The following is a 60,948-nucleotide window of genomic DNA, read 5'->3' on the forward strand; positions in this document are numbered from 1 at the left end:
AGACTTCCAGTCATGGTGGGTGACAGGCAGATGACATCAGCATGCCCCCAGGGGATCTGGGGAAGCGGAATCGCTTCCTCATCAAGACAAATAAAGGAGGACTTTGATGGTATCATCAAGAGTCCCAGCCTGCATCCCACACTGTCACTGTCACTCTGACAGGAGAGTTACATTTCCCAGTAATCGAGTTTCTGTCTGCCCTCTGTGTTTAGATGAAACCCCCTTACACAGTCTCTCTCTCTCTCTCTCTCTCTCTCTCTCTCTCTGTCTCGCTGCCTCTCTCTCTCTCTTCTCTTTCTCTCTTACTCTCTGTCTCTGCTCATGTCTACGTTCAGTCTGAATAATAAGTAAATTCGCTGCAATAACACCAGTGAGAGAGAGCCCTGAGCTGTAAGATTGCTGATAGTATCTTTTTTTTAAATGATGTATTTAAACCTAGAGTTGAAGTTATACATTCAATATCTGAAGTTTAAGTACTGGCAAAATATATGTCTGGTTCCTTAGCTGGTGCCATAATGGTGGGAGGATCCAGGACGGTGCATGTTTGTGGTCGATACGAGCTGAGCTATTGTCCATTGTGTGTTAAATGGTGGATGGGTTGCCATCCTTCACAGGTGGTCTGTTTTGATGAGCAGACAGGCTGTACACTGGCTCCACAAACACTCGTACGGCTCTTTGTGTCTCAGTCAGACAGACCCTAATTCTAACGTGAGGCCATCTACAGTGGGGTCCGAAATTATTGACACGCTTGATACAAATGAACAATAACGACTGTATAAAATGAATTATTCAAATGTTGCGCCACAGTACCGGTCAAAAGTTTGGACACACCTATTCATTCAAGGGTTTTTCTTTTTTTTTTATAAAAAAAAAACTATTTTCTACATTGTTGAAAAATAGTGAAGACGTCAACACTATGAAATAACACATATGGCATCATGTAGTAACCATTAAAGTGTTAAGCAAATCAAACTATATGTTATATTTGTAATTCTTCAAAGTAGCCACCCTTTCTTTACCTTGATGACAGCTTTGCACACTCTTGGCATTCTCTCAACCATGCTTCATGAGGTAGTCACCTAGAATGCACTTCAATTTAACAGGTGTGCCTTTAAAAAGTTAATTTGTGGAATTGCTCTCCTTCTTTCTTAGGGATAGGGGGCAGCATTTCCACTTTTGGATAAATAGCGTGCACAATTTCAACTTCCTGCTACTCATGCCAGGAATATATTATATGCATATGATTAGTAGGTGTGGCTAGAAAACACCCTGAAGTTTCTAAAACTGGTTCAATCATGTCTGTGACTATAACAGAACTTATGTAGCAGGCAAAACCCAGAGGAAAAACTGTTCAGAATGTTTAATTTTTTTTTGCCTCTGACCGTTCCCTCAATTGTCTTTGCCAAGGGATATTTGATAGCGACCATTTTACAGTTCCTACGACTTCCACAGGATGTCACCAGTCTTTGGAATTGGGTTGAAGTTAATCATTGGTGCAACGAAGAAGAAGCACATCCTGGAACAACGTTACACTGTTCAGAGTTACGCAAGAGGAAAAAAGGTGCATGTTTTGTTTACTTGCTCTATTGAATACAGATTGCCCAGTCTACAATTTGATCGATTATTAACGTTTAAAAATACCTAAAGTTGTATTACAAAAGTAGTTTGAAATATTTTGGCAAGTTTATAGGCAACTTTTGAAATGTTTTGTAGTGACATTGTGTTTTGGCAAGCTGTTTTTTTTCCGGAACAAACCTGCTTTATAAATGGACATTTTGGGAAAGGATGATATCCGCATGTGTGGTTCCCACCGTGAAGCATGGAGGAGGAGGTATGATGGTGTAGGGGTGCTTTGCTGGTGACAATGTCAGTGATGTATTTAGAATTCAAGGCACACTTAACGAACATGGCTATCACAGCATTCTGCAGCGATACGCCATCCCATCTGGTTGCGCTTAGTGGGACTATCATTTGTTTTTCAACAGGACAATGACCCAACACACCTAGGCTGTGTAAGGGCTATCTGACCAGGAAGGAGAGTTATGGAGTGATATTGATATGGTTAGGGATGAGTTTGACCACAGAGCGAAAAAAAAGCAGCCAACAAGTGCAGTGTATGCGGGAACTCCTTCAAGAATATTGGAAAATTATTCCAGGTGAAGTTGGTTGAGAGAATACCAAGAGTGTGCAAAGGTGTCATTTAGGAAAACGGTGGCTACTTTGAAAAATCTCAAATCTCATATATTTTGTTTTGTTTATTAACACTAGGTTAGATGTTTTCAATATTATTCTACAATGTAGAAAATAGTAAAAAATAAACCAAATCTAATACCTGAGCAATAGTAGTTGTATGAAATAATATATATTTTTTAAATGTAGCATACAATATACAGTACACTAGCAGTCAAATGTTTGGACACCTACTCGTTCAAGAGTTTTTCTTCAACAAGTAATACTTTTTTCAAAATGATTGACACCTAGGGGCGGGCTGTCCATCGGGTATTTTGGGTAAATGTGGGCTTAAAGAAATATGGGCTTCAAGAAAAAAATGGCTGGTGTAGGGGCCTTGAAGAAAGAAATGGGCCGGTGTGTTAGAAATGCTAGGGACGATTTTTGTTCACAGTCCGCCCCTGTTGACACCCCTAAAAGTTCTTACAAAGAGAGTAGTCAAAAGTTTAGTATTTTGTCCTATATTCCTAGCACTCAAGGACTACATCAAGCCTGTGACTTTACAAACTTGTTGGATACGTTTGCAGTTAATTTTGGTTGTGTTTCAGATTATTTTGTGTCCAATAGAATTGAAAGGTAAATAATGTATTGTGTCACTTTTATTGTAAGTAAGAATAGAGTATGTTTCTAAACACTTCTTCATTAATGTGGATGTTACCATGATCATAAATAATCCTGAATAAATCGTGAATAATAATAATAATAAGTGAGAAAGCTACGGAGGGTCAAAGTTCATACTCCCAAGACATGCTAACCTCTCACCATGTCTTGGGGGTATGATCTTTGACACAATGTATTATTGTCAATCATTTCTGACCCCAGTGTAGGTGTGTCTGAGTAATTTCAGTGGAATCCAATTTGAGTAATTTCAATATCTGCATCTGCACCCCATGTAAGGTCATGGAGTTATGGAATTTGATGAGGAAGTATTGGCTGATTTTTTTAAAAAGAGTGAAAAATATTGAAAATGTGTAATAAGGCAGTTGATGGAAAGGGATCAAATAGGGATTGGAAAGTCCTACAGCCCCATGTAACCTCCCTGTGCCTACAATTTGTGTAGTCTTCTCCTAAACTTGGCTTGTACTACCCTCTCCTGGTAGAGATAGAAATTACAACTGACAAGAGCAGCACTCACGCTGCAGAGTAGCACAGTTTTCCTTAGTGATTTGGTCATAAATCATGACATTCAATAATAATCATCTCTATCAGTAACACTTTCTCCTCAAATACTTTTTAAAACTATTTAAAACATGTTTTTTATATATATATTCCACTATTCCACTATATTCCAATAATGTATCGCTCGTGATCTCTATGTTGAATGGAATCCATCCCTCTCCCTGATTAAGTTTTATGTTGTCTTCAGTGCCCCCATCTGGACAAAATGTTGCTTGCACAATATAATGAGAAAAATCTTATATAGCAACCTATCATGTTATATTAATTACTTAATGTTTAGTACATACTGCTAATTGGAAATGGCATGTGTAATTTAAAATATACATAAATAATAATTACACAATCTACCACTCATTCGACCAAACATCCCCATTGAAGGATGCCTTTTGTTCTGCCCTGCAACGTAGCACTCTAACCAAGGCAGTCTATATGGCTAGCTCTACTTGACCTTGAGCTCCCCTTGACCTTGCAGTCTCACCATTATTATACCTACCAATTTCACTTGAATGTATAATCAAAGCATTGTTTCACTGTGTCAGCATGGGGTACCACAGATGGCCAATGGCCTGGTGATTTTACTCCAGTGAGATAGATTCCCAGGAGGTTCGGGTTTTTCTGCCCTCTAGCAAGGTTCTTGTCCTTAATTGCCCCTGTAAAGATACAGTTGTTCAAATGGATTACAGTCTGTCTTAAATGTACCATGCATCGTAAAGAGTTGTCGGACTGGGACTGTAATTAATGAGGTTCCCTAGTCTCATCCTGGTTTTATAGTAGCAATATCATTAGGACAGCCATTTTCTACTACAGTCCTATGCAAAGTAGGCTTGCTCAGTGATTCCTCTGTAATTCATATTTTGTATAATAAATATCCAGCACGCAACATAGTCCAGGGGGAGAAATGGAGCATATAAACCATACAGTATGCCGACTGTTTGGATTCTCGTTAGAGACAAAATGCTGCATTTAACATTCTTCCCTGAGGCTGGGGAACAGTGCAACTGGCCCTGTCTGGTAGCATACAGTGAACTGGCTCTGCAGACACATATAGGAGAGTACAGCCAGTATTAACACTAACGCTAATCCGCATACGGAGGAGTAACTGTATCCCACGCTCACCCACAGCGACTCACACCAGTGCAATCTCATGCCATGCACCAATGACAGTGTAATCTCCCCCCACACCATCTGCCATCGGCCAACAGCCCTCCTATTTGGCAACCTGCGCTCTGTGGGGAGGGACCCAGCATGCACTGCACTCCTTCATCCATATTGAGAACTTTTAGTGAAGTCACTGGTGCATGCAGGTTATCATCATCAGAAAGACCTGCAACTTTGCTGTTTTTCACTTTTTTGAACAATACATACAATTTACGGCCTAAATCAATAGCCTTGATAGCATTCACTACACGGTAGCATTGCTCACATTATGACTCTCTGAAAACAGCTAGCACATAAAAAGACTGCTCTGCATGTGTGCAATTGGAATTAATTTAGAGACATATAAAATCCTAAGCAAGCAAATATATTTATTTCAAGGTCAAGAAAAGCATAATATTTTTTTTTATTTTATTTATTTAACTTTTATTTTGACAGGGAACACATATAGAGACCTAGGTTTATTTTCCAAATGTGCCCTGTATAATACAATATAAAATAAACATAAAACACAATATATATATATATATATATATATATATATATATATATATATATATATATATATATATATACAGTACCAGTCAACGGTTTTGACACACCGACTCATTCAAGGGTCCTTCTTTATTTTTACTATTTTGTATTATAATAGTGAAGACATCAAAACTATGAAATAACACATATGAAATCATGTAGTAACCAAAAAAAGTGTTAAACAAATCAAAATATATTTTAGATTTGAGATTTTTCAAGGTAGCCCCCCTTTGCCTTGATGACAGCTTTGCACACTCATGGCATTCTTTCAACCAGCTTCATGAGGTAGTCACCTGGAATTTATTTAATTTAACAGGTGTGCCTTGTTAAAAGTTAATTTGTGGAATTTCTTTCCTTCTTAATGCGTTTGAGCCAAGCAGTTGTGTTGTGACAAGGTATGGCTGGTATACAGAAGATAGCCCCATATTATGGCAAGAACAGCTAGAACAGCGAAACGACAGTCCATCATTACTTTATGACATGTAGGTCAATGACATCAAGGTTATTACATCAAGGTCAATGATGAAACCGGCTCTCATGAGGACCGCCACAGGAAAGGAAGACCCAGAGTTACCTCTGCTGCAGAGGATAATTTCATTAGTTACCAGCCTCAGAAATTGCAGCTCAAGTAAATGCTTCACAGAGTTCAAGTATCAGACACATCTCAACATCAACTGTTCAGAGGATACTGCGTGAATCAGGCCTTCATGGTCAAATTACTGCAAAGAAAACACTACTAAAGGACACCAATAAGACAAAGAGACTAGCTTGGGCCAAGAAACACGAGAAATGGACATTAGACAGGTGGAAATCTGTCCTTTGGTCTGATGAGTCCAAATTTGAGATTTTTTTTGGTTCGATCACAGTGTCTTTGTGAGATGCAGAGTAGGTGAATGGATGATCTCTGCATCTGTGGCTCCCACCGTGAAGCATGGAGGAGACGGTTTGATGGTGTGGGGTTGCTTTGCTGGTGACACTGTCAGTGATTTATTTAGAATTCAAGGCATACTTAACCAGCATAGCTACCACAGCATTCTGCAGAGATACACCATTCCATCTGGTTTGCGCTCAGTGGGACTATCATTTGTTTTTCATCAGGACAATGACCCAAAACACACCTCCAGGCTGTGTAAGGGTTATTTGACCAAGAAGGAGAGTGATGGTGCTGCATCAGATGACCTGGCCTCCACAATCACCCGACCTCAACCCAATTGAGATGATTTGGGATGAAGCATTCCAGGTGAAGCTGGTTGAGGGAATGCCAAGAATGTGCAAAGCTGTTATCATTCCTGAGGGTGGCTTCTTCGAAGAATCTATAATCAAAAATATATTTTGATTTGTTTTAACACTTTTTTGGTTACTAAATGATTCCATATGTGTTATTTCATAGTTTTGATGTCTTCACTATTATTCTACAATGTAGAAAATAGTAAAAATAAAGAATGACCCTTGAATGAGTCGGTGTGTCCAAACGTTTGACTGGTTCTGTATATGCGGGAACACGTTTGATTGGAGAACCATCTAATGAGTGAACATGTAGTTCATCTGATACATTCTTACAAGAGTTTAAAACCAACATGTATTTTTTTACACAGCCAGATCAACAGTCGGGGCAATAGCACACACAATAGTATCATCCGTATATAGATGAAGTTGACAATTTTTAACAGATTGACCAATGGTGATTATATAAATAGTGAAGAGAACAGGTCCTAAAATCGACCCTTGTGGTACACATTTATGTATTGGCTTAAGTTTATGCGTCGGGGGCTAGGCTCAGTCTGTTATATCTGGAGTATTTCTCCTGTCTTATCCGGTCCTGTGTGAATTTAAGTATGCTCTCTCTAATTCTCTCTCACTTTTCTCTGTTACTTTCTCTCTTTCTTTCTCTCTCTCAGAGGACTTGAGCCCTAGGACCATGCCTCAGGACTACCTTGCTGTCCCCAGTCCACCTGGTCGTGCTGCTGCTCCAGTTTCAACTCTTCTGCCTGCGACTATGGAACCCTGACCTGTTCACCAGACTTGCTACCTGTCCCAGACCTGTTGTTTTCAACTCTCTAGAGACAGCAGGAGCGGTAGAGATCTTCTGAATGACTGACATTTACTCCTGAGGTGCTGACCTGTTGCATCCTCTACAATCACTGTGATTATTATTATTTGACCATGCTGGTCATCTATGAACATTTGAACATCTTGTCCATGTTCTGTTATAATCTCCACCCGGCACAGCCAGAAGAGGACTGGCCACCCCTCATAGCCCGGTTCCTCTCTAGGTTTCTTCCTAGGTTCTGGCCTTTCTAGGGAGTTTTTCCTTGCCACCATGCCGTGCTCGCTTTGTGACATCAGCTGATGTAAGAAAGGCTTTATAAGTACATTTGATTGATTGATTGAGTTCTGTCATTAAGATAGTCATGAAACCAAGAACAGGTGTCAAAGCTCAGGCCTATCGAGGACAACATATTCAATAAAATATTATGATCAACAGTATCAAAAGCTTTTGACAGGTCCACAAACAACGCAGGACATGTCATTTTAGTGTCTAAAGCAATGACAAGATCATTAACAACTGAAGTGGTTGCTGTAATACTGCTATGCCCAGGCCGAAACTCTGATTGGTGGACATTCAAAAAACACTTTCTCAGATAAAAAAAGAGAAAACTTGTACATTTTAGCTAGGATACCAGAATCTTAGCCAGACCAAAAAAAAAATGAAATTGGGACATCATTATTAAGAACGTTGACGCTTGAAAAGTTGTATTGTTTTGACACGAGGATTTGATTTTTGTGTTCTCACATCTCTAAAACAAACAACTGGGCAATGTTCACTAATGCAATGGGCGAAGACAAACATATTTCTCTGGTGTATTCGTTAAAATAAGATCAATCAGAGATGACTTTGAAGGATCTCTAGGGTTGGGCCGTGCAGCCTTAGTCACCGGCTGGGTTAGGCTTAGATCATTACACATGTTTTTTTTATATTGTCAGAAGCTTACATTTCCCAATCATAATTTAGGTCACCCAGGATCACAACTTCTGATTTAGTAAAAGAAGACAACAAACTAGTTAACTCCTTGAGTACACAAAGGTTAGCAAAGGGAGGACGGTCGACCACAATAACAGTTATGAATACCTTTTTTCCCTAGACAAAGGCTTAAAGACAGTCACTAAAAAAAAATTGACAAGGGAAATGGATTTCAGTAGGGACAGAGAATTTTTTTTCAAGAAAATGGCCACTCCACCACCTCTTGTCTGTCAGCTCTGAACATTAGATAACCCTCAATATTAATATCAGAGATTCAGGTTTCAGGACCAGAATGTTTGGATTTGTCTGCACAGCCTAGATCTTTATGTAATCCAGATAAGGAAGTAAGCTCCTAATGTTCCGATACATCAACCCAAGTCCTTTTTTTTTTAAAGTCACATGGAAGCTCCAACTCAGACAAGCTATGCTCAGTAGGTGGTTACAGGCCCTGTCTGATGGTTGATATTTATGTAATTTGTATGGCTATCAGATTGCGTAGAACTGCAACATTTTGTCTATCCCTATTAGAAATAGAGGAAGGAGAAGAAATTTGAATTTTTCATCCAAGGTTAAAACTATAGGGCCTGAGGCCGCAGCCGAAGTCAATATGAGGAACTCTCAGAGTAACCAATAATGGAATATTAAACTGACTTACATGGGCTTTGGTTGCTATCGTGCAACAGCCTAAGTCCTCTACGTGATTTGAAAAGCGAGGGGGTATTCAAGTTTATGGAATTTAAATTTGAACTTAAATCACTGGGTGAGCAGTCCACAGCGGGCTCCTCACTTGAGCTAACAATAGCAGAACTAAGAGCGGAGTTAAAACGAATGGGTAGAAGATTACAACTGACAACACCCCTGGAGGTATAGACAACACCACGCTGATAACGCTTAGAGAGGATGTGAGGTATTACCTGAGCGGGGCTTGGTCTGTCTGAGTCAATATCTTAATGTGGTCCCAAAAGGAGAGGGTCCAGGCTCCTTGATGGTTTGGGTGGAGTCCATCATCCGTGTAGAGCATATTTAGTTGTTTTTTCAAAAACAACATACATTACATACAGTACATAGAGCGTGATGGGAATGAGGGCAGTAATTATACCATGTTGCACGTCAGTGCCACTGTTGCAGCCTTTTCAAAGACATAAATGCACAACATACAACAGTCACCAGGACCTTGATGTGCTGACAAAACATGACCAGTGTCTCAGACGCCCACAAACACATCTTTCAAGGCAACATCTGAGCGCTTGCCGTGGCGTCCCACTTTAGCCCAGTTAACAGGGCCAAACAGGATTATAGAGACCGTCAGGACGACTTGCCAGGGTTCCGGTCTTTAAAAAGGCACAAGCGATCCGCAAAAGAGCTTGTTTTTATTCATCTGCCCAGTCAGTCAGTGAGAGGCGGGAGGGAGGCTGACAGGCCCAGAGGGAGCAGGGGCTGTGAGTAGGGAGCGAGGGGGAGCTAGGGAGAGCCTGGCTGGGGACTGCAGGCTGCGGACAGTCCTCCACCTCATTAGAGGGGCAGTCAAAGGCTTTGCAGTGCATTCTGGTGGAATGTGTCTCCACTGAAGCACTTGAAGGCCTGTAAAGCCTGCTGGTGCATTGCGGCCATATCAGCCTAGGAGGAGACCCAGAGCCTTTTTGTACCAGTGCACTGTTTTGACATTAATTATCTCTCCACAGCCTCAGTCCAACATCCTATAGTAAATGTCTACACTAACTTCTTTATTTAGTGTTTTTTTGTACTTTTCTGTCCTCCACTTTAGTTTTTGGTGTGTTATCTGAGATGGAGCACTTGTTTGTTGAAACCTTTGACTATTATATACAGATTTCAATCCTCCTCCTGTGCTTTACAGTATGTGTCCTTTTCACCTGTCAAAAAGTGACACATCGTTATTCAAGGGAGATGAGCTGAGAGCTTACAGTATGTGTCATGTATTGAGCTTAATGGTGTTAGTGTTGGTTGGGAAAGGCAGTGTAGACAATGTATGGAGCCGGGTCCCAATGATTATGAATACAGTCTGAACATAACAGATAACAACAGCTAACACTGTCAGGCTTCTCTGCCACTCCAGAGCTGGGCAGGAGAGGGGGTGCACTGGTGACACCCCTGAGCAAAGCAAAAATGAGAGCAAATTGTAACAGAGCAATAACATTTCTGGCTCATGAGTCATGGCCAGGAGGACATTGGGAAAGTGGGAGCTTGCTGTGTACTTGTTGTTTATTGGAGGCTTCAATAAAATAGGCCAACCGTGAGCCAACCTCTCTACAAATATGCACTGTCCAACAATTCCCCCATGACCTTAGTGTTTGGTGCTTCAAAACAAATGAATACACCTCCACATGAAAAAACACACATCACCACTGAATAACCTGTCGCCAGATTAAACGTACTGTTAAACGAAGAGAGTACTGGACAGGCGTACATTTTTTCTAGTAAGCAATGGTGTTGTGATGCCCCCAGATTGCGAGTGTAAATACAACAACGCTTCACTGGTTCCCTGTGGAGAAACATTCTACTATTTACAGCTCTCCTCTGTCCCGAGAAGCACCCTGATAAAAGTGCCACGTCTCTCGCCAACGGGATCCAGGTGCAATGTGAGTGTAACGCAAAAGGCAATTATCAGCCGCTAGCATGGAGAGGGGTTGTAGTAGCTACTGTACACAGCTCTTCTCTGCCCTTCTCTATCCTCCGCCTGCACATCACAACAAATTCACATCTGTCAAGTCCCCATCTTATCATCTCTGGAGGACTCTTGATCTCACAATACAGATGCCCTATTCTGAATCACAGCTATACATTTAAATTGAATTTATCCCCAGAAATGTGTTTGTTGTTTTATTCTATAAGGTGTGCATTCACTCTAGTGTGCATTCACTACTACTGTGTTACGCCAATACCTGGCATCCGCTGTCCAACAGAAATAAATACCTGATACACCAGAAATATAGAATATGTTCTTTGAAAACAATCAAATTCAAGACTCGAAGGGTGCTCTCATACATGTGGCTATTGTTTGCAGTAGTAGGACATGCTGATCTTGATGATGATGGCTCTTTTTTTCACGGTGACTTTAAAATGGGATATATTGTTTTAGGTATGACATGCTAGTGCATGTTTTTCTTGGAAGAGGCACAAGAGGCTGTATCACACGTGTTTGTGGCCCACGGGCAGGGTTTGTCTCCTCATCCTAGATGGATGATTGTTCTAGATTTCACAGCCCTTCCTAGTCCAGGAGTTCCCAGCTCCCTGCTCCCGATTCGTCAGCTCTAGAAACACAAACAGAATATACAAGTGGGGGATCCTGGAGATACAGCGCTGCCCATTGATGTTTGAAGTATTTGAAGCCTTTTCAGGTCCAGTTGTCAAAGTCAAGGTGTTGAGGGTAAAACTGCACCTACAGGACTCCACTGTACTGTAGTGCAGTAGAAAGAAAAAAATGAAGGTCTATTATCTGAAAAAGCAATGAAAAATTGAATTCCACTCATTCAGATGCCTCATATACAGTGGGGCAAAAAAGTATTTAGTCAGCCACCAATTGTGCAAGTTCTCCTACTTAAAAAGATGAGAGAGGCCTGTAATTTTCATCATGGGTACACTTCAACTATGACAGACAAAATGAGAAAAAAAATCCAGAAAATCACATTGTAGGATTTTTAATGAATTTATTTGCAAATTATGGTGGAAAATAAGTATTTGGTCACCTACAAACAAGCAAGATTTCTGGCTCTCACAGACCTGTAACTTCTTCTTTACGAGGCTCCTCTGTCCTCCACTCGTTACCTGTATTAATGGCACCTGTTTGAACTTGTTATCAGTATAAAATACACCTGTCCACAACCTCAAACAGTCACACTCCAAACTCCACTATGGCCAAGACCAAAGAGCTGTCAAAGGACACCAGAAACAAAATTGTAGACCTGCACCAGGCTGAGAAGACTGAATCTGCAATAGGTAAGCAGCTTGGTTTGAAGAAATCAACTGTGGGAGCAATTATTAGGAAATGGAAGACATACAAGACCACTGATAATCTCCCTTGATCTGGGGCTCCACGCAAGATCTCACCCCGTGGGGTCAAAATGATCACAATAACGGTGGGCAAAAATCCCAGAACCACACGGGGGGACCTAGTGAATGACCTGCAGAGAGCTGGGACCAAAGAAACAAAGCCTAGCATCAGTAACACACTACGCCGCCAAGGACTCAAATCCTGCAGTGCCAGACGTGTCCCCCTGCTTACGCCAGTACATGTCCAGGCCCGTCTGAAGTTTGCTAGAGAGCATTTGGATGATCCAGAAGAAGATTGGGAGAATGTCATATGGTCAGATGAAACCAAAATATAACTTTTTGGTAAAAACTCAACTCGTCGTGTTTGGAGGACAAAGAATGCTGAGTTGCATCCAAAGAACACCATACCTACTGTGAAGCATGGGGGTGTAAACATCATGCTTTGGGGCTGTTTTTCTGCAAAGGGACCAGGACGACTGATCCGTGTAAAGGTAAGAATGAATGGGGCTATGTATCGCGAGATTTTGAGTGAAAATCTCCATCCATCAGCAAAGGCATTGAAGATGAAACGTGGCTGGGTCTTTCAGCATGACAATGATCCCAAACACACCGCCCGGGCAATGAAGGAGTGGCTTCGTAAGAAGCATTTCAAGGTCCTGGAGTGGCCTAGCCAGTCTCCAGATCTCAACCCCATAGAAACTCTTTGGAGGGAGTTGAAAGTCCGTGTTGCCCAGCAACAGCCCCAAAACATCACTGCTCTAGAGGAGATCTGCTTGGAGGATTGGGCCAAAATACCAGCAAACAGTGTGTGAAAACCTTGTGAAGACTTACAGAAAACGTTTGACCTCTGTCATTGCCAACAAAGGGTATCTAACAAAGTATTGAGATAAACTTTTGTTATTGACCAAATACTTATTTTCCACCATAATTTGAAAATAAATTTATAAAAAATCCTACATTGTGATTTTCTGGATTTTTTTTTTTTCTTCATTTTGTCTGTCATAGTTGAAGTGTACCTATGATGAAAATTACAGGCCTCTCTCATCTTTTTAAGTGGGAGAATTTGCACAATTGGTGGCTGAGCCCTGTTCACCCACGACTGCGTGGCCACGCACGCCTCCAACTCAATCATCAAGTTTGCGGACGACACAACGGTGGTAGGCTTGATTACCAACAACGGCGAGACGGCCTACAGGGAGGAGGTGAGGGCCCTCGGAGTGTGGTGTCAGGAAAATAACCTCACACTCAACGTCAACAAAACTAAGGAGATGATTGTGGACTTCAGGAAACAGCAGAGGGAACACCCCCCTATCCACATAGATGGAACAGTAGTGGAGAGGGTAGTAAGTTTTAAGTTCCTCGGCGTACACATCACAGACAAACTGAATTGGTCCACCCACACAGACAGCATCGTGAAGAAGGCGCAGCAGCGCCTCTTCAACCTCATGAGGCTGAAGAAATCCGGCTTGTCACCAAAAGCACTCACAAACTTCTACAGATGCACAATCGAGAGCATCCTGTCGGGCTGTATCACCGCCTGGTACGGCAAGCGCTCCACCCACAACCGTAAGGCTCTCCAGAGGGTAGTGAGGTCTGCACAACGCATCACCAGGGGCAAACTACCTGCCCTCCAGGACACCTACACCACCCGATGTCACAGGAAGGCCATAAAGATCATCAAGGACAACAACCACCCGAGCCACTGCCTGTTCACCCCGCTATCATCCAGAAGGCGAGGTCAGTACAGGTGCATCAAAGCTGGGACCGAGAGACTGAAAAACAGCTTCTATCTCAAGGCCATCAGACTGTTAAACAGCCACCACTAACATTGAGTGGCTGCTGCCAACACACTGACTCAACTCCAGCCACTTTAATAATGGGAATTGATGGGAAATGATGTAAAATATATCACTAGCCACTTTAAACAATGCTACCTAATATAATGTTTACATACCCTACATTATTCATCTCATATGTATATGTATATACTGTACTCTATATCATCTACTGCATCTTTATGTAATACATGTATCACTAGCCACTTTAACTATGCCACTTTGTTTACATACTCATCTCATATGTATATGCGGCACTCAATACCATCTACTGTATCTTGCCTATGCCGCTCTGTACCATCACTCATTCATATATCTTTATGTACATATTCTTTATCCCCTTACACTTGTGTCTATAAGGTAGTAGTTTTGGAATTGTTAGCTAGATTACTTGTTGGTTATTACTGCATTGTCGGAACTAGAAGCACAAGCATTTCGCTACACTCACATTAACATCTGCTAACCATGTGTATGTGACAAATAAAATTTGATTTGATTTGATTTGACTAAATACTTTTTTGCCCCACTGTAGGCCTACAACTACACTCATTCTGCATTTATTTTGTTCTGCAAAAAGTTCCATTGTTGCTATTATTAAAGACTCACAAGAATGCTCTTGTTTGCCTATGGATAGAGTACACCAAACAAATATTGCACTCAGTCAGAATATTGCTCATATTCAAAATAGCACAAACATTTGCATACCCATTATTCCACATGAAAAAATACCACGGTTTACTATAGAATACCACAGTATTTACTATAGAATTATATAGTAAACTAGTATACTGTAGAATATTATACTACACAATGTAGTGTCCCTCGATCATGTGTAGTACTTAATATATAATGTTGTAGTGTACTGTAGAATACTATAGTAAATAATACAGTAATGTCCACAAAAACACTACAGACCGCAAAAACATACAACTTTTTTGACTGTAGTAAATACTACACTATGTCATTTGCATACACCCTATCCATTCCCCTCCCCCATATCGTCATTTCTGCCACCCATAAGTGTGAAACATAGATGCCAAGTGTAGACCATACATTGTGTTTCCTAGAGGTTACAGAAAAGAGTGGAAGCTCTCAATTATTTGTTCAGACCACAATCCTTCCTTCCTTCCTTCCTACCTACCTACCTACCTACCTACCTACCTACCTACCTACCTACCTACCTACCTACCTACCTACAGGTTATGGAAAATGTACTCTTTAAGTATTTCTTCAGTAGGTTTCCTCAAGGAGAAAGCCTCCACTTCCATGTCAAAGATAATTAAAAAGAAAATAATATAGCAAATACTACAGTAATGTCCACAAAACACTACAGTAAATACTACAGTATACTACAGTCTTCAAAAACACTACAGTGAATACTGCAGTACTGTCCACAAAAACACTACAGTAAATACTAAGGAATACTACAATCCACAAAAACACTAAATTCAATACTTTAGTCTATACCACAGTTCTTTTACTTCAGTATTTATACTATAGTTAACTGTAAATACTGGAGTATACTACAGTACATGCTACAGTTGAGTGCAAAAACACTACAGTGAATACTATAGAATTTATTCCATAGTATAGGCTACTACAGTATTTTTTTAATGTGGGTTAGTTCACAATTGACTACCTTCCCACGGTGTGTTTATGACTTATCATAGTAGAAGGTGAAGAACTGTGGTCTTTCAGTACAGATTTCAGCAGACTGCTTGCATGTCTGTTCAGTAAGTGATCTCCATTTTGTAAACATATCAAAGTGTCAAGCCCTTTGTCCTTGAGCTGTGCTCCCTGGAACTAATTTGCAGCAGACTAGCAGCGAGCCATGTGGGCAGAAAGCACACTAATTAAGCTGACATTCTGCGTGTTCTGTTCACTTGTCTTTCAAAAGCAGTCTATTATATGGAATGACAACAGCTGAAAAAGCCCGATGAGGATAAATTGCAGATTGAAAATCCCAGTGATCCCAGTGAGAGTAAAAGGTCATAATTACAGGCCAGGAGATGGTGATTAATTGTGGCAGTCGATTCCCCTTGCATGTTATAAAATACTAGGCAGACCAGGCAAGATGGAGCATACAGAAACCTTCTTGCTTTCTAATACTCTTTGCACCATGTTCTTTATTGCGTGTACTATTACATCTGACTACATGAGCTTATGTTTAAATACAGTTTATTGTATCGTATTTCCACAAAGGTGGGTTAGAGTGATGGAGTCATTTGACATCACATCTTCTATATGTGACTTGACAATCACATTTCATGATTATACCAATCACTGTATGAGGTGTATACACTACTCAATACCCACATAGTGAGGCAGATTACTACCATGCTACCATATTTTGTCAAATACAGTAGAGGACAGAGAGGGAAGAGACAATCTGATACCAATCTTCAATCTCGCTGATTAAGATCTTTCTTGGCTAAAGGGTTTGGGCTGGCCCACTCACAAGCTTTAAATATCAAGAAATCAATGAGATGTTGAAATGATGAAGTAAAGGGGCATGGAATATGCAACACTAAGGACTAGGAAGTACTATAGCAATGTCATTTTGAAAATATGATATGGATTGAGTGATGAAGCCTGACATATTTGAGATCAAACCAGAAATCCTTTTAAAGTAAATCAATCCATGTCCTTAAGGTAAGCTCAATCTTCACATACGATTTTATACTTAAACATAACTCAGTTTGGGGTATAATCACACTTCTTGGTTGTTCATATTTAGACTTCAAATGGGATAAACAAGGCATACAGTACCTTTGGTTTGCTGCCTCAGTAATAAGCTCAAAGTAGCTGTCACTCATTGACTCAAATACCTCTCTCTGTATATGAGCTACTGTACTTGGAGTGACTTGTTCTTTTCAAGGTCAGGAAAGGTCAATGATGATCTGGTGCAGTGTTTGGCACCGAGTGCTATGTCTTTTAATCCCTATGAGCCCAATGGTTGGTTGGTGAGGGCCACAGCACAGGGGAAGAAACTGTTCAGGTTTTGGGTGGTTTTGGTCATGATTGACCTGAACCGTTTGCCAGAGGGGAGTTTTTGGAAGGTGGGGTGTCCAGGGTGGACGGGGTTGGAGATGATCTTTCCTAAACTCTTACTTGTCCTGGAGTCGTGCAAGTCCTCGATGGAGGGCAAGAGCCGATGATCCTCTCTGCAGACCGGACAATGCATTGCAGTTTTCCCTTGGAGCGGGCAGTTGCAGAGAGTTTGATTCTCTTCAGCTGACGTAGCACAGCTGATGTACTACACCTCTGGTAAGCCTTCTTGGTGACTGCTGTTATGTTGTCGTCTCACTTGAGGTTGTTGGAGCCGATGGTCCCGAGGAATTTGAATGATTCAGCTGTGCTAGCAGCTAAGCCATTGACTTCGAGAGGGACGTTTCCTATTCGTTTATTACTATCTTCATGGTTTTGACTGTGTTGAGTTCCAGGTTGTTGCGACTGCATCAAGCCACCAGTCGGTCAACCTCTCCTCGGCACATGGAGTCATCGCTGTCGGAGACCAGGGTTGTGTCATCAGCAGTTTGAGTAGTTTGACGGATGCGTCGTTGGTGGTGCAGTCATTTGTGTAGAGTGAGTTAAAGTTAAAGTCATTTTTGATTGTGTTTGATTGTATTTGATTGTATTTTGTGCTGCCTGTGTTGTAGATGGACCTCATGCGAGTTCTGAGATACAGTAAATAAAATATATCTTGCTTTTCAAAAGGGTGAGGAAGTGGCTATTTTCCTATTCATCTGTTTCCTGTTAGAGATTAAACATTATATTTCTGAAAGCTGTTTAGTATCCTACCATCTTACTATAACTCAGCTCGCCTGCACCCCGTAAGAACAACAAGTATAGATCATGTTGGTGAAACCCTCATAGATTTATGAAGATGAGAGATGGACAGGCTAATATGAAAAATTGCTAGCCATTGCTAACCATTGACATTTCTCAGGAGCATTGCGGTCAATCAAAAGCAAAGTCAAAGTGGGGAAGACCATTACCTTTCTTTGCATAACAGCCAGTAATATGCTGTAAGCCAATCACTGCGATGCCTTGGTCGCAGTGTAAAGCAGAAACTGATTAAATGCATGCCAAAAGCATCATATGATGGAACTTTAGGTGAGATGTTTGATCATTTCCACAGACCACCCGGAGGAGGACTGATCTGATGGGGGTACACAAAGGCGACAAAGCAGAGGCTTTTGAATAATGAACGCATTGAAGTTGTGAATGGTCCCCTCGGTCAGTCTGAAATAGTTACAGAAGTTGAGAGAAGCGCCTAGGCAGCAGCACCCGGCTGGTATTCTCCATGATGAAGTGGTGGGTTATTTTCAGCCCGGCTCCCAGCAGAGCCCACTGGCACAGCTCCAGAGAGGGCTCAGGTTAGAACTTCGGACGGGCCCAGGGAGGAAGAATCAGCCGGACTGGGACTAGGTACAGTGGGCACCCGCCAGTCCTGTGAAGTGGATCCTGCAGGACAGCAGATGGAGGACCACAGTTATAGAGACACCCTCCCGGGGCTCACTCAATCGCTCCAGTGGAGTCAGCCGGCTGGGCTTTGAATCACTCTCATCTGGCTCCCTATCTCTACGGGTCTCGGAAGTGAAATCAAAACTTGGTCTTCCAGATGGAGGGACATACAATCTACAACATGTCCTGCTGCACTCCATGCAACAGATTTATGACAGCCATAAAATGAAACGGCAAAAATTGAAAGGGCTTGTAAATAGTCAGACTTGATAGTTCGTTGGAGGCTTGAAGTTGAACATTTTTGCCTTACATATTTCTGATGCTCACATATCCTAAATTGTATTCACCGCAAAGTAATAAATAGCGATGGTGGCACTCCACTCATCTGTATCCTAAAACCATTATGGCCACTTACTTTAGGATTGAATTGATATCATGTGCCACATATAATTAGCAAGGTTGGTAAAGGGTTTTTATAAACAATTAGAATACATGTTGGACAATGGATGAGGATACACTAAACTTCCATCTAAAATCCATCAGCTAACCACTGAATTATAGCACATTAAATATTATACTGGCACGGGCAAATAATTCATGTTCAGGTATTTTGGTGGGAATTCAGGTATTTCGTTTGTCAAATTTCAAATATTTTCTTGGAATGCACTCATACATACATTTTCTAATGGTATCAGGTATTTTTTGTTCAAATAAAGAAAATAATGTGCAAGTAATGTGCATAAATACACTGAGTGTATTTGCATATATTAATACATTAACATAAAGGGATGGCAAAGGCCTGCACCCACCAAAAACTGTCTAGGCCAATGATTGTGGTCTAGGCCTACCTGCACTCACATGCGCTGTCTAGACTGCCTCATTAATTACTGTTGTGGTCATGTTCTGTTGCATTACTCAACAAGTGTGTCAAAAATCAACATGCTTGGCTCTAGATTACACCTTATCTATACATACTTTACATTGTTTGTGCATACTTCACATTGTTTGTGAGATCAGACATAATATCACTATAATCCGAATGTTCATTTTCAGAAGTTGCTTTGATTTCAGAGCATCCAATTTGTAAACATTTCAACTGTACTAAATTATTTTAAAAAATTATTTCACAAAAAAATGAACACCCATCAAAATAAAGTTATATTTCTTCTCTTTCTTGTGATGTAAGTGTCGAGACGATGCGTTAAATTAGCGTTCTTATAGATGCAAACGAAAAACTGTGCATTACACTGAGCCCATTTCAGCCATTACTGGGGGGGTGTTTGACAGGTCATTAAAAAACATTTCAACGGTCTTAACATTAACGGGGGAAAACGACAGGCACAGGCAAGAGTAGGAAAGAGTCGCAGGAGTAAAACGAAAGCAGTCAATCCAGCAAGATTTAAGTGACACGTGTTTTCTGCACCCCTCAAACACAGGAAAAGGATGGCTGAAAAAGACAGATCCTCAGGTGGGTGGGGCATGCGTGTTGCTAACATAATATAGGTCAACATACAATACATTTAATGGTGATATCTTCCGAGCAAAAAAATAATAAATTGCAACATAAAGTGTAACAGCAATAAATAATTGTTGTTGCCTGAAAATGCTGCTTCACTCTCAAGGAATATGAGAACAGTGATACTTTACATTATGAATTCCAGTGAGCCCTCTCGCTGCCAGTTTCTGTCACTAGCAGTTCAAGGGCACCACACACGTATTCCAAACCTAGCCTGATTGGCTGGAGGTCTGTCAGATATAGTGTGTGTATGTGTGTGTGTGTGTGTGTGTGTGTGCGTGCGTGTGTGTGTGTGGGAGGTTCTCCTGACAACGGGCCCACTTTCAATGAAGCACACCTGGCCCTCATTCATAATGGAAGGCGGATTTCATATACATTTGGTGGCAATCTCTCTGTCCAGAGTGATGTTTAACAGCTGTAGAAACCCAGTAACGGCTGCACAATGTGTAGATACGTCACATTTGTTTGAACCAGAAAAGAAGGTCTCCATTGTTGAATCCCTCTCTCTCCGCATCCAGAATTGGCACTGCAAAAGATCCAGAGGTAAACAACAACGCAGCAGCCACCCTGACACAATTAGATCATATCTGACACAAAGTTTTATTTGACAGTAGTTGCAGAAGCTGCAGCCAAGACAGCATGTACTGTACGTACTGCAGGCTGCTACTTCCTTCAGCAAGGTTTGTAGTGCAAAGGTCGAATTCCAAGGCTTCCGTCAATAACAGGAGCAAAACTTGAATGTCATATTTGAAATTGTTGTGCAATGCAGAAGGTTGTTAATCAGTGAATAAGTCTATTCTTTGCAGGGCTGCTTTTCCAGTTATTGTTAGAACACTGTGGCACTTTTGTTTCAAGGAGAGATGCATTATATGGGAACAGGCTTGATTATTCAGGTGGGATGACTCATGCACATTGCGTAAATGGATGTACTGTTTAGGCAGTGAACAAAATGTACATCCTTGATGTGGATGTACAGTTTGTTCCGTGCACATCCCTGGACATTACCTTACCTCTGCTATTCCATTTTTGTATGGTATGTATATTTTTGGATGTCCATCACCCATTTATGATATATTACGAATTACAATTTGTATTATATTTTACGAATTTGCAAAATGTGCAATATGTTACAAAAATGCAAAACGTATGATATGTTATGAATTCTAGCAAGGTGACTAGGGGTCTAACGTTAGCTAGGATGGGGGTTAAGGGTTAGGGTTAAGGGTTAGGGTTAAGTTTAGGAGTTAGGTTAAAGGGTTAAGGTTAGGGTTATCTAAAGGGGTTAAGGTTAGGGTTAGGGTTAGTTGCAAAGTAGCTAAATTGTAGTTAGTAGTTGAAAAGCTGCTAATTAGCTAAAATGATAGAGTTGTCAGTGATGAGATTCAAACTCACAACCTTTGGATTGCTTGACGTTAGTGTTATATGCCTATCCATCCACCTGGCCAACCACCCTACTTTTGTTTTTTTGCCTTAAGTAACAATCTGTCTTATGTAACCATACCAAACATTACAGTTCATATAAGGAAATCAGTCAATTGAAATACATTCATTAGGCCCTATTCTATGTATTTTACGTGACTGCGCAGGGGCGCTGGCCCCACACACTGGGGAGCCAGGCCCAGCCAATTAGAATGAGTTTATCCCCCACAAAAGGGCGTTATTATAGACAGAAATACTCCTCAGTTTTTATCAGCTGTCCGGGTGGCTGGTCTCAGATGATCCCACAGGTGAAGAAGCTGGAGGTGGAGGTCCTGGGCTGGTGTGGTTACACGTCGTCAGCGGTTGTGAGCCCGGTTGGATGTACTGCCAACTTCTCTAAAACGATGGAGGAGGCGACTTATGGTAGAGATATTAACATTCAATTATCTGGCAACAGATCTGGTGGACAGTCCTGCTGTCAGCATGCCAATTACGTACTCCCTCAAAACTGGAGACATCTGTGGCAATGTGTTGTGTGACAAAACTGCACATTTTAGAGTGGCCTTGTATTGTCCCCAGCAAAAGGTGCATCTGTGTAATGATCATGCAGTTTAATCAGCTTCTTGATAAGCCACACATGTCAGGTGGATGGATTATCTTGGCAAAGGATAAATATATGCTCACTATCATGGATGTAAACACATTTTTGCACCAACTTTGAGAGAAAATGTTTCTGGCAGCTCATGAAATATGGGACCAACACGTTACATGTTGTGTTTATATTTTTGTTCAGTATAAATGTAGAGTCTCGGATGTACGTACATCATAAGACAAAATGCTCTGCGAACAGGTTGTATAGTTAGGCCTGATTCAGCCTGATTGATGATCGCCCTCTCTCAACAGATCAAGAAAAATGAAACCCTTTGGACAGGAGCCATCATAGAGGGTAAGTGAAAAATGGACTGGGACGGCTTGACAGCATGAGATAAGATAAAAGGAACGAAGAGATGATTTATCAAATGATCTGTGTCATCTGGAAAATACATTAGACTATTTTTAATAACAATCCCTGTAAAGCATTCAAATACGAACATGCTATTGATACAGTCCACAAATCCTGCTATCCCGCTATACTGCAGATTCCCTTCAATAGTTCACAGGAGATGAAAAATAAACGAACGCCCTGCAATCGACTCCTCTACATGCTGTGGTCAATACGGCATTTTGGAAATGATCAATGCTGTACAAGAGGTTAAACCCAGCTGCTGAAGTGCTCTGAATGAAAGCTGCCCTGGCTCATGTGAGGTCATAGCTATCTTACACAAGAACAAGGTCTGTTTTAGTGTGTAATGTTTGAGCTGTGGTGCAGACCTACTTCATTATAATCAAAAGAGAAGTAATCAGCTTTCCTAAGTGGACTGAAGCTTTGATGAAATGAATAAATGTTTTTTGATGCTCTGTACAAATACTTTTTACTGTGTACCAATTATCTACTATTAATATCCACTATCCAGAGGTAGATTTATTGCAGTGCGTGTTTGATTGATTTGGCATATGGATAGAAACTCTTCCACCTCTTCAGAGAAACTAATACTGGATCATTCTTAAAGGTCCAATGCAGCCATTTTGTATCCAAACGTCAAATGTTTTCTGAGTAACAATTAAGTACCTTACTGTGGTTGTTTTCAATTAAAATGAAAAGAAAAAACAGCTTCTTAGCAAAGAGCAATTTCTCAAGCATGAATGTTGCTATCACTGTCTGGGAGTGGTTTGAGTGGAGAGGGGACAACTGAAATGTGATGTTATTGGTAGAGAGATTTGGAAATCTCTTTCTTGTTGGTCTATTAATTAACGAATATACTGCATGGTGAATTCTGAGATATTCCGCATGGTCCTAAAGCACACCGTTGCCTCATTTTGTATCACATTCCAATGATAAAACTGGGGGGGGAACAAAAACGCAATTTCAGAATGTGGGTGAGGCAAGTCTCCCCCCCCCCCATCTGTAATAGTCTGTTGTATAGCAATACTCAGCATGCTAAAATGAAAGGTGTGCTCTGTAATTTCTTGAGTTGTCCCAACAATTTAACACAAATTATCTCTAAAAAGGAACTTTGGTGATTATAAACTTTTCTGTCCCTGAACAACTTAAAATTGTGCTCTGTAACCTTATGTTATTAATGTGCTACTTAATAATTCTGTAGCAATTAGTTCAGTGGCTAGTTGACAAATATATCAGAAATGATGTAATTGGTGATTGGAGAAAATCCAGCCTTTTTGCAATCCTCAGCAGCCACAAACCAATACATACTTCAGTAGGCCCTATAATACAATATACTATATGCTATTTTTCCATAAATAGTGTAACTAGACACGATCTAGAAAGACTGTAAACCTAAGGCTTTAATACTTCACCAGCTATGTAAGTTGATGCCCTCATCATCAGGCGGTTTGTTAGAGTGTTATGTTGGAATGCAGTGAATGTGACAGGATTCAAGACAAAGATTTTATATAAAAAAATATGGTATAATATTGTACATCATTGTAATCACTACAAACCAGTGAAAGATCCCTTTAGGAATATTACGGCTACCTTTTTAATTGATTGAAAATCAAATATAGAAATTTGCCATGCAAATACTGACTAAAACCAGTTAGTGTTTTTTGTATATTTTTGGAACAAGTTGGTAAATGTTTTACAAATATGATATATTTAGCTCACCTTGCTACATTGGGTGTGTTATCTGCATAACTATAACATATTTCTAATTACCATTAGGCATATTCCACCTATTATTGAAAGAGTTTTGGCAATGTCAGACCAATCCATTTAAAACCAATCAAGCCTGTTGGTGGGCATATTGGAAAATGTGTATCCTATGGTTAAATCAGCAATAGCTGGGCATCATTGTTTAGACTTTTCCTAGCTTCATGTACAGTTTAGTACTCTCATTATGAAAGCATTTTGAGAAAATGGTTATCTATACCTCTCTGCTGGATGTAATGCATTCCTATGGGATTTCATATAGGGTGCAACGTACAGGGCAGGTTTCACATCACATTTCTTGGTGTTAACACAATTTATAGAGTCAAGTTGTATATAATTTTTATTAATAGACATCAGTAAATGCTTCTAGCAGTTTTTTTGTTACTCTTTAAATGCAGTATATATTTGAAAAGGATACAAAAATCAACAATACAGACAGCCATTTTTACCTATTGTTAACCACCATTAACCATTCTGGTAACATTTTGCTAAATACATATAACTGACATACTTGGGCCATAAATGTTGTGTTGTAAACACACATTGTAAACAGACATTTTAAGACATTATTTGTCTTATTCAATCAATAATTTATTCAGTTATGTCCATGCAAAACCAATGCAGTTCCTCCCAATGAAATGAATGGCAGCCATCTTAAAAATAGGCTGCTGGGACTGATTATAGACTAAATCTATGATGACTCTATGTAGCTAAATCTATGGTACCATGTGACAATAGAGTGCATCCCAATACTGCCCATTCTGTCTCGATGTACTCCAAAATGGATACATGTAGGACCCCCTAAGGTGGGTCCATAGAGATATCATTACCAATCCAATTGTTTCATACCTTAATTTGTATTGTTTTATGAAGTTAATAATATATAAATTGCCTTACTATGAGAAGATTGTTCTCTGACAATACAACATTACATTTCAAACCCTCAATCCTGTTGGTCTAACTATCCGCATAGGGGTTATAACATAATCTATAATATAGTTAGTTACTTCCGATAAGTGGTTATCATACCAAAACATAACCCACAGACATGGATCTTAATGAAAATCGTCATTAGACTTCGCCACCCCAAAGTGGACAAATATGTGAAAACTGGCGCTCTTGCCCATGGCTTAATGGTGCTGTGAGGTTAAGAGACATCAAAGCCAGCACATATTTTGTTATGTCTTACCATGTTGAATGGAGCCTAACTAAGCAGCTTGAAGCAGTAAATCAATGATCCTTTAACTGTTAATCAATGAAATCTCATACCTCCACTCTCAAAACACCACTAGCCTCATTGACATCAAACAATTAACACACAGCCTACAGAATGAGAGTTTATTCATGTCATGTGATGGTTAATGTTGACATAAAGAACATGGCAGAGCAGAGGAAAGTCCAACTTCAAATACTTTACCATTGTCCAATACAGTATATCATGGCAAAACTGTAAATGTTGAGTTTGATTCAGTGTTATAGTCAACTCTTCTCCAAGCTCAATTATTATTTATGTACTCTATGCATGAACTATGCATGGTGTAAAAGTGTTGTTTTGAAGTCATTGTACATCGCAGGGGTATAAACACCAGGATAGTGCTGGGTCAGTCTATTTGAGCTTGCAGAGCTTGTTACTGTTGTCACAAATCACTGAGCCTAGTAATTACTATTGTATTCTCAAACCTGCTGTTAAATATATTGTTTTTGAGCAACATGGGAAGCCTCAGACTTTTGCCATTGATTGGCAGTAATCAATTGGTTATACTCCCACATCTAACACCACAAACTAGGTCCCATTGTGAGTCCATTAAGGAAACGTGACTAGAGATAGAAACAGGTTTCCATCTTTGTTACTCTCTATTCCCTTGAGGCGCTCACTATGAGTAATCCTTGTATCACACTGTCTCTTTTTCTCGCCGAGTCCCTAATATTATTTCCTGGTCTCCTTGTCACAGGCTATCTGTCTGTCTGTCCTACTATTTATTTATTTGATTATTCATTGTCTGTTCTATTCTCCTCCTCAAAAACGGTTCTGTCTCAAAACCCCTTTTCTTCTGTTCAGATGTCTTTGTTTGCCTGTCTCAAAACACACAGCTCTATTATTTAGGAGATTATTTAATTCAATATTTCCCATCGGCAGCCAGCCGGCACCATCAGCAGGCTAGGAATGTTGTACTTGGTAGGCCTATGCAAGCTTACTTTAGTCTTCTTTTCTTTCGTTTTTTTTTTGTCCCTCACATTTGAAACCGAAAACAATTCAGCAACGTAATACGATGTTTTATCATTTCATTGCGATAGAACATTTTGGTTCAAAGTCAATATTTTGATCATAGCAGTATTGTTTCAAATTCATTATCCTAATTGAAGTCTTATGATAAACAGAAGAGCTCCTTGTCCCTGATTGCGCATGCTGGAACTCTCTTTCTCATTGGTCTATTCATAACTAATATACTGCACAGTGATTTCACCACGGAAGGCCAAAACTCCCTCTCACCAAAACAGGCTGAAATTTCAGGCAGTGTTCTCAAACAACTCTTAAAACTAAAAGGGCATCATCATCATTTTCACTATTTCACAGTATTATTCCAACCTCACAGTGTGGAAATATATACATATAACACACAGGAAACCACGTTTTTGACGACCCTGGTCCTTTGACCTGTTATGTTGCACCACATACTTCAATTGATCCCTTGTTGATCCTGGGTACAAATTCTCGAATGACAGTATGATAATATACAACCCATGGCAAAATGAATTAACCATCTGGGATTAATAGGATCTGGGTAATTTAGTCATTACCAAAGACTATAGTACAATTGACAGTGATGTGCCATTCAGGCAATCCCCTTTAAACAAGTTGTTTAGGCAAAAAGCCCTGCAGCCTTTCAAATCTCATCCCAAGCCATTTGTCAACATGCCCGCCAGACTTGTCCAGCTGTTCACAGCCAGAGGAGAAGGGAAGTTTCTTTCTATGTAATTTAGTCCACGGGGCCAGCAGAAAAATGTGCCCACTTTGGGATGGCAAAGGTTTGATGGTATTACATTGTTCCCCGCAAGCCCCTGATCAAATCGATGTATTCTTTAAAAAAAGTAGCTTTCTATGTTTTTCATACCTTTATATATCTTGCTGCATGGGAGTCAATGCAATAGAATGTTCCCGGGCTGATGAACGAATGTTTTGAGACCAGTTGGAATGTTCCGATTCTGATTGAAAATGACTGTATCTCATCTTTAAAACCATGGGATTTGGTACATTTTTGCTATCAGATCCAATGATTTACCTAGACTGATTCATCATTGAAACAACAATGTTACAAATAGCAGAACTACAAGTTTGTTTTGGGCCAAGTCCAAGAGATCCAAATCTGGTAGCGTATTGGTTTGATACAGTGCCGTGTATTCATGGATGCCAAGGAAAGCCAGGCTTCACAAACATTTGACCAATAAAAAACAAAAATGTATATTTAGCCTCTCTGTGTTATCTTAATTTTCCGTCAATTGTGGCTGAATCTCACAGGAGAAATCATCAGAACGAGGGAAACAGCGCACCTCTGTCTCAGTATGTGTAGCCCATGTATCTGATGCTGTCTTGACCAAAAGACTATGACATGTGGCGGCCGTGGCATTTGATTGACTGATGCCAACCAAGCACTTGGCCTCCCTTGATAAAAAAAAGATTGAATAACTAGCCAATCAGCGATGAGGTGAGCTCAACTGTGGGTTGTCCTGGTGCAGCAAAACGAGGCCTTTTTGTTGTTGGCTTCACACCAATTAAATCACATTCTAAGCAAAACTGCATTTCAGATTCTGGTCTGTTTGTGTTGATGTCCTGCAGGGGCTAGCTTTCTAAATCATCCCTTTCCTATACCATGGATGGATTTGGGGTTTTGGACTTGTGGTTTTGACTGAATTCTCTGTACAGGTCAATGATTTATGACGGTGATTCTGATCTACGTGCTCCACTAAGGCAGTTATTTATCTTATAACTTGTCCTTGTGGTAAAAATTATGTAGGTAAAACAAAAGCGCGATTTTAAAGTACGTATCTCAGAGCATCATAACACCATTAGGTGTAAAAACTTTACTTATCCAGTTGCGGCCCACTTCTTGGAGGCAGGCCACTCGATTTCGTCTCTGCGTTACATTGGCATCGAACATGTCACCCTTCCTAGGAGAGGGGGTGACCTTGATAATTTATTGTTAAAACGAGAGGCTGCCGGGATCTTTAATTTAAAGACCCTTGCGCCCTTCGGTCTCAACGTAGACTTTGATCTGAAGCCATTCTTGTGACTATTGTGCCTTTGCCATTGTAATTGTTTGTAAACTTGTGTAGTTAAATTAATCTATGATCGTATGCTATCCATTTGTTGTTTGTATGCTGTTCTTTGTATGACATTTTAATATTGGATTATTAACCAATGATATTAGGCCACTCTTGGCCATGATTACAGACACCTGTGTCTTTTGACACTATATAAACGAGTCATCCCGCAGTGTTTGTGATTATACCCTCATGAAGACAGCTTGACTGTCGAAACGTTGGTATTACATTTTTGCATTCTTAGCTCTTAGAGTGTGCGGCTCTCTTTTATTTTCAAGTTTCTACTCCGCTAGCCAGCACCTCGTCTTAATAGGTGTGCGTTTCTTTTTCTTCTAGGTGATTCTGATCTAACCATAAATGTATATGTTGTGCCACTGGCCTTAGACAATTTAGGTTCAATATGTAGCCTAGACGTGGCCTAGCCCTTTTAGGCTCACATTAACTAGCTAGCTAGCTTACCTGGTTTACTGTTGCCCATGCAAGGATGTTAGGCTAGCAAGCGTTTTAGATAGGTAGCCTATGACAACAAAAACATAAAGTGTACTGTTTGACAGAGCCATAGACCGTTTTGCGAACATGAAAGAGGAGGATGGCATTGGCGTTCACCGAGTCTACAAGTATGGTGAGTCAACATTTTGGTGAGTCAACATTTTCTGTCTTACTTACACGTGTACACACACACACACACACGCTGCAGGTCATATAACTGTTTTTTACATGCAATATTTGCTTTGTGGACTTGTTGTTGCTCTTGTGATGAAACAAACGTATGTGTAGTTGAATTTGACTGTTGACTGTTGTCTTTTTGTTTTCCTGGCCTTATTGTATATCATGGTGGCGTATGAACCAATGGGTTATAGAGCAAACAACGCAATTATCACACCATAGGTTGTAATATGGCTTGTTTACAGGCTTGGTATGGCTTCCTCAGGGATTTTACCAACGCACCACTACAGGTTTTATAGTTGCCACCTGTAATGGTCTGTTGTATAGCAATACTCAGCATGCCAAGATGAAAGGTGTGCTCTGTAGTTTGAGTTGTCCCAGCAATTTAACACAAATACTTAGGTAAACACAAATTCTCTAAAAAGGAACTTTGGTGATCAGACTCTTCTGACCCTGACCATCTTAAAATAATGCTCTCTAACCTTATGTTGTTTAATGAAATCTGCTACTTAATCATTCTGTAGCCATTAGTTCAGTGACTGGATGACACATTTATTAGAAATTATGTAATTGGTGATTGGAGAAAATACTATATACTATTTTTCCATAAATAGTGTAACTAGACACGATCTAGAACGGCTGTAAACCTAAGGCTTTAATACTTCACCAGCTATGTAAGTTGATGCCCTCATCATCAGGCAGTTTAGAGTGTTGTTGGAATGCAGTGAATGTGACAGGATTCAAGACAAAGATTTTAAATAAAAAAATATGGCATAATATTGTACATCATTATAATCACTACAAACCAGTGAAAGATCCCTTTAGGAATATTGCAGATACATTTTTAACATGGGTAGTGTTTTTTGTATATTTTTGGAACAATTTAGCAAACATTTGACAAATATGATATATTTTGCAAACCAGGCTACATTGGTTGTGTTATCTGCATAACTATAACATATTTCTAATTACCATTAGGCATTGTAACGGTTTTCTTGGTGAGAAGGAGAGTCGGACCAAAATGCGGCGTGTCTATTGCAATCCATGTTTAATGAAGTAACACACTAAACACACACTATCAAAACAATAAACTTAACGAAAACCGAAACAGCCTATACTTGTGTAACCTAACACAGAACAATGACATCAGGACACTAAGGACAATCACCCACGACAAACTCAAAGAATATGGCTGCCTAAATATGGTTCCCAATCAGAGACAACGATAAACACCTGCCTCTGATTGAGAACCACTTCAGACAGCCATAGACTTAGCTAGAACATCCCACTAGCTACAATCCCCATACACACCACATACAAAAACCCCATGCCACACCCTGGCCTGACCAAATAAATAAAGATAAACACAAAATACTTTGACCAGGGTGTGACAGAACCCCCCCCCCCCTAAGGTGCGGACTCCCGAACGCACCTCAAAACAATAGGGAGGGTCCGGGTGGGCGTCTGTCCATGGTGGCGGCTCCGGCGCGGGACGTGGACCCCACTCAATCAATGTCTTAGTCCCTTCTCCTCGCGTCCCTGGATAGTCCACCCTCGCCGCCGACCATGGCCTAGTAGTCCTCACCCAGAACCCCACTGGACTGAGGAGCAGATCGGGACTGAGGGGCAGCTCGGGACTGAGGCAGCTCGGAACTGAGGGGAAGCTCAGGAGTGAGAGGAAGCTCAGGAGTGAGAGGAAGCTCAGGAGTGAGAGGAAGCTCAGGAGTGAGAGGAAGCTCAGGCAGGTTGATGAATCTACCAGATCCTTGCAGACTGGCAGCTCCTTGCAGACTGGCAGCTCCTTGCAGACTGGCAGCTCCTTGCAGACTGGCAGCTCCTTGCAGACTGGCAGTTCTGAACAGGCGGGAGACTCCGGCAGCGCTGTAGAGAAGGAAGGCTCTAACAGCGCTAAACAGGCGGGAGACTCCGACAGCGCTGGAGAGGAGGAGGGCTCCGACAGCGCTGGACAGGCGAGGCGCACTGTAGGCCTGATGCGTGGTGCTGGCACTGGTGGTACTGGGCCGAGGACACGCACAGGAAGCCTGGTGCGGGGAGCTGCTACCGGAGGGCTGGGGTGTGGAGGTGGCACAGGATGGGTTAGACCGTGAAGGCGTACTGGAGATCTTGAGAGCGGTGCTGGCACAGGACGTGCAAGGCTAGGGAGGTGCACAGGAGGCCTGGTACGTGAGACTGGCACCATCTTCACCAGCCGACTAACACGCACCTCAGGACGAGTATGGAGCGCTGACCCAGGTGCCATCAAATCCCCGACACGCTCCGTCGGGCGAATTCCATGTTTAAAACACCAACACAGCAACTCCCTCATTTCTCTCTCCTCCAATTTCCCCATTAACTCCTTCACAGTCTCTGTTTCGCTCACCTCCAACACCGGCTCTGGTTCTGGTCTCCTCATTGGCTCCTCACGATAAACAGGGAGAGTTGGCTCAGGTCTGGCTCCAGACTCTGCCACACTCTCCCTGAGCCCCCCCCCCCAAGAAATTTTTGGGGCTGACTATGGGGCCTCCGTCCGCGCCGCCTTGCTTGCTTCGCAAACTCCATTCTCCTATATCCTTCCGCGCACTGCTCCATCGAATCCCAGGCGGGCTCCGGCACTCTCCCTGGGTCGACCGCCCACCTGTCTATCTCCTCCCAAGAAGTATAGTCCATACTGTACTCCACTTTGGGCTGTTCTTGCCTGTTGACACGCTGCTTGGTCCCTTTGTGGTGGGTGATTCTGTAACGGTTTTCTTGGTGAGAAGGAGAGTCGGACCAAAATGCGGCGTGTCTATTGCAATCCATGTTTAATGAAGTAACACACTAAACACAAACACTATCAAAACAATACACTTAACGAAAACCGAAACAGCCTATACTTGTGTAACCTAACACAGAACAATGACATCAGGACACTAAGGACAAACTCAAAGAATATGGCTGCCTAAATATGGTTCCCAATCAGAGACAACGATAAACACCTGCCTCTGATTGAGAACCACTTCAGACAGCCATAGACTTAGCTAGAACACCCCACTAGCTACAATCCCCATACACACCACATACAAAAACCCCATGCCACACCCTGGCCTGACCAAATAAATAAAGATAAACACAAAATACTTTGACCAGGGTGTGACAGGCATATTCCACCTATTATTGAAAGAGTTTTGGCAATGTCAGACCAATCCATTTAAAACCAATCAAGCCTGTTGACGGACATATTGGAAAATGTGTATCCTATGGTTAAATCAGCAATAGCTGGGCATCATTGTTTAGACTTTTCCTAGCTTCATGTACAGTTTAGTACTCATTATGAAGGCATTTTGAGAAAATTGTTTTCCTGTACCTCTTTGCTGGATGTAATGCATTCCTATGGGATTTCATATAGGGTGCAACGTACAGGGCAGGTTTCACATCACATTTCCTGATGTGAACACAATTTATGGAATCATATTGTTTATAATTAGTAAATACTTCTAAAATTATTTTGTTGCATTTTAATGCAATATATGTGAAAATGATACAAAACCCAGCAATTCAGGCAGCATTTTTGCCATATTTGTACCACTATTTTGGTAACATTTTGCTAAATACATATAACTGACATACATGGGCCATAATATTGTGTTGTCTTCATTGTAAACACACATTTTCAAAACCAATGCATTTCCTCCCAATGAAATGAATGGCAGCCATCTTAAAGATAGGCTGCTGGGACTGATTATAGACTAAATCTATGATGACTCTATGTAGCTAAATCTATGGTACCATGTGACAATAGAGTGCATCCCAATACTGCCCATTCTGTCTCGATGTACTCCAAAAGGGATACATGTAGGACCCCCTAAGGTGGGTCCATAGAGATATCATTACCAATCCAATTGTTTCATACCTTAATTTGTATTGTTTTATGAAGTTAATAATATATAAATTGCCTTAGTATGAGAAGATTAATAATAATACATCATTGACTAATTGTGCTGTGAGGTTAAGAGACATCAAAGCCAGCACATATTTTGTTATGTCTTACCATGTTGAATGGAGCTAACTAAGCAGCTTGAAGCAGTAAATCAATGATCCTTTAACTGGTAATCAATGAAATCTCATACCTCCACTCTCAAAACACCACTAGCCTCATTGACATCAAACAATTAACACACAGCCTACAGAATGAGAGTTTATTCATTTCATGTGATGGTTAATGTTGACATAAAGAACATGGCAGAGCAGAGGAAAGTCCAACTTCAAATACTTTACCATTGTCCAATACAGTATATCATGGCAAAACTGTAAATGTTGAGTTTGATTCAGTGTTATAGTCAACTCTTCTCCAAGCTCAATTATTATTTATGTACTCTATGCATGAACTATGCATGGTGTAAAAGTGTTGTTTTGAAGTCATTGTACATCGCAGGGGTATAAACACCAGGATAGTGCTGGGTCAGTCTATTTGAGCTTGCAGAGCTTGTTACTGTCGTCACAAATCACTGAGCCTAGTAATTACTATTGTATTCTCATACCTGCTGTTAAATATATTGTTTTTGAGCAACATGGGAAGCCTCAGACTTTTGCCATTGATTGGCAGTAATCAATTGGTTATACTCCCACATCTAACACCACAAACTAGGTCCCATTGTGAGTCCATTAAGGAAACGTGACTAGAGATAGAAACAGGTTTCCATCTTTGTTACTCTCTATTCCCTTGAGGCGCTCGCTATGAGTAATCCTTGTATCACACTGTCTCTTTTTCTCGCCGAGTCCCTAATATTATTTCCTGGTCTCCTTGTCACAGGCTATATGTCTGTCTGTCCTACTATTTATTTATTTGATTATTCATTTTCTGTTCTATTCTCCTCCTCAAAAACGGTTCTGTCTCAATATTTCCCATCGGCATCCTGCCGGCACCATCAGTCGCATTGAAATGTTCTACTTGGTAGGCTTATGCAAGCTTACTTTAGTGTTTTTTGTTTATTTTTTATAATAATTCAGTAACTAAACAAGATCTTATATAATTTCATTGTGATATAACATTTTCGGTTCAAAGTAAATATTTTGATCATGGTAGGATTGTTCCAAATTGAAACCTTACAATTAACAGAAGAGCTCCTTGTCCCTTATAGCTCATGCTGGCCATTCTTGTTTTTCTAAGGCAGGTGTTCAGCCATTTGCAGAGGTAAGCATTACCTTGAGACTATAGCCGATATCAAGTGGAACAAACAAGCCAAGGATGCAATTTAAGTTCTCATCAGAGCCTTTATCTCTGATAGCACAAAGTGTGTGGTGTCAGCACTGTTAGCCATAGTGTACACTCTATAGTCAAAACATGCTGCATGGGTGATCGGGAGTGACCATGGTCAGAGAAGGTTTGCGTTAAATGCGGAAGACACATTTCGGTTGAATGCATTCAGATGTGCAACTGACTAGGTATCCTCTTTCCTTCCATACAGTAACTTGACTCTGAGTAGATAAAACGTGAAAGATATGTGTTTTGAATGACATGTTATAAAACTGTGATTTCCCACTATGCAATTTGATTACAAATGTGTGTTCCAGCCTATTTATGCAAAATGTAAAGCTGGTCTCTGGTCTGATCACACATCTGGCATCATGCATACATTAATTCCACACAGTCACACATAACATTTAACATACAAGCTACTGACATCTGAGTCAATATTTTTCTGAGTTTATTCAAGGGCATACTGTGGTTCTCTTAAATTGTTTCCTATCTTTGGTGTAATTTAGCTATTCGAAATCCAAACCTCAGCCTTAACACAGAACTCCATTCAACATTTTGAAAGGTATTATTATCACGTTTCAGGTATGACCCAGATGCAGACAGTGTCGAAGAAACAAATGTTTATTTCTAATACAGGTGCAGGCAAACGACAGGTCAAAGGCAGGCAGGGGCCAGCAATCCAGAGGAGGTGCAAAGGGTTAAGAATGGCAGGCAGTCGCAGGGTCAGTTCAGGCAGGGGTGAGTAATCCAGAGAAGGTGCAAAGGGTCCAGAACGGCAGGCAGTCTCAGGGTCAGGGCAGGCAGGGGTCAATAATCCAGTGAGGTGGGACAAGATATAGAACCGCAGGCAGGCTCAGGGTCAGGGCAGGCAGAAGGGTCAAAACCGGGAAGGACTAGTAAACAGGAGCAAGAAACAGACAGGAGCAGGGGAACAAACGCTGGTAGGTTCACAAACAAAAACGAACTGGCAGCAGACAAACAGAGAACACAGGTATAAATACACAGGGGATAATGGGGAAGATGGGCGACACCTGGAGGAGCGGTGGAGACAATCACAAAGACAGGTGAAACAAATCAGGGTGTGACAAGTATTCCCTTTCAAGGGTTGGTAGTAGCTGTTGGAGTTGGCCTGCTTGAATCTTCTATATTGTTGAGCATACAGTAATACCTTTGGCCTGTGGTCCCAATCACAATTGTGTTTCTCGACATTCGTTCCAGCTAGCCAAGGAATGTAATCCCTTCCCAAATTGTATTCTGATGTAACCATAACAGTGGAGAAATGCCCAAATTCTGAAGGGTCTGTTGAGTAGCATTTTTGAAATTGTTCTGGCAAGAAATGTATTATGAGAGAAGCAACACCTTGCCTCCACAGAGGACAACAAACTCTTAAGTTTGTGTATTTGCCCTGCGTTGAGGGTTTACTTATATATCTGTTACAGAGAGGCAACATCCCACATTCCCTTCTGATTATAAATCATACTCTTCTTAGACAGCCGGAAAACTTCAACACCAAACTTCACCCATCTTGTTCAATTTGATCACTGCTATCAAGACCTAAAGTAGAAGAAATAAAAACCTTGATCCACTCAGAATCTCTAATCTAGTGTGGCTTGTATTTGATTTCCTTTGCAGCTGGTCCACATTTGTCATCCTGTAATATTTATCATTCCTGAGCATTTACCATTTCAGAAACATTTGTCATCCTGGAACACTGCTTGTCATCCCCCTGCCTGGTCCCTTTGGCAATTTCTCTTTGTCTATTTGACTCACAAGACAGCACTACTGTATGCAGGCTCCTCTCAAAGTCTGGATGGAACATTACTGCTCCTGCAGATATATTCACAAACACCCCTGCAGTACGGACATTTATGGCGGCGTTACTTCATCATGTGAATATCAGATAGAAATAGCTGTCCTTGGAGACATCTCTGTGGGGGTGTGTCCTTTGAAAGAGAATCCAAATTATTGTTAGGGGAGAGAAACAGATTTGACCTTTAGAGACATGTCTAGAGAATCCCAGATACGCCATTTGAAATAAGCCAAATTCGATCTGGAAATGAAATGACTAATTGCAACAGAGGGCTTCAATTCCCATTTCTCATTATTTATGTTGACTGCGTGGCCCTGGGTATGGAAGTGAGTGAATTCTACAACGTTTTCCTCTAATGAAATGAAATGGAGTTGATGGAGTTTCCAACACACCCTGAACAGTATAGGAGCGATCTTAAGTTGTATGATAAGGCATACTAAGGTAGAGGCTTTGTGTGCACTGAGATTTAGTTTCATGTATTTTCTGTTGTTCATTTAATATACTGTATGTCCATTTATAAACATCTAGAAAATGTGCTTTTCAGCTTTTTTCGCAGTTTAAAGTGCTGTTGATTCCCATGGGTTATCCATTTTTGATGTGCCCTTTGGGTTACAGTCCCAGTATATGCTTTTAAACCATCTAAAAGGAACAAAGAGGTTTGTGTGCAAATTGCCTTTGTTTTTCTAATTTAGATGCGAGTTTTGCTGAATACTTGCAGAATACACATTGGTAATGGTGAAAGGAAATCTAAGTTCAACAAATACTTCTTACTACATAGTAACTTAGGACTCTTAACTATTATCTTGCACCTTCAACTCACACATTCTTCTCATCAAAAGACACTGGATTGTCTGTTGTTGTGAATGTGCCATCTGAAGAGTTGAGAGTGTCCTAAGCCTAACTATCTGGCGAACTTGTCACATTTACACCCGCTCTCCCTCTCCGGCGCTCGACCTCGGCAGTTTATTCATCATTACGCAGACCTGCCACCATCGTTACGCGCACCTGTGCCTCATGAGACTCACCTGGACTCCATCACCTTCCTGATTACCACCTCTATATCTGTCACTCCCTTTGGTTCTTTCCTCTGGTGTTATTGACTCTGTTTCTGTGTTTCATGTCTGTATGCTACTCGTGTTTCTTGTTTTGGTCCATGTTCCGTTATTTATTAAATTCACTCCCTGTACTTGCTTCCCGATTCTTAGCGTACACGTTACAGAATAACGCCTCACCAAAGGGAAACAAATGGGATTTTTTTTTATTTTTAAAATGTTTTTTTACTGGTGACGTCGGTTCCAAGTGCCGCTGCCGAAGCGACCGGGGATGCCTCAGCTGGCTCTTCAGGCTCCCAAACCTCAGCTGGCTCTTCAGGCTCCCAAACCTCAGCTGGCTCTTCAGGCTCCCAAACCTCAGCTGGCTCTTCAGGCTCCCAAACCTCAGCTGGCTCTTCAGGCTCCCAAACCTCAGCTGGTTGGACAGGTTTCCAAGCCTCAGTTGGCCCGTCAGGCTCCCGTGCCTCAGCAGAAGTGACTGGCCCGCTCCTGGTCCTCGGGACCGTCCCTCTGGTCGCCGTCCTGCAGCCGGAGCCGCGCATCAGAGAGGGGGTACTTTCACGTCTACTCCCGCTCCCCCTGTACTTGCTTCCCGACTCTTATAGAACTGGGCAGAAATCACAGTTCACAGTGATGATTCAGTCAAGGTGCCTTGCGACAAGAAAGGCCAAAGCCTGACAGTTTGCTATGTGGGAGCAGACCAACAGACCAAAGAGGAAAGATGGTCAGCTGTTTAAAATAGCTTTGTGTATCCGATGAAGGATATTAACCTATGCTTTGGACGAGAACCCGGCATGTTTCTGAACCTGTTGTGGTAATAAACCACATCCCCATTGATATAATGAAGTGAGCTGGTTATTCTCTTGTTTTTGATTGTCTGGTGCATGGCTGACCTTTACCCAGGGTGATTGTGACAGCCAGAGTACGTTGAGTCAGGATCTGAAAGGAGCTGCCCATAGAATCATAAAACTAAGCACTAACTCTGGTGTGGAGATGAGGCTATTACTATGGTACAATTTAGGGGTGACAGTCTGTCTATGAAATTTCCTCCTAGGGCTACAGATCTCCAACTGCACTTCAGAAACTGGAGTAAGGCTCTTACAGTAGTCAAACCAGTTGCCATAGAAACCAATCAAGGGGTTTGAATTTCAATATCAAAAGCAACATAATTATTTGGCATGTGGAGAAATGATCTTTCCAGTAGCAACTCTAACTCAGGGGTGTTGTCATTGTCTTATATCAGATAAGACAGTGACAACATTGGAGCAATCTGACGTAAGACAATGGGGTGTAGTGCAAGCCATTGCCAAGAAACATTCCAAATAGAAAACGTGTTTTCTGTTTACTTGCTAGCTTATCTGAAGTTATTGAAATATGTGATCTGTGTTCCACCAAAGTTATTCCCGAAGGCACCTTGGTGAGCATCATCGAGTGAATTCATAATTATATTAGACAGTGGGCACTGTCCTGGTCCCTGAAGGCATACTGCATAATCATGGTACAGTATAAGCAATAACTCAGGTACCCACAACATGTTTCAGGTTACTTCTCCTGAAAGCTTTTACCAACAAGCAACCTTTAGGGAGACAGCTCTGGGGGGGGGGGGAATCACTTGAATATTGTGTGGGTGGGAAATGTTTGGTTAAGATGAGTGTGAAGCATGCTATTAAACTATACCACTAGGCACTCTCAAAGTCCCGTTTTTGAACATAACAATTCATCTTCCATGATAACATGATGTGGTGTCATGTTCACTGTCAATAATGAAGATGTGCCTCTAGGAAGAGGGATCACAGGTGTTTAATTTTTCAGACATTGTATTTACCCAGGAGCATACACAAGCAGATTACATAAATTATGATTAAATGTAAACCCTGCTGAGAATATCATCAAATCTCAACAAATTACTCCTTTTGTACTTGCACACATATATCCTATGTATTTTTCCCTGTTAGAGGTGGGATGCAATCTTCTGCTCTTAAAAAATGTGATCTCTATGCCAAAAGCACCTTTGTGATGGAGGGTTCAAGTAAAGTGCAACCAGAAATGCACCCCTAAGACTACCATCTCTGCACTATCGCATGGCCTCAGTTGTGGCTAAGTAGTCTTCTTACAGATGAACTAGAAAGCCTGATTAACACTGCCAGACTCTGCCCTGCTTCCCAGTCAGGTTTCATACAACTTCTGCACTTGTACATTTCACCCTGCACTTCTCCAGAGAATAGCAAGGATGTACCCTTGTATACACTTAGCCTTTGCTGCAATCCCTTTAGCATGGCAAGGCTGTCTCTCTTTCCACTTCCACTGTAAATTAATGTGCATAGATCAGAGGACTATTTGTCCCCAGCTCTGCAGGCTGAGATTGTTGTCCGGCCCTGAGGATGCAGCCCGACCTCACTCCAGCCATAGCGTTTGCAATGTGTGGAGAATAATGGGCAGACTCGCTGGTGCTGTGAGCATGCCAATGCCAAATCTGCTATCCATGTGGTTCTCCAAGCATAAAAACTATGGACGGGTAGGCTCCAAAAAACCTCCACACTTGTTCGGAGGGGCTATGTGAGTAAGCAAACTTGATGAAACACAGACTGACATCCTCTGGTTTTGTTTGGAGGAAGAACAGTACTTCCCCATGATTTAGAGCCTGATGACAGTCCTCTGTCACAATCATTCAGGGCTTAGACGGACAAAATAACAGGGGAAAGAAATTGTACTCCAATAGGCAGACATTTTTTCTGCACTTCAAATCTCAGCTAGTAACTAAAAGTAGTGCAATGTAAAAAATATATATATATAAAAAATAAAAAAAATTCAACACTGTACAGATTCGTTCACGATTGCCATTTCTAAAGCCTTTAATAACGGATAACACGATTGATATCTGCAAGGCATTCCAAATATATCCAAGGCTTTCATAGAAGTTGGGGACATCATAGTGGAATTTAAAGGAACAAGATATGAAAGGGTACTGTCAGCAAACTCCCAAACAAAATGTCAACATATTTGGTGTCTTAATTGCCCTCGTTGCTGCACACTCCAAAGAACATCCACCATTCTGCTGTGATGTCCTTATTGTTAGCGGAATGCCAGCATCATACTACTCCATTCTCAGATCTCTCTCCAAGGCTTGTTATGTGAAAAGTAGTGTGGTCATAGGATTTCTAAAAAGCCCGAAGTGTATCGCAGTCTTAACAGAACAGGATTTTACACAGAGAGGCTCTGAGATTGAGCCGGCAGTATACCATCCATCCCCCTATGATGGAACAACCTACTAACACTGTGATATACGGTGGTGGCTGGTGGCACTTCAAATGGGGAGGACGGGCTCATAGTAGTAGCTGGAAGGGAATGAATGGAATGGTCTCAAACACATCAAACACCTGGTTTCCATGTGTTTGATACCGTTCCATTGAATCCATTCCATCCATTATTATGAGCCATCCACCTCTCTCCAGCCTCCTCGGATGAGATTTAATGATGGAGCAGAGAACATGTGAATGTGAGAATGCACTTGGAATGCATTGCTAGGGAACTTAGAGTTGTGTGTGACGTGTGTGAGATGTGATTGATTGTGTTGTTATTGCTAAGGACTCTCTTCCGGCGGCCTCCGGGACTCTTTTCGATCCATCCACTGTCTGTTTGTACTGCTGCTCATAAATTTTACAGCTGCACTGGGACCTGCTGGGAGCTTAAACAATTGCTTTATTGATGAATTCCCTCATACAAGGAAGAGCACCACAGCGCAGAATGAGACTTGACGCCACAAGCATCTATTTTTTAACTGTCATTGTTTGAGCAGAAGTAAATGTTTGCATTTATTTCTATCTGAGCATTGTCCTTTAAAGTTAAGAATAGCAGTTATAAACGGTATGTACTACATCAGGTATTGTGCTGTCCTTGATTAGTGACAGAATAGGAGTCAGTCTGTAATAACACATACGGAGCCTTCAGAACGTCTTCCCACCCTTGGACTTTTGGTGTGTTACAGCCTGAATTTAAAATTGATTAAATTGAGTTTTTTTAGTCACTGACCTACAAAAAATACTTCACAATGTGAAAGTGGAATTATGTTGTTCAAATATTTACAAATGAATTCTAAATGAAAAGCTTTTCCTTCGCCCGCTTTGTCATGGCAAGCCCAAATAAAATCAGGATTAAAAATGTGCTTAACAAATCACAATAAATTGTCTGGACTCACTTTGTTTAAAATAATTGTGTTTAACATGATTTGTTAACGACTAACTCATTTCTGTACCCCACACATGTAAGGTCCCTCAGTTGAGCAGCGGATTTTAAACACAGATTCAACCACTAAGTCCAGGGATGTTTTCCAATGCCTTACAAAGAAGGGTACCTATTGGTAGACGGGTTTAAGTTTAAAAAAAAGCTGCCATTAAATATCCCTTTGAGCATGGTGAGTGATTAATTACACTTTTGATGGTGTATCAATAAGCCCAGTCACTAAAAAGATACAGGTGTCTTAGTTTTCGGAGAGGAAAGGAACTGCTCAGGGATTTCACCAAGAGGCCAATGGTAACATTAAAACAGTTACAGAGTTTAATGGCTCTGATAGGTGAAAACTGAGGATGGATCAACAACATTGTAGTTACTCAACAATACTAACGTAATTGACAGAGTGAAAAGAAGGAAGCCTGTACAGAATAAAAATATTCCAAAACACGCATCTGCAACAAGGCACTAAAGTAATACTTCAAAAAATGTGGCAAAGCAATTCACTTTTTGTCCTGAAAGAAAGTGTTATGTTTTGGGCATATCGAAATCAAAACATTACTGAGTATCACTCTCCATATTTTCAAGCATAGTGGTAGCTGCATCATGTTATGGGTATCCTTGTAATTGTGAGTTACTTTCCAAGAAGAGAGTGAATGTTCCTGGGTGACCAAGTTGCAGTTTTGACTTAAATATAAATCTACTTGAAAATGGCAGTCTAGCAATGATCAACAACCAACTTGACAGAGCTTGAAGAAATATTGTACAATCCAGGTGTGCAAAGCTCTCAGGGACTTATGCAAAAAGACTCACAGCTGTAATCACTGCCAAAGATGATTCTATCATGTACTGACTCAGGGGTGTGAATACTTATGTAAATTAGATACTTCTGTATTTCATTTTCAATACATTTGCGCAAATGTCTAAAAACATGTTTTCACTGTCATTATAGTGTGTAGATACATGAGAGAAAAATGTGATTTAATCCAATTTGAATTCAGACTGTGACATATCAATGTGGAATAAATCAAGGGGTATGAGTGCTATCTGAAGGCACTGCATTCAGGCTGTGACACATCAATGTGGAATAAGTCAAGGGGTATGAGTGCTATCTGAAGGCACTGCATTCAGGCTGTGACACATCAATGTGGAATAAGTCAAGGGGTATGAGTGCTATCTGAAGGCACTGCATTCAGGCTGTGACACATCAATGTGGAATAAGTCAAGGAGTATGAGTTGTATCTTAAGGCACTGCATTCAGGCTGTGACACATCAATGTGGAATAAGTCAAGGGGTATGAGTGCTATCTGAAGGCACTGCATTCAGGCTGTGACACATCAATGTGGAATAAGTCAAGGAGTATGAGTTGTATCTTAAGGCACTGCATTCAGGCTGTGACACATCAATGTGGAATAAGTCAAGGGGTATGAGTGCTATCTGAAGGCACTGCATTCAGGCTGTGACACATCAATGTGGAATAAGTCAAGGGGTATGAGTGCTATCTGAAGGCACTGAATTCAGGCTGTGACACATCAATGTGGAATAAGTCAAGGGGTATGAGTGCTATCTGAAGGCACTGTACACATAAATATACATATGAAATAGAGTTCAGATAGACTGCTAGGCTAGATATCAGAGATTGTACATGTTCAAACAATATCTATCACATTTCTGATACTATAGCTCATATTTAATATGAGAGCCTGTTGCACATGATTGGTTTACAGATAGGAAATGACTGCTTCATTAGCCAGTGAAGTCAATTAAAAGTCATAATAGACAGAGCCACACAGCTAGTGGGAAAGTAGGCTTCATTCTCCCTATAATTATTGCTATAATGGAGAGGCGTGGAATGCTCATCCTATTTTCAACCTGTCACTGAATAACTATTTTCTGCACATTTAGTGTTAAATGTGTTTTTACCTCAGCGCTCCCTGAAAATGTATGCAAAGCTCTTATTCTGAAAGGACTGCCTTTTAGAGAAACTAAGTTGCAGTGTTTATTAGGGATTAGCATAAACCATCTGTGAAATTGTTCAGATGACACTCTGCCTACCTTTTGTTGATCATTCACATTGAGAGTGTTTATTGTAGAACATGGTTCTACTTGCAACCAAAAAGTGTTATCCTATGGAGACAGTCGAAGAATCATTTTGGAACCCTTTTTTTCTAAGAGTGTATAGTATTGTTGGATAAAAAAAGAAAATGTTTATGAGAGTTCCTGGTGAGAAACTGTGACATGCATATAGTTACACTGAGGTGTGTGTGGAGATACCCTGTGTCATTGCATCCATTGCGGCAGCTGGTCATTCTGACTTGGAGGAGCAATTAGGCTTCAGTGCCTTGCTCAAGGGCACATCGACAGATGCTTTGCCTGTTTGGCTCGGGGATTCAAACCAGCGGCCTTTCGTTTACTGGCCCAACGCTCTTAACTGCAAATGCACACAGATCAAGCCAGTTACAGCCACCTCTTGCAACCAACAATTCTGCGAGGCATTTACTGTTTAAGAATAAATATTGCAAGCAAAACATGTTTAATTCTTGCAAGGATCAGCTAGAGGCGCATGGCGAGTCAACAGGGGGCTGGGGAAATGGAATGCTGAAATATTTATCTGAGCATTGCATATTCAGCTGAGGGTCCTTTGTGAGTGCCTGTGTGATCTTCCGCAACACGTTCACAAATTAAATATTTATCGCATTTAAATAAATAGGCGAGTGGCAGGCCCCGGTGAGAGGGGGGATGCCTGGGTGAAAAAGGAGAGCAGCGAGTGGTGTGCTATCAGGGATGATTGGTGTCCCAGGAGGAGTGGGTGTGTTGAACCTGTCAATGTGTAGATATGAGACTAACCACAGTATATTCCTCATTCTCACAGAGTGGAATCAGCCTCAGTGTAAACAGCACATTGTAGCTTCAGAGAGCTGGAGAGGTACACAGAGACGTGTCATCACATCTCTCTCTGTAGCTGAAAAACTACAGCGGGGAGAATATGCCACACAGCAGAGATATAGGCCTATGTGAGAATATAGATTTTCCACTACATTAATATTTCACAAACATATTAACCAAATAACCAGCCCCTGAGGGCCTATGACCTCTGCAAATGGCAACACACATTTGGGTCAAAGGTCATTCCTAGGTCTGTGTTGAATTTTGATTTAGTCGCAAAAAGGCAATGTAAGTGACTGTCATGGGTGGAATGAAGTTGCATTGACAGCCTCAAGGATGAAAATCATCTGCCAAATTTAGTACATTTCTCCCTAACTTTACTTAAAACTGGAAAGGGATGTCAATTTGTGTGGTTTGGTCTACCACTTCCAGGTTGAAAGTCAACATCGTATTCCCTTCATTTCTTCTGAAGAGTTTGTGAACATCAAATCTGCAAAGAAATTCCCACATGCCATGTCAGAATGGCTGGTGACATAATTTTCCCTTGCCATGCAGGAAGACCATGTTCACTTATCGCCAATCAAACTCTATTAATCCACCAACTAATTTAAGTCTGTCAAATTGTGCATGAACATTTACAAATGTAAAACAGCGAAACCATTGTTTTCCATTTCCAAAGCTTGTGAAGGGAATGATTTGTACTGTGGGCATACGTGATCCAGCCCTTTTTATGAAGCCCTTGCTATATGAGCCTGTGTATGAAACCAACAGCCTGAAAAAGCTTTGTTCTCCTGAGATGATGAAGTGATACTTTGAAAAGGGCCAACCTGCTGAGCGGAGGACATCTAAAATGAGCCAAACATGATCAGCAATTATAATTGTCAGTATGTGGGAGTGTTTTACGTGAGGGAAGATAATTCTCCATCCACGAAATTGCTAGCATGTGTCAGAATGACTATTGATTAGAACGTTTTCGCTTGCACCCTGCATAACTGAGATCTATCCACTGAGGTAGGACTCACTCAGTTTGACAGTTCAGAGTATTTCAAAGAATACGTGTCAAAATATGATTTGAAACATCTATAGCCCAGTTCAGATAGAACAGCCAAGACGAGACGGTTTTATGCAGTTTTAAAACTAAGTTTGCTTGATCTCAACAGTCTTGTTTTAGAACGTCTCATGTTAGCTGCTGGAGTTTAAGATTCAACGTGTTAAATCTTAGCAAAAGACTTGAGACGAGACAGGTCCGTTGAGACAGAGAACAGTGCACTGAAGTTGTGTGTTTAGCCAGGCAGCTAGCTAGTTAACCAAGCAGACAGCTAGCTAGCTATTTTGCTGCAGTTATCTAGTCTAGCTTGCTGATATTTATCTGACAAGTCACAGTGTGCTCTGTTTTTGGTGCATGCATTTCATGATACTAATTGGCTACAACGCCTTGCTTCAGTAAGTGGCAACTTTGTTTCAAAGTTACACCACGCCATTTTAAAGAGGTACCGTTACCGTGGAAACATTTGACCTGAATGCCCCATCTGCAGCTGCTCTACAACACCACATGTTTCTCCTTATGTCAGCTGTTGTGTCTGAACCGGGCTTATGTAAGTATGTTTCTAGATAATATGGTGCCATGGTGTCAAATGTTGCATGTTTCAATCCATACAAAAACATGCATGGGTAAAATGTCCTGTAGCCTACATTCAACGCATACAAGCATAGGTCACAGGGGTCAGAGCAGACCCTTAATATTCCTTATAGAAATAGGAGAGGAGGGATCAGATCTGTTGCTTTCATGGGCATCTAATTTTCCTTTGGAAAGGGCCCATTTAAATGGACCCATAAAGAACATTTACAACAACATAACTTCACTCTCCCCTCGTTATACTTGGTATGGACTTCCTGATGGTGAGAAGGTAAATCTTACACACCCAGATGCGTTACTTTCCAGACTCTCAATACTTCTGTAATCACCAACATGAAAACATATAATTGTATAATATGGTATAAATACTATAGTATTCACTGTAGTGTTTATGCAGACATTACTGTAGTATTTACAGTTTACTATAGTATAAATACTGTAGTAAAATAACTGTAGTATATACACTATAGTAATTAATGTAGTGTTTTTGCAGCTTGTAGTATACAGAAGTATTTACTGTAGTGTTTTTGTGGACTGTAGTATACTGTTGCTACGCTCATCGTCTGATGATAAATGACCGGACCAAGGTGCAGCGTGGTAGGCGTACATTCTCTCTTTATTTGAAAACATAACACCGGGAAAAAAACAATGAACACAAACCGAACTTAAAGCTAGTCGTGCATAATGCAACAAACAAAGACAAGATCCCACAACCTAAATGTGGGAAAAAGGGCTGCCTAAGTATGATCCCCAATTGGAGACAACTATAGACAGCTGCCTCTGATTGGGTACCACACTCAGCAAAAAACAAAGAAACAGAAACCTAGAATGCCCACCCAAATCACACCCTGACCTAACCGAATAGAGAAATAAAAAGGCTCTCTAAGGTCAGGACGTGACAACTGGAGTGTTTTGCGGACATTACTATACTGTTTTTGTTTCATTATATCTGACATACAAGTGGAGGCATTCTCCTTCAGGAAACTACTGGAAAAACATTAAAGGACACATTTTCCATAACCTGTAGGTAGGTAGGTAGAGCTTCTGCTCTTTTGTATAACATGTATGTAACACAAATCAAATTTACAGTGAAATGCTTACTTACAAGCCCTAACCAACAATGCAGTTCAAGAAATAGAGTTAAGAAAATATTTACTAAATAAACAAAATAAAGTACAGGGGGTACCGGTACCGAGTCAATGTGTGGGGGTACAGGTTAGTCGAGGTAATTTGTACATGTAGGTAGGGGTAAAGTGAATATACAGAGTAGTAGCATTGTAAAACAGGGGTCAATGTAAATAGTCCGGGTGGGCATTTGAGTAATTGTTCAGCAGTCTTATAGCTTGGGGGTAGAATCTGTTAAGGATCCTTTTGGACCTAGACTTGGCGCTCCGGTACCGCTTGCAGTGCAGTAGCAAAGAGAATAGTCTATGACTTGGGTGACTGGGGTCTGACAATTTTTTTGGCCTTCTTCTGACACAGCCTATTATATAGGTCCTGGATGGCAGGAAGCTTGGCCCCTTATGGTCGAATGCTGAGCAGTTGCCATACCAGGCGGTAATGCAACCGGTCAGGATGTTCTCGATGGTGCAGAAGTCAAACTTTGAGGATCTGGAGACCCATGCCAAATCTTTTCAGTCTCCTGAGGGGGAAAAGGTGTTATCGCGCCCTCTTCACGATTGTCTTGGTGTGTTTGGACCATGATAGTTTGTTGCTGATGTGGACACCAAGGAACTTAACTCTTGATCCGCTCCACTACAGCCTCGATGTTAATAATGGGGTCCTGTTCGGCCCTCCTTTTCCTGTAGTCCATGATCAGCTTGTCCTGGCACCACACTGCCAGGTCTCTGACCTCTTCCCTATAGGCTGTATTATCATTGTCGGTGATCAGGCCTACCACTGTTGTGTTGTCAGCAAACTTAATGATGGTGTTTGAGTCATGCTTGGCCACACAGTTGTGGCTGAACAGGGAGTACAGGAGGGAACTAAGCACGCACCCCTGAGGGGCCTCAGTGTTGAGGATCAGTGTGGCAGATGTGTTATTGCCTACCCTTACCACCTGGGGGAGGCCCGTCAGGAAGTCCAGGATCCAGTTGAAGAGGGAGGTGTTTAGTCCGAGGGTCCTTAGCTTAGTGATGAGCTTTGTGGGCAACATGGTCTTTACTTGACATGTAGGTTTTCACTCATGGGTGGCACAAATTGGGATATGGGGTAGTGGACAGGGCAGTATGTATGCAAATTAAATACTATAGTATTTACTATAGTTAAAAAATGTGTAGTGTTTTTGCAGACGTTATTGTAGTTTTTACCACAGTGTTTTCTTGCAGATAATACTGTAGAATTCTATGATCTCCTACAACATTCTATAGTACTACACATGATCAAGAGATAGTACAGTGTGCAGTATACTACAAGGTAACTAGTATTTTTGCATGTACGGAATAGGAGGTATAAACGGTAACATGTTATGGCTGACTAACAGGCTCTGAAAAAAATAGCAAAAGAAATGCAGGTTTTAAGATGCCTGGGAAAAACAAAACACTTTGTAAAGACATACAGTTGAAGTTGGAAGTTTACATACACCTTAGCCAAATACATTTCAACTCAGTTTTTCACAATTCCTGACATTTAATACTAGTACAAATTCCCTGTCTTAGGTCAGTTGGGATCACCACTTTATTTTAAGGATATGAAATGTCAGAATAACAGAAGAGAAAATGATTTATTTCAGCTTTTAATTCTTTCATCACATTCCCAGTGGGTCAGAAGTTTACATACACTCAATTAGTATTTGGTAGCATTGCCTTTAAAATGCCTTTAAACTTGGGTCGAACATTTCGGGTAGCCTTCCACAAGCTTCCCACAATAAGTTGGGTGAATTTTGGCCCATTCCTCCTGACAGAGCTGGTGTAACTGAATCAGGTTTGTAGGCCTCCTTGCTCGCACAAGCTTTTTCAGTTCTGCCCATACATTTTCTATGGGATTGAGGTCAGGGCTTTGTGATGGCCACTCCAATACCTTGACTTTGATGTCCTTAAGCCATTTTGCCACAACTTTGGAAGTTTGTTTGGGGTCATTGTCCATTTGGAAGACCCATTTGCAACCAAGCTTTAACTTCCTGACGGATGTCTTGAGATGTTGCTTCAATATATCCACATAATTTTGATGTCATCTATTTTGTGAAGTGCACCAATCCCTGCTGCAGCAAACCACCCCCACAACATGTTGCCATCCCCGTGCTTCATGGTTGGGATGGTGTTCTTCAGCTTGCAGGCCTCCCCCTTTTTCCACCAAACATAATTAATGATGATCATCATGGCCAAACAGTTCTATTTTGTTTCATCAGACCAGAGGACATTTCTCCAAAAAGTACGATCTTTGTCCCCATGTGCAGTTGCAAACCGTAGTCTGGCTTTTTTATGGCTGTTTTGGAGCAGTGGCTTCTTCCTTGCTGAGCGGCCTTTCAGGTTATGTCGATATAGGACTCGTTTTACTGTGGATATATATAGATAGATAGATGATTTGTTTTGATTTCCCATGAAAACAAAGAGGCGCTGAGTTTGAAGGTTGGCCTTGAAATGCATACACAAGTACACCTCCAATTGACTCAAATTATGTCAATTAGCCTATCAGAAGCTTCTAAAGCCATGACATCATTTTCTGGAATTTTCTAAGCTGTTTAAAGGCACAGTCAACTGACCCACTGGAATTGTGGTACAGTGAATTATAAGTTAAATAATCTGTATGTAGACAATTTTTGCAAAAATTACTTGTGTGCACAAAGTAGATGTCCTAACCGACTTGCCAAAACTATAGTTTGTTAACAAGACATTTGTGGAGTGGCTGAAAAACGAGTTTTAATGACTCCAACCTCAGTGTATGTAAACTTCCGACCTCAACTGTAAAAGCCATGAAGTCCTCACAGAGCTGCACAGTCGCTGCCACAATTGTATGTTTTCATTTGGTGATAGCCTTTGTCGGTAATATTCATGTTAAGGATCAGGCGAAATGGGAGAGTAGTGAGTGATCATAATTGTACACATTTTCAACATCAATCTTTTGTCACACCCCATTGTCATCTCATCACCTGGTCGTCTGGGGTCCACAGGGATGAAAAGTGAGTTTTCCATTGCAGACGCAACCACTTCCTACTCTTGTCTGGTGTCGCTCTTGAGCTGGTCCACATATGTTATATCTGGCCTGCCCCTTCCACAGGTGCCACACGATGGTGTCCAAAGGATCCATTCACCAGCAGGGATGTCCTGTCTGTAGACCCCAAATAGTTAAAAATGAAATTCAAAACATTATCAGTTTAATTTCACTTCAAACTAAAGTATCCTGCTATTGTAGTAGAGCAGACAGGTTTGAAATCAGTTGAAATTAAAGAAAGTTGATCTTTATCGCCTCGCAAGAGTTCTAAAACATTCACTTGTTCACTGTTACCCATCACTGACTCACATTATTTATCTAAAATTCTACTGCCTCAAATCTCTGAAACAGCCTATCTTAGTGCAGCTAATTGCAGGGGAAGTCTGTGGAAGGTCAGGGTTGTGTTGGGAGGCTCTCTTAATTAATACCAGGGGGCCAAAGGCCTCTGAGTGAGATGTCATGAAAGACGAATGCTCAGTCAACTATTTTTTTCCGACAGGGAGGAATCCACAAGCATCAGCCAAATATTTGTGTTTATCTTTTTGTGCAACGCCCATACACAATATATTATTGCAACTCATTGGGCAGTTTATATTGAGATTGTCAGGAATGCGTCAGCAGTTGTGTAAACATTTATGATGTGTTGAAAGGTGCTCAAAAGTAACTCTGCTTTGGAACTTTAGTTCTTTAGTATTGATCAGTCAAAACAGTTACCCACACATGTACAGTGCATTCGGAAGGTATTCAGATCCCTGGACTTTTTCCACATTGTTAGGTTACAGCCTTATTCTAAAATGGATTCAATTGTATCCAGACCCTTTACTCAGTACTTTGTTGAACACCTTTGGCAGCGTTTACAGCCTCGAATCTGACGGAGTATAACGCTACAAGCTTGGCACACCTGTATTTGGGGAGAATCTCCCATTTTAATCTGCAGATCCACTCAAGTTCTGTCAGGTTGGATGGGGAGTGTCGCTGAACAGCTATTTTCAAGTCTCTCCAGAGATGTTCGATCAGGTTCATGTCCGGGCTCTGGCTGGGCCACTCAAGAACATTCAGAGACTTGTCCCGAAGCCACTCCTGCGTTGTCATAGCTGTGTGCTTAGGGTCATTGTCCTGTTGGAAGGTGAACCTTCACCCCAGTCTGAGTTCCTGAGCGCTCTGGAGCAGGTTTTCATCAAGGATAACTGTATGTTACTCTGTTCATCTTTCCCTCGATCCTGACTAGTCTCCCAGTCCTTGCCTCTGAAAAACATCCCCACAGCATGATGCTGCCACCACCATGCATCACCGTAGGGATGGTAGCAGGCTTCCTCCAGACTTAACACTTGGCATTCAGGCCAAAGAATTCAATCTTGTTTTCATTAGACCAACAAATCTTGTATCTCTTGGTCTGAGAGTCTTTAGGTGGCTTTTGGCAAACTCCAAGTGGGCTGTCATGTGCATTTTACTGAGGAGTGGCTTCTGTCTGGCCACTCTACCATAAAGGCCCGATTAGTGGAGCGCTGCAGAGATGGGAGAACCTTCCAGAAGGACAACCATCTCCACAAAGGTGTCACGTCCTGATCTGTTTCACCTGTCCTTGTGATTGTCTCCACCCCCTCCAGGTGTTGCTTATATTCCCTGGTGTATTTATCCCTGTGTTTCCTGTCTCTGTGCCAGTTCGTCTTGTGTGTTTCAAGTCAACCAGCGTGTTTTCAAAGTGCTCCTGCTTTTCTGTTCTCTTTTACTTGTCCTCCCGGTTTTGACCTTCCCACCTCCATTCCCACCTACCTGACCATTCTGCCTGCCCTGACCACGAGCCTGCCTGCCATTCTATACCTCTGGAACTCTGAACTGGTTTTGACTTTTTGCCTGTCCACGACCATTCTCTTGCCTACCCCTTTTGGATTGTTAATAAACATATTGGACTCTAACCATCTGCCTCCTGTGTCTGCATCTGGGTCTCGCCTTGCGCCCTTATAAGAGGAACTCTGGAGCTTGGTCAGGGCGGTCACCACCCTGACCAAGGCCCTTCTCCCCCGATTGCTCAGTTTGGCCAGGCGGACAGCTCTAGGAACAGTCTTGGTGATTCCAAATTTCTTCCATTTAAGAATGATGGCCACTGTGTTCTTGGACTGTCAATGCTGCAGAAATGTTTTGGTACACTTCCCCAGATCTGTGACTCGACACAATCCTGTCTCGGAGCTCTACAGACAATTCCTTCAACCTCATGGCTTCATTTTTGCTCTGACATGAACTGGCAAGTGTGGGACCTTATATAGACAGGTGTGTGCCTTTCCAAATCATGTCCAATCAATTGAATTTACCACAGGTGGACTCCAATCAAGTTGTAAAAACATCTCAAGGATGATCAATGGAAACAGAATGCACATGAGCTCAATTTCGAGTCTCATAGCAAAGGGTCTGAATACTTATGTAAATAAGGTGTTAATTATTTTTAATACACTTGCAATTCTAAAAAACATTTTGGGGTATTATGCGTAGATTACAGATTTGTTATTTATTTTTAATCCATTTTAGAATAAGGCGAACATAACATGGAAAAAGTCAAGGGGGCTGAATACTTCCTGAAGGCATTGTATATTTACAAAAATAATACATATGGGAGGAGTCAGCCTAATACATCAGGATGCACAACTGCAACGCATTAAGACTTGTATTCTCTTGGGTATATTATGTTAATGGTGGTCCAACTCAAGGTGTTTATAAACATGGATATCTACTTCCCTTTTATGGCACAGTCAATGCCAAACAAGCAACTAGCCAGAAGCTTGAGGGTTCTGACGACCAGAGGAGGAGCTAATTCTCCATGCCTGTTTCATGATCAGAGCCGGTTGCTGCCAATGATCAACAAGGGGGAAATCTGATTTTCATTTGTCGTGATTTGACTTTTAACATGAATCTCTCTAGGGTAGGGGTCAGCATTCGGAATTTTGGATGAAAAGCATGCCCAAATTACACGGCCTGCTATTTGGGCCGAGAAGATATGATATGCATATAACTAGATATAACTAGATATAACTAGGTAGATTTGGATAGAAAACACTCTAAAGTTTCCAAAACTGTTAAAATAGTGTCTGTGCGTATAATAGAACTGATTTAGCAGGCGAAAACCTGAGAAAAATCCATTCAGGAAGTTGTTTTTTTTATTGGTTTTTTATTTTTCATTTTCAATGCCATTACGGTATCCATTGACTTAGGACTCCATTTGCAATTTCTATGCCTCCCACTAGATGCCAACAGTCTTTAGAAATCATTGCTTGTATTCTTATAAATGATGGAGTAAGACCAGTCTGAACGACTGGACCCTAACGTGACACAGAGTTTTTTTCAGGTGCAAGTGCATTTCTTGTTTACCTTTTATATTGACAACGTTAATGTCCGGTTGAAATATTATAGATCATTTAGGCTAAAAAACAGCCTGTGGATTGAATATAAACATTGTTTGACATGTTTCTATGAACTTTACGGTTACAATTTTGATTTTTTTGTCTGATTTGAGCCTGTGGATTACTGAAGAAAACGCGCTAACAAAACTGAGTGTTTTGGATATAAAGAGACTTCATCAAACAAAAGGAACATTTATTGAGTAAATGAATGCCTTCTGATTGCCACCATATGAAGATCATCAAAGGTAAGAGATTAATTTTAAGTTTTGTAACGCCTCTGCTTGGCTTGTTACTGTTTGTAATAATTTGTCGACTGGGCTATGTTCTGGGCTAGGTATGTTTTGGGCTAGGTATGCTTTCGCCGAAAAGCATTTTATAAATATGATACTGTGGTTGGTTTAACAAGAAGTTAGGTTTAAAGACTATGTAAAATATGTTTTGTTTTCTGAATTTTTATAATGAGCATTTCTGTAATTGAATTTGGAGCTCTGCAACCTCATTGGATGTTGGCCAGATGGGACGCTAGCGTCCCACATACCCTAGAGGGGTTAATCTGAACACTGTTATTTATCTAAACAACTAACTATGTTTAATTGTTACCCAATTAAATTAATAATGCAACAATTAACTTTGAGAGCAGTTCTTTAAACCTCTTGCGGATCAGTGGGAAGCTAGCGTCCCATTTTGACAACTTCCGGTGAAATTGAAAGTGCCAAATTCAAATTACTATAAATGTTAAACTTTCATGAAATCACAAGTGCAATATATCAAAATAATGCTTAACTTGTTAATCCAGCCGCCATGTCAGATTTCAAAAAGGCTTTACGGTGAAAGCAAATCATGCCATTAATTGAGGATAGCGCCCAGGACACAAATGTATAACAAATCATTTTCAACCAGGGAGTTGTGACACGAAAGTCAGAAATAGTGATATAATATATGCCTTACCTTTGAAGATCTTCTTCTGTTGGCACTCCAAAAGGTCCCAGTTACATTACAAATGGTCCTTTTGTTCGATAAACTCCTTCTTTACATCCATAAGAACTCAGTTTAGCTGGCGCACTTCAGTCAACAATCCACAATAATCCATAATCAATAATCCCTCCTTCAAAATGCATACATATTGAATCCCAAATGTTACCAATCAAGTCAATCAACGTTTATAATCAAACCTTAGGTACCCTAATACACAAATAAATGATACAATTTAAGACGGAGAATCATTATTGTCTTTACTAGAGAAAAATACCAAAGAACGCGCTCTCATTCACGTGCTTGGAAACACTACAGCCAAAATGGAAGCCACCTAGAAAAACTACAATTTCTGGCTCAATTTTCCAAAAACCAGCCTGAAACTCTTTCTAAAGACTTGACATCTAGTGGAAGCCCTAGGAACTGCAATCGGGCACGATTTCACCCTATTATAAAAGTGGCAGTCATTGAAATCAGTGGTAGGATGAAATTTTTTGTGGGGGATGGTTTGTCCTCGAGGTTTCGCCTGCCATTTCAGTTCTGTTATACTCACAGACATTATTTGAACAGTTTTAGAGTTTTCTATCAAAATCTACCAATTATATGCATATCTTAGCTTCTGGCCTGAGTAGCAGGCAATTTACTTTGGGCACGCTTTTCATCCGGATGTCAGAATACCGCCCAATATTCCAAAGAAGTTAAAGAGGTACCATCTCCCGAATTAAACTCTAAAGGTCTTTACCTATTACATCCAAAACAGTCAACTTATTAATCATAACCTTATACCATATCATCCTTCTGAACAGTCATAACCTCCTTGCATCTGCAAAAACCTGAGCCTTACTTATGATTCAGTACTACACAAATTGGTAAAATTATTTATTTACTAGCTAACTAGTAACACAGGATAAACATACACACGTAATACATTAAAAACAGGTCCCTAGCGGACTGACAACATATATGTGTTACAAAATACATGGAGAGAGGGAGAGAGAGAGGGACAGACATATTTAACATTGATATATTAACATTGATATATTTAGAAACTACTCACTTATACTTTGCACACAAACCGCCGCTTGCTTGGAGTAAGAATGTATTATTATATATATTATTATATATCAATGTATTTACGTGAAAGGTTGTATCTCTCGGAACCGGGCCACCTTGGAAAGTTGTTTGGGCATTTCTTGCGGCACACTTGTAAGGCTCTGATTGTCCAAGAGCGACATAATTTACATATACAGAGAAAAGAGTCGGCCTGAGAATTTAACCCAGTGGCATTCCCATAGACTGCCAGAGGTCCGGACAACAGGCCCTCTGATTTGACACACAGAACTCTATCTGAGAAGTAGTTAGTGAACCAGGCGAGGCAGTCATTAGAGAAACCAAGGCTGTTGAGTCTGCTGATAAAAATACGGTGATTGACAGTCGAAAGCCTTGGCCAGGTCGATGAAGACGGCTGCCCAGTACTGTCTTTTATCGATGGCGGATATGATGTCGCTTAGGACCTTGAGCGTGGCTGAGGTGCACCCGTGACCAGCTCGGAAACCGGATTGCCTATCGGAGAAGGTACGGTGGGATTTACATTTTGGAATTAGTGCTACAGGATGCAAATTTCTGTTTGAAAAAGCGGGTGACTTAAAAGCTTTCCTAACTGAATGTGTGTTTTGGTTCCTGACTTCCCTGAACAGTTGCATATCGCGGGGACTATTCGATGCTAGTGCAGTACGCCACAGGATGTTTTTGTGCTGGTCAAGGGCAGTCAAGTCTAGAGTGAACCAAGAGCTATATCTGTTCTTAGTTCAATTTTTTTTTAAAGGGGCATGCTTATTTAAGATGGTGAGGAAATCCCTTTTAAAGAACAACCAGACATCCTCGACTGATGGGATAATGTTAATATCCTTCCTGGATACCCGGGCCAGGTCGATTAGAAAGTGATGAGGGGTGGTAATTTAACCGCGGACCCCTAATGGATGCAGGCAATGAGGCAATGATCACTGAGATCCTGGTTGAAAACAGCGCAGGTGTATTTAGATGGCAAGATGGTCAGGATGATATCTATGAGGGTGCCTATGTTTTATGGATTTGGGGTTGTACCTGGTAGGTTTCTTGATAATATGTGTGAGATTGAAGTCATCTAGCTTAGATTGTAGGACTGCCGGGGTGTTAAGAATATCCTAGTTTAGGTCACCTAACAGTACAAACTCTGAAGATAGATGGGGGGCAATCAATTCACATATGGTGTCCAGGGTATGTGAATTGTAGCTTCTTGTGTTTCTTGTTTTAGTCCATGTGCCGTTTATGATTCCACTCACCACCTGCACTTGCTTCCCAACTCCCAGCGTCCACATTACAGAATACTGCCTCACAAAATGGAAGCAGCAGGAAATCAGAAAATCTCCCAGACGGTCGACGAACAAAGATTACTACTTCATAAGCACCACGACCAGCTGGCGCAACTGGGGATGGCTATGAAAGAGGTTCTTCGCAGACTTCAATGTCTCGAACATGCCCGAGAGGCGTTGTCTTTCACTAGCAAAGGATACTCTGCCACCAGCCGAGCCAGCACATCAGTCCATTCAGCAGTCCGCCCAGGTCAGCGATGCTCGTTTGTCCCTCCCGGATAAATATGATGGAACCCCATCTAAATACCATGGCTTCCTACTCCAGTGCTCCCTCTATTTTGTGCAACAAATAGGAGCCATAACCACCGAGAGGTCCAAGTTTGCCACGGTTATTTCTCTGCTGATTGGGCAGGCGTTGTAGTGGGCTACTGCCGTCTGGGAGAGAGGAGAGGAGGAGCTGGCTTCGTATGAGGGGTTCATGGCTCTATTTTTGATCATCCACCAAAGGGCAGAGAGGGGGGGTGAGTGCCTATTACAACTACGACAGGATGACCAGACCACTGCAGAGTACGCTTCACCTTCCGGACAGTAGCAGCATCCAGCAGATGGAATGAGCCAGTGCTCCGTACGTTATTCCGAAGAGGACTGCGCAAGGAGGTCCAAACGGAACTGGCAAGTCATGACATCAACCTCTTCTTGAAAGCACACATCGCGATGGCCAAACCCTTTTTAGTGTCGATCACATTAGCTGGCTGTCCCTTATGTACTGTTTCTAAAGCGCTAGTGTATTCCGGTGCTTTATTACCCTTGCCTTCTCTCAGAACATCCCCCTCATACCCGTTCTCCTTTCTGGTTCAAGCCATTGATAATCGGCCACTAGGATCCAGAACCATCACACACATCACCACACCACTCACCCTCACCATGGAGTCCATTCACCAGGAAAACATCCCCTACATCACTAGTGCACCAGCTCACAAGATCATCCTGGGGCTCCCATGGTTCCAACGCCATAACCTTACCATCTCATGGAGGATGAGAATCACAGACTGGTCACCCAAATGCCGGAGGACCTGTTTTCCTGCTCCCTCTTGTGTCGTAGCCCCTGTGTTCTGGGATGTGGATTTGGACATTCGTAAAGGTCTGGAGCGGTAACCCGCTCCCACTACCTGTCCCCCTGAGCGCATCTACATTCCCACAGGAATAAGGGCGCAACTGTTGACCTGGGCACGCACAGCTGTCATCGCTGGAAATCCTTGGATCATCCGTACTATACAATCACTCTCCGAAAGGTATTGGTGGCCCATCTTGGTGCAGGATGTAAGTCGCTACTTCAAATCCTGTTATGTGTGTGCCCAAACTAAGTCTAAGTCTCCCCTGCATGCTCCGGCAGGGAAACTCCTTCCCGTGCATCAGCGTCCCTGGTCTCATCTGTCCATTGTGGACAGATTTTCAAAATCATGTCGGTTTATTCTTCTCTGGTCTCCCTACCTCTCTCCAGGTCGCTGAGGCACTGTTCCAGCAGGTCTTCCGGCACTATGGCCTTCCAGAGGACATCGTCTATGACCGTGGCCCTCAATTCATGTCACGGTATGGAGGGCTTTCATGGAGAAACCAGGCATCACGGTCAGCATCACTTCCGGGTACCGGCCTCAGTCCAACATGCAGGTGGAGAGGATGAACCTGGGGCTGGGGAGGTGCCTGAGTCACTGGCAGGACCAACAGGGGGAGCGGGCCCAATTCCTTCGCTGGGTGGAATACGCCCAGAATTCATTATGTCACTCCTCCACTGGGCTTACTCCCTTCCAGTGTGTCCTGGGTTATCAACCGGCCTTGGCTCCATGGACTCCAAGCCAGACAGAGGCCCCTGCAGTGGACGAATAGTTCTGGCACACAGAGGAGGTTTGGTGTAATGCTCATGTGAGGCTCTAGCGTGCCGTCCGTCACCATCCTGGTGATCGCATCTGGATCCCCACCAGGAACCTCCCACTCTGCCTGCCCTGCAAGAAACTGAGCCCCCGGTTTGCGGGGCCATTCAAGGTCCTCCAGAGGGTCAACGAGGTGACATATAGGTTACAGCTTCCCAGTGACTACCGTATCTCACCTAATTTATATGTACATATTCTTATTCCATCCCTTTAGATTTGAGTGTAATAGGTAGTCGTTGGGGAATTGTTAGATATTACTGCACTGTTGGAACTAGAAGCACAAGCATTTCGCTACAATTGCATTAACTTCTTATGGAGGAGTGTTCCTGTGGCGGGATTTGAGCAGCGGAAATTTAGAGCGCCACCTATAGTTTTTGCTAAAACTCAAACTTTAATTAAAACACACATGCAAGGTACTGAATTAAAGCTACACTCATTGTGAATCTAGCCACCCAGTCAGATTTGTAAAATGCTTTTCGGCGAAAGCATGAGAAGCTATTATCTGATAGCATGCACCCCCAGAATAGCAGACCGTCACCTAAACAACAGATTTTGCGGTAGCCGGCGCTACCCAAAACGCAGAAATAAAATATAAAACATTCATTACCTTTGACGAGCTTCTTTGTTGGCACTCCTATATGTCCCATAAACATCACAATTGGGTCTTTTTCCAGATTAAATCCGTCATTGTATACCCAAAATGTCATTTGCTGAAGGCCAGTCTGATCCTGGAAAATGCCCCTTTACAAGACGCAACGTCACTTTTTAAAATTACAAAAGTTGCCTATAAACTTTTACAAATCACTTCAAACTACTTTTCTAAACCAACTTTAGGTATTAATAAACGTTAATAATCTATAAAATTGATCACGGGGCGATCTGTATTCAATAGCAGCAAGTCTGGAAATCATCGTCCATGTTTTCAATTTCACAACATCCTGTGGTGCGCCTCAAGACAGGAAGGGCCTATTCGTGATCTAACCAAGGATAAATCAGACATGAATTGACAGTGCTGTAGACGTTTACAGGGGATTCTCATTTATTTACTGTCTCCTTAGACAATTCATTGAATAGCGGATTAATATTTTTGGTAAACAGTTTTACCAGGGATTTTTACTCCTAAACACGTTCTGTTATAGCCACAGACCCAATTTAACCAGTTTTAGAGACTTCAGAGTGTTTTCTATACACACATACTTATCATATGCATATACTATATTCCTGGCATGAGTAGCAGGACTTTGAAATGTTGCGCGATTTTTAACAAAAAGCTGCGAAAATTCGCATCATCCCTAACAGTTAACATCTGCTAACCATGTATGTGACCAATATAATTTGATTAGATTTTCTTTTCATGTCTCGATTCTCAGGCCGGTGGTTCCTGGTCCCCTAGCTGATGTTGCCCCCCCACCCCCCGGATATTGAGGGGAGTCTGGCATATGCCATCAGATCCCTACTGGACTCCTGATGTCATGGGGGTCGTCTCCAGTACCTGGTGGACAACCCCTCATCCTCGGGGTTGTCCATCTGGTTGGAGTTATCCTGCGGCGGGAGCCATGCATCAGGGGGGGTACTGTCATGTCTACTCCCGCTCCTCCCATCCGGCTTTTTGATGTTGCCGGTATATTAAACACTGGTCCTGGGATCCATCATTACGCACACCTGGCATCCATCATTACCCGCACCTGCAGATCATTATGATACCCACCTGGACTCCATTACCTTCCTGATTATCTCCCCTATATCTGTTACTCCCTTGGGTTCCTTCCTCAATATTGTTCTTGTGTTCATGCGTAAACGCCACTGTGATGTTGTCTTGTTTCATGTTGTTTTATTAAACGTTTCACCTGCACTTGCTTCACGACTCACAGCGTGTCCGTTACACTTAAATTCCCATGTACCGAATATAAATACAAGTTAAATGAGTTTCCATCACATTTTCAACTCCAGGCCTACTGACAATTTTGTTACAAAAAAATAGAAAAATAGAAAAAGGTATAGAAAATGTTCCCACTCTGGTATTGGCATGTACACTCTAGCCAACAGCTTGCAGATACAGTGCTACTACCAGGTTAGGTTATCATTTTACATCTAAGTCATTTAGCAGAGCGACTTAGTTAGTGCATTCATTTTAAGATAGCAAGGTGGGACAACCACATATCACAGGCATAGTAAGCATGCTTTCCCTCAAT

At 41.4% G+C, this 60,948-nt stretch overlaps 1 long non-coding RNA gene across 2 annotated transcripts; it reads left to right on the forward strand.

Moving 5' to 3' along the window:
* Positions 1–28,680: 28,680 nt before the first annotated feature.
* On the forward strand, positions 28,681–60,613 carry LOC118965290. 2 transcript variants are annotated; one of them, XR_005052588.1, is made up of 2 exons: positions 28,681–29,089; positions 60,127–60,613. It is a non-coding gene; the product is annotated as an uncharacterized LOC118965290 (long non-coding RNA). The 2 variants fall into 2 exon arrangements; XR_005052589.1 differs by having other exon boundaries at positions 28,681–29,073.
* Positions 60,614–60,948: the final 335 nt, after the last annotated feature.

Source organism: Oncorhynchus mykiss, chromosome 7, assembly GCF_013265735.2.
Source record: "Oncorhynchus mykiss isolate Arlee chromosome 7, USDA_OmykA_1.1, whole genome shotgun sequence".
NCBI lineage: Eukaryota > Metazoa > Chordata > Actinopteri > Salmoniformes > Salmonidae > Oncorhynchus > Oncorhynchus mykiss.